The sequence below is a fragment of the Cibotium barometz genome, chromosome 7 (genome assembly GCF_041138505.1).
Source record: "Cibotium barometz isolate CiBa-2024 chromosome 7, ASM4113850v1, whole genome shotgun sequence".
Lineage (NCBI taxonomy): Eukaryota > Viridiplantae > Streptophyta > Polypodiopsida > Cyatheales > Cibotiaceae > Cibotium > Cibotium barometz.
Genome location: NC_141052.1, coordinates 39227786 through 39299874, shown reverse-complemented (window position 1 = coordinate 39299874; position 72089 = coordinate 39227786). Strand labels below are relative to the sequence as shown.

Genomic DNA, 72089 nt, shown 5'->3' with positions numbered 1-72089 from the left:
AAAGGTCCTAGCACCATCCAATGGGAGTTATAGTGTTATTTAATACACTCTATTCACATGTACTATACTTGAAGAGAAAATGAGTCACTCTACTATCAAGGACAAGCATGTGGCCTATCCCATTGAGCTCAGTTAAGAAGAAATTCTCATAGCTCAACATCATTATAAGCGTGATTATTTAGTTTAAACATACTCAAATTTTAATGAAGATCAAAAAATTTAAACATACTCAAATTTTCATGAAGATTTAAAAAAAATTTAATGAAGATAAAAAAATCTCCCACCTAATTTGGCACTTGGAAAACTCATAATTGTTTATCCATTTAAAATCTAGATTCATGAATGAAAGAAATCTTAATAATAAAGCTATCAAGCTAAACTAACACCATATCATTGCAAAATAAAAAATATTTACAATAATGAGGTAAACTACCATAGCTTTTTAATTTTTTAAAATTAGTGTGCTTTTCCAACATAGAAAAACAAACACACTTCAAACCTTGAAGATGTGAAATTTATTCACCAAAAATATCATTAATTAAGTTATAGATAGCATGCAAATGAAATTCCAAACATTATTTACAAATACAAGTTAAGTTCGACAAATGAGATGAATCAACTTTTTAAAAAAAACTGTTCTCAAACTTATGTTTAAAAAATCAACAATATCTTTATTTAATGATATTCATAATGAATAGATTCCACATGTGGAATCTATTTATAATAAATGTATGAGGAGAATGGTGCAATGAAGCCAAGATTGCTATACTAAGATAGTCATGTATACCAAGGTGGGTTTCATCATCTATGCCAAGCTTTCACATGTATGAGTAGAATGGTGCAATGAAGCCAAGATTGCCAAACCAAGATAGTCATGTATACCAAGGTGGGTTTCATCATCTATGCGAAGATGATAATAAATACATAAATAATAATAGAAACAAAATAAGCATGCAAACCTGTAGCTGAGAATGATGTCCTTAAAAAAATAGAAGTAAACATACAGTTGAGAATAAGCAAAAATTAAAGGATAAATACTAAGATAAAGAAAAAATTAAAAAAACATACTGTAATATATAATAGAAGAAATTAAAAATGAAGAAGATACCCCTAATATAAAATGCAAGTAATAATAATAAAGGGCCATGAATTAGAACAAAGGTACCTTAAGCACTGGTCAATAAAAAATGAATCATAAAAACTAAGCCTGATACATATAAAAATAATAGCAAATAACAAAGATAATGTGCAATAAAGGGAAGCATTACACATATGGCTAGTACTCTAGAGAAGCATTACACATATGGCTACACAATAATAGAGATAGAGAAGAATATTATATTATCAAAGTGATATCAAAGTCCCTCACTCATGTGTGCTCATGTGATATCAAAGTCCCTCACTCATGTGTGCTCCTATAAGGGAGCTTTGATGGGGCTGATCTAGAACTATAGATATCAAAGTCCTACACCCATGTGTGCTCGTCATCGCTGATCTAGAACTACTAAGATAGAGGCTATATGATGCTAGTAAAAGCTAGGGAATAAATTCACAATGATAATTGATGAATTATGTAGAGAAGGGGTTTGCCATGTATTTATATAGATGTGTACACATGGGGCTGCCATGTATTTATATAGGTGTGTACACACCTATATAAATACATGGGGCTGCCATGTATTTATATAGGTGTGTACACATGGGGCGACGGGATAAGAATTCCAAGAGACATTTACTCCCACATCATCTAGATTGACCACAATTCACACAATCTTGGCCTTAGAATCACGGAGGGTGTCGCCATGTAAATGAGTGAGAAATCTGATTTTACATATCGAGGAGGAGGTGTATATGGTGTGGCCACTAGGATTTGTCATCCTCCTTGATTTAGAAGATAAAGTTTGTAAACCTTCAAAGGAAATTTTATATCAAGCATCCCTCTCAAGTGTGGTACTAGTAGATTGGCAGCTACTTTATAAGTATCGAGGCCATATGTAGTTGGATGACTAAGAGGCGCCTTAGGTAGGCTTAATATTAGAGTTAGTCTTGTAAAGTATTGTAGAGCCTGGTCTCATAAAGTATTGCAGAGTTGGTCTCGTAAAGTACTGCAAAGCTCGATCTCGTAAAGTATTACAAAGAACACTAGGGTGAGGCCAACAGATATGGTTGGATGGCTAAGAGATGACTTAGGTAGGCTTGACAACAGAGCCTAGTCTCTTAAAGTAATACTGAGCCTGGTCTCGTAAATTAGTGTAGAGCTTGGTCTCATAAAGTACTTCGGAGCGTGATTTGAACACTAGGGTGAGGCCATATGTGGTCAGATGGCTAAGAGACGGCTTAGGTAGGCTTGACATCATATAAAGTAGGCTACATGTAAGTGTGGAGAAACATATCAGATCGCACTAAGGGCTGATGACACCTTGTTCTCGGGCTATAGAGCCCAAATGACCTTAGATGGGTCTAGAACCTATGCTTAAACTTTGTAGATCTTTTGTTAGTAGGTCTAGTGAGTTGTAAACACTATCCACTTAAATGCCTTTTTGTGCCTTTATCAAATGGCTTCTTGTTATGTGGTTTCTCTGTCCTGGGCACCTCTCTGTGCAGTTTGTCTTTGTTTTGGGGCAGTATAATTGCTTTGTTCAACTAGTAAACCTTAACAATTTTTATATTTTCACTTTGTTTCTATGCAATTTTTTTGAGTTTGTTTACCTATGGACAATCAACATCTTAGCATGCTCTACATATAAAAATTACATTCTTTGTTTTGTGTGTGCAAATAAGGCAAACCTATGAGCCTTCTTTCATGAACTTACGTTTAATTTTGAGTACCTTCAAAATTTTATAAAGGCTAGGTTGAGCATTAATGTTTGAATAATATATTTTTGAAATTACAACTAGTGTCGTGACCCATCTTCAACGGGCAAGAAGCATTTTGCATTTAGGTACATGCAAAAGATATATGTTGTATACATCACCCTCAACTTGCCAAACTAATATATAAAAACATCATGATTGCCATATATATCCATATAAAAGCTTCTAGCATTACAAACCCATAAAATGATGAGTATCTTAACACACATGAACATAACCTCAAAACAATCTTCGGACAATAGGATTCTCTCTCCTTGGTAGCCTATATCCCGCGCCTCCATCTGGCAAAATGTATGCCATAAAAAATTAGCATTGAAAATATAACTCTCGTAGAAAAAAGTTGGATAAAGATAAAAGCTTACAAAACTCATTTGGTGGATCAATGTTTGAGGCAAACAGCGTTTAAACAGGCTTGTAAACAGCAAATCGAAAAATTCTGTATTGTCCGGTGCCTATGCACCAAAAATTCTGTATTGTCCGGTGCCTATGCATAAAAAATCTAACTTATCAGGCTTTTCATAATCCACAAACATTACACGTACATGAAGCTGATCTGCAACCTTCCACAATCGTAGATTGTAAATTCCTAGGAGCCCAAAGCTCTCGTTTCGTAACTATCTCGACCATACGAACCCAACAATAATCTAGGTTCTAAAAAGTGAAGATATTCCCTATTGCAAATGAATGTTTCAATAAAAATATAAATTAATCAAACAAAACACAAAAGCTACATAAAAAGAAAGTTTGTATATATACCATAAAACACCAGTGCTCTCTATTAACAGTTCGATAATTAGAGAAGCTATTGCTTGGCCTTCCCAAAATGGAGGGTCTACAATTCAGCCATAAATATTAAATAAATATTGGAAAACAATAATACTTGAATTATAGCCAACGTCTAAAACATTTACCTTCAATATCTTGTCCATCACCATAAATGAACAAAAATGATCTCCTTGCCACATCCATCCTAAGCAATATATCCATGATATCAAATACATAACACACACACACTCTCTCTCTCTCTATATACACACACACACACACACACACACAATATAAGGGCACTGTATATATATATATATACACACACACACACACACACACACACACATACAGTATATATATAAAAGCAATCCAAAAGCAAACAAAGACTGCACTTGCACATCTTCAGAAACATTCTCCAATCAAATGCTTCCTTCATTACACAAAGATAGGTATAAATGTAGTCTCTTACATTTGCAAACTACCATTTACATTTAAATTCTTCGACATGCCATTTGCAAAACCTCCTTGTAGACAACATTGGTTGTGAAGAGTTCATTTAAACCTGTTGTGCCACTTTCATATTCCTCCACAATATGCTTTACACACACTTTCACTGCATTGGATGATCTCACACGTGACATAGCGACGTACAATTGTCCATGTGTGAATACTTGTGTGGTCAGATAAAGTCCCAATACACTCAATGTTTGTCCTTGGGACTTATTTATTGACATACCAAAAGCTAACCTGACAGGAAATTGCCTCCTTGTCAAACGGCAATTGAAGCATAGTAGACACAAATGTTATCCTAGGAATAAAAACTATGTCTCCAATGTTTGTACCTGTTATGATTTCTACTTCTATCACCTTTGAGTTAAATTGCTTGCATATCAATCTGGTCCCATTACAAAGTCCCCGTCGAGGATCCAAATTACGGAGCAAAATGATGGGCACATTAATCTTTAGAAGTAAGCGGTGAGGAGGTAACCACCACCTAAGTTCAAACTGTTCAAGTACTCAATTGGATACAGTATTGCATCATTCTCACAAGAAACAGTAGAATCTGCACTAAGGTATTCTCTTTCAAGACCAGGCAACGAACTCAAGGCTAGTTCATTGATCTCATCAACCTCTAAATTTCGTGGTGCAAGAATAGCACGGTCTTTGAAGAAGTATGCATAATCCTCAACTCTATGAAGATCTTTGTATACCCATTCTACCAAACTCAAAACAGAGTTGCCATGGATCAACATTTGCGATGGAATTACTACTCTGCCTTCATTGTTTGGCTGACCTATGGTGCCATCCCCAATTTGTAATGTCCATTTGACAAATTCATGTTCTATAGCACAGTAAGCACTCTGTCTAACCTGCATATTTTGGGTGAGCTTTAAAACACTCACATATCTCCAAATATGTGACCGGCATAACGTTGCATCAACAATGTCTTCGCGCAATCCCTTTGGCACAACTGGTAAGATTTGCCTAAAGTCACCCACCAAAAAGCATAACTTTTCCACCAAACACTATATCACTTTGCATAATGTCCCTCAATGTCCTCTCCAGTGCTTCATATGCATACCTATGCATCATTGGAGCCTTGTCCCAAATGATTAACCTTGCAAGCTTCAACACCTCGGCCAATGGGCTATTAGCTTTGATTCCACATGTGCTAGAAGCATTAAGTACCAATGGAATTTTAAAACGTGAGTGAGCTGTACGACCATTCGCGAGAGTAATAATGTGGCTATTCTAGACGATGCACATGCCAAGGTAACATGTTTCTCTCCAGGCAATCGAGATAGCAAGGTATTATAAAGATAAGTTTTGCCTGATCCACCTGGTCCATCAAGAAAAAAAACACCACCCTGGTTCAAAGTCAAACATCATCTCTTCCATCAGCAAACCATTGTTGACAGTGGCAAAACTTGATCTATCTGGAGTAGGCAACCCTTCAAAATCAGTTAACCGCTTTCCATACTGGTGTAAGAGATCTTGCATGTGCAACAAAGCCTGATTCTTTGCTATAGAATGACAAACACCAACATCGACACACCCTCTTTGTAGCAATGAATGCAAAAAATCTTTCAAAAGTTCACCGAAGAATTTGTCCCAAAGCTGCCCAGGGTATATAGGCTCACAAAAAACCATTATAATGAAAAACAATTGACGCAACTGAAATCCTGTATTCTGAATTGCAGCTTCATAGAGACACATGCACCACTCCTCATCACTCTCTAGCATCCCTCTAGGTTCACATGCAGCTTTAAAACATGGATACAAATGTCCATTCACTATTCGCAAATCCTCAAAAGATTTGCACCCTTTGCACACTGTGAATAGCATCCGTATAATAGTAATATTTCTCACCTACACGGACTAACATTATACATACATCTAATGATATTTTCCCTTTTTCTTTTAGTCCATGAGCGAAGAGGCAAATTCCACACCCACTTGCAAGGGAAATCAACATATAGTATGCTATTTGCATCTACATCTCACAACTAATCACATCACGTAAGTCATCCGGATCATTGAAAAGCACATTATTGTCCATTGGCAGATGAGCATGTAATCTTTATTTATCGGGCTTTTCATCGTGCAAATCATATTGATATATGCGCCAACATGCCTCTAAAGCAAAAAACATCATGTCCTTTGTATACATACTTATACAAATATTTTACAGCTGTAATGGTAGAGCATACTTCTATGTTAATATGGGCTTTGTACCTCAAAGAGAGAAAAGGGTTATATGGAACAACCCATCGACTATCCACCCTATAATCCTTTACCTGGATGAAACTACCATCATCTCGTCACATGTAAGTTGGATACCCATTGTCATCAATGCTAGTACTGTCGCAAAAATTTCGTGGATACCGATGTTTGCAACTCCCATTAACCATGCAAGGAGAGCGCATATTCAGTTCACCACATGGTCCATATGGACATTGCAATGACTAATTATGCTGTGCAACTCTAGAAACATCACCTTGTTAGGAAGTTCAGCACACACCAACATATCATAGTGAGGGATCTCGATCGGTTTACATCCACTTTCCAAAATCAATAATATATGTGCATGTGGCAGGCCTCTTTTTTGAAATTCAATAACAGAAACAAATCCCAATACCGTTCCAAATATTGATTTTTTCACCAATAAGTGCATCATGTCCTTATGCTTCTCACATAAAAGACCCTTGCAGTCAAGTCGGGTCGATCAACCTGACCCGACAATAAAGCATTGGTTATTTCATCCCACTTAGGATTGCAAGTAAAGGTGATAAATAGGTTAGGTTTACCCATCTTTCTAACAATAGCCATTGAATCTTGGTACAATTGATGCATATATCTAGGCCCCCTAGTATATGTAGATGGCAGTACCACCCTGTGTCTAGCAATGCCTGCAGAGACTCTATTAACTCCATCACTTAAATTAACCATATCTGCAAGACCCTGGTATACTTCTGCACGCAATGCTTTTTGGTTATTGCGTATCCATACTAATCTAGATTCTTCCATACTAATCTAGATTCTTCCATGCTACTAAATGCATCAACAATGTACTGTTGCAAAAGACGACCACCACGTAGAAGGCATGCATTTGTACCTTCCCTAATTTGTAGTCTATAAGCATAATATTGTCATTGAGTTACGGTCTTTGTATCCTCATTTGAGCCTTCTCTATTGAGTGGAATTCCAACATGCCAACCATCCTCTCCTTGAGGAAATAGAAGAACATATAATAGAGGCATATATGAGCGATGCAAGTTAGATATTATTTTTATAGCACATGTGCACATTATTTGAATGTCCATATGTCCCACATGAAAATCATCTCCTTGACCCGGCATGATAGCTGCAACCTCACTTCCTGTAGGAACCAAGTATTGCCGTGAGGTTGATCGAGCTTCAGTGAGATGACCATTCTCAAATCTGCATGTGGACTTGACAGCAACATTTCTCTCATTGAACGAAGTGCACAGGCGTATGGATTATGTACATACATCATTGTTTGCAACCTTTCAACAATGTTGTGATTTAAAGAGGGCATCCCATGAAGTCTATTCTCTAATTCATGCTTTGTATCATACGCATAAAGCTGAGCAAATCGAGGAGCCGCATCTCGGGCTCCATCAGGTAGTATGACAGAACCAACACGATGATAGGTGTGGTACCATGGATTCGAAAATTGAATACTCCTCCTCCCCTTGTGAACTAACTATCCAAGTGAGCACCCAGTGAAACAAATGCCAAGGCATTATTATAAGAGCGTATATTCTTTGTGTATTCCTTACTTGCATTATCATTACCAAGCAACAACTCAACCAATGCAGGAGGTGGATTTTCCAATGGTAATAAAGAGACCTTCCCACTTCCAAATAAGCACCCAGTGAAACAAATGCCAATGCATTATTATAAGAGCGTATATTCTTTGTGTATTCCTTACTTGCATTATCATTACCAAGCAACAACTCGACCAATGCAGGAGGTGGATTTTCCAATGGCAATAAAGAGACCTTCCCACTTCCACAACAGTGTTTACCCACATATTCTCCAAGCTTTCTTGTTGCCTCACACTTCCAAATCATTGCACCACAAAAATGACACTTGCAAGAAAGGGCTCTTAAAAATGAGTGAAGAGTACAATCTCTAGAATATACCACCATAGTTGCTGGGTGCTTGACATTCCGAGGCAAAGAAAACACCCGCCTTATAGAGTGACATTCAGATTTAATATCTTTCACATCACCAACATCAAATCCCCATCAAATGTTATAGAATGTAAATTATCATCCATAGGTAGTGCATTTAAATCAAATGAGAAAGGGCCCCGTGCCAAATCTCTATGTGTCTGAGCATTGTGAGGTTCACTGATAGGTTCCTCAAGAACCGTAGCATTGAGAATAGTTATGTTTCTTGAATCCAAGTGGATTCCGCCATGGGGTTCACTATGCTTCTGATTTTTAACCCTGGATTCTTCCATGGGGTTCACTATGCTTCTCATTTTCAACCCTTCTAAATGTTTCAATTCCAGCTATGGCAAAGTAATCTGTAAAATTAACACCATTTTGTTTTCGAATGCAAGTCCTTGTCTGTGACCATTTAGGGCGAGTCATGCGTGTTGCATCCAAAATTCGAAGCTGACGAACTTGGTTCGAGCTCAAGTATGTACAGCTCCTAGCCATCTTTAATCTCCTTCGAAACACAAAATTACGAATATTATTTTTCTTAACTTCAAACAACATAATACTTGAGATAGAAAAAGAGAGAGACAATGACATAGATATACATACATACATACATACATACATACATACATACATATATATATATATATATATATATATATATATATATAGAGAGAGAGAGAGAGGCAGAGTTGAAACATGTTGAGAGATAGAAGAGAGAAGTATTAAATTTGAAAAATAGAAATTTCATATATATTGCCAAAATGAAGAGCCAAAATTTCTAAAAGTTGGAAGACAGTTTGACCCTTGATAAAAAAACATCATCCCTCTCACAAAATCCCTAAGCAACTACCCTGGCTTCTAAAACACGGCACATATTTTCATAATTGCATTGAGTCGATTAACAGATATCTTTAGACTCAATACCTCCATGCCTAATGCACGCACTTGATCTTTTAGAGAGTTTACGTGTTCTTTACATTGCCCATTACATCCACGTATTCCCCAATTTCAGATTGCATGTTCTCCATGAAAGAAATCATGCCTAGTTGGTTTGCCTCCATGCGACCACTACTGTCATGGATGCGATGGAGATGATGAGTCAACTCATCTCTCAACGTTATCTCCCCTTTGGCTGCCACTTCCACGAATCTCATCCCAAAGGGCATCTAAGTACTCCTTGCAAGAAACCGAAGTTTTCTCGGTGCGGTCGCATGTATCCGCAATAGTTTGAAGATGTTTAGAGCTTGTTTGTCTAAATGGAGACCTTGACCGAGCAAGGTGCATATATATGCATCTCTTTTCAACACAAAGATTGAGAGAGATAGTGATAGCATCAAAATAAATTACCTCGAGTTGAAGACAGAATTATACTCGAAAGCACCAACTTTGATTCAATCGCCCTTGTGCTTGCTTCTACACATAGACATACAAAGATACATAAAATAACAAATTTATAATCTCTCTATTTTTTTCACCCTTTCCTAACTATATTTCACACCAAATAAAAGTAAAGCAAATAATAAGCATTGGTTTAGAGAGAGACAGAGATAGACAAACAATTAAACATACAGAAGAGAAGAGAGAGAGAGAGAGAGAGAGAGAGAGAGAGAGAGAGAGAGAGAGAGAGAGAAGACTCATCCATCAATAATCTTAAATCTTATTACATTATCTTTACCAACTTTTTCAATGGAATGCATTTCAATATTTCCCTAAAAATGATGCACTTTTCCTCGGAGCTCCTACATCTACTACCCTTAATGTAAAAGCCATCTAATAATCCCAATGCCTGTTTGATTAAAAGAAGCTTAAGATTGTCATCTAGCCTATGAGGATCTAAGACTATATAAATGTATCGAGGATTAATATCATCCCACCCATCAAAGCCAAGAATTTTCCATTTTAGACTACAATGATATCCAAAAAAGCCCAATTGTGGCATCTCCTCAAAGAAGATCGTATCCAACAATTTGTTATTGTCATAGGTCAACTTCAAGATATTTAATGACATTTCTCTGCATGAAACATAATCAAGCTATATATTAATAACAATCATAGAGATAATAAGAAACAATAAAAAATACTTATACAATCTACCACCAATGGTTACTAAATAATAACACAACCATGTTTATTTTTGAAGAAGCTTATGCTTTGGGATACATTTGATGACCTCATCAAATACTTGTTTTGCTTGATCTTTATAACCATGGACATTATAGTCTATTTCATAGCGATCAATCAAGCCCAGGTTTTCTTAAATAATCAAGAGCGCAATATTTTTATTTAATTTATCTGAATCTAATCGTATAGTAATTTGGAAAACATTGTTCCAATTAACAGCATAAACCAGCCATGGCCTATACCAACTTGGAACATGGAAATAACGACTCTCAAACTTGGCAACCAAATTCACCCTTTCCTCAAAGCAAAGAGTGCTTCTCATGTGCTCAAAAACAATGCTAATCTTCCATCTGTCAATCATACATACAATTATATAAGTAGGTAGATGTAAGATTCCTCCCCAGCCTCTCAAGACGACCAGCATCTTCCCGTGTAATTAAATTCCTCTTTAGAAATATAAAAGACCTTGTTTCTAACTGTTTTAACCTAGAGAGAGAAAATATTCTAGAGAGAGAATATTCAGATTTTGAATATTTTTGGATAGAAAAATATCTCACCTTATTAAAATGAATTCCCCTAAAACAGAAATTCAGAAAGAATTTTCCAATGTGCAATTGGAATTAATTGAAAATGGATATAAAGGACCTTAACCTAAGGGTCTAGATTTTCAGAAATTTTTGGATTATGGTCCAATTAAGGTTCCTATGGGCCAATAGCATCAATCCATGTGTAGGGAGGAGATAAATCCTATTTGTAAAAGAAGATACCCAAAAATGAGTAAATGCTCACATAAGATGAAGAGTTGAATATGTACAAGGTTTATTAGTAAAAAACTATGAGTAATATCAAAAAAATGAGATAAATTGAGTATCCAAAAATGAGTAAATGCTCACATAAGATGAAGAGGGTAATATGTACAAGGTTTATTAGTAAAAAACTATGAGTAATATCAAAAAAATGAGATAAATTGAGTATCCAAAAATGAGTAAATGCTCACATAAGATGAAGAGTTGAAAATGTACAAGGTTTATTAGTAAAAAACTATGAGCAATATTAAAAATATGAGATATTTTGGGTATAATCATTCCATTTTGACACATATGTAAGGAAGGGGAGTCCATTAAAGGAGGTGCATATTTCACATGCTTGAATGAGTTTTAAACTCAAAAATAATGTGATATTTTTATCTCTCCTCTCTCTTGAACCAAACCAAATCAAAAGGGAACCAAACCGAATCAAAAAGAAACCAAACTAAGTCCAAATCTAGTCCAAATTCAACCAAACTGAACTTGGAAAATTCTAGAAATTAGTTAGCTTTGGTTAGAGCCTCCCTCTCCTATAAATAGAACATGAATCCTTTGAAAAAAAAGGAGGAGAATTTTACTATTCTAGAACTATGCTGAAATAATGCTAATAATTACTATTCTCTAAAATTCTCTCCAATTTGTAAGAAATTGGAGCTTCCCTCTTTCTTCAATCTCCGTTGGTGGCTCCTTCAACATGCTAAACCAATTGATTGGTTGGGGGCCTCTACCGTGAACAAAGAATCAAGCAATTTGTAAGGTAAGTGGTGAATTTTGATCTTTTCTATAATTTCTCAATGTTTCTCTCTTCTCAACCCCTCTCAAGCTTGAGAAGCTTAATTGGAATGGTTTTTGAATGCTATTGAAGTTAATTGATGAATGGTAGTGAAGAGTTACATAATTTGATGAATGTTATTGAAGTTAATTGATTAATGATAGTTAAGAGTTACATAAATTTCCATTTATGTTTAATTCAAATGGTTTTTATGTAATTTCTCTCTCTCACTCAAGAAATGGTCATACTCATGACCCATTCCCAATCCAAATGAAGCTTTTCATAAAGTTTTTCCTTAGTCCAAGATTAATCTATACTTGAGGTCAAATTAATGGCTTTTTTCTATGCTTTTAGTTTATGTATTTCATGAATATTGATGATTCAATCCATTATGGATTAATGATCCAATTAGGGATCATTCTAATTATTTTCTTAATGATAAGCTTTATCCCTTAGAAAAATTGAGATTTATCAGTCATAGCAGCGGCTATGGCAAAATTTTTATAAAAATAACGCATAAAATAATTTCATTCAAATCATGAAAAGAGGACTTCCTACCATATTCTAGGAATTATCATCCTAGATTAATTGAAAGATATTCATTGTAAGCCTAGAGAAATTGATTTTTATATTATGCATAATTGATTTTCATGCATAGAGGTATGCATAAAAGATTATTATTTTAACATAAAAGTGTTACTTTTATCATAATTAGATTTCATGCATAGAGGTATGCATAAAAGATTATTATTTTAATATAAAAGTATTACTTTTATCATATTTGAAATTCATGCATAGAGGTATGCATAAAAGATGATTATTTTATTATAAAAGTGTGACTTTTATCATAATTGAATTTCATGCATAGAGGTATGCATAAGAGATGAATATTTTATTATAAAAGAGTTACTTTTAGCATAATTGAATTTCATGCATAGAGGTATGCATAAGAGATGAATATTTTATTATAAAAGAGTTACTTTTAGCATAATTGAATTTCATGCAGAGGTATGCATAAGAGATGAATATTTTATTATAAAAGAGTTACTTTTAGCATATTTGAATTTCATGCATAGAGGTATGCATAAGAGATGAATATTTTATTATAAAAGTGTTACTTTTAGCATAATTGAATTTCATGCATAGAGGTATGCATAAAAGATATGGGAAGTGATAAGATGTGATAAGATGCATATGAGATGAGTTAGGATGTGATAAGATGAGTTAAGAAGTGATAGGATATGTATGGGATGAGGTAAGAAATGTATGTGATGGGATAAGATGTATATGGGTTGTGATAGGGTGAGATTATGGATGTGAATGTGGAGTGGATGTATGCATGTAGATGTGAATGTGAATGTGGATGTATGGATGTGAATGAGGATGTGGATGTAGATGCATGGATGTAGATGTGGATGTATGCATGTAGATGTAGATGTATGAATGTGAATGTGAATGTGGATGTGGATGTATGCATGGAGATGTGGATGTATGCATGTAGATGTAGATGTATAGATGTAGATGTGAATGTGGAGGTGGATGTATGCATGTAGATGTAGATATATAGATGTGGATGTGAATGTGGAGGTGGATGTATGCATGTAGATGTAGATGTATGGATGTGAATGTGAATGTGGATGTGGATGTATACATGGAGATGTGGATGTATGCATGTAGATGTAGATGTATGAATGTGGATGTGGATGTATGCATGTAGATGTGAATGTACGCATATAGAAGTGGATGTATGGATGTGAATGTGCATGTAGATATGGATGTGAAAATAGATGTATGGATGTAGATATGGATGTATGGATGTGAATGTGGATGTGGATGTGGATATATGTATGGATGTGAATATATGATATGTGATGTGAAGGAATCTGAAGTGATGAGATGGAAAATAATGTGATGGGATGAGTACACATATAAATGGAATGTGGAATAAGTAATGTGGATTGATGAGGGATAATGTGGAAAAATGAGAGTTTATATAGAAACTGTATTTGTAAACTATTTGTAAATACTGTTTGTAAATGGCTGATCTTCAACGAGAGTCCATCTTGATAAGTGATTATATTGCCGAGTATTATGGGCTAGGAACTATTGAAACGGCCCCTGAGTGGACAGGTGGTGAGTGTTCTAGTTGCCAATGATGCCATAGATACTCTGATGAAGGAATGATGGGAAATTGAATCAACCGGATAATTTGGAAGATGGTGATCAGTGATACTATGGTTTTATTAAAGGATTGTTTTAAAACTGGTTGAATCTGTGAAAAGGCAATTTCATATTGGGTGTGTAAGTGGTGTGACTAGTTTTATTTTTGCATGAACATCCGGCTAGGGGGCCTTGGAACTCTTTTCCTTGGTACCCGGGGCAAAACCTAACCAAATTCTTAATTGGATCCCATCACTACAGTTGTTGAGTGGTTGGCTAACCCATGGGATCGGATGGGCTGGACTGATGGATCCGTAAATCGAGACTCAATTTTTGTTATTACGATAGATAAAGTAAATCCTGGACAGTAATTGTTCTATGGATAGGAATCAGGCTATGCCTCTTGAATGGGAAAAAAAGCGTTGATCCCAATGATCCAAATGCAAGTTTATCCCTTGATCTGACCGAGTATCTTTATAGATACAGTCAGATCAGCTTGATCAGTAATGGTCTTGACTACGTTAGAGTAAAAAGTTATCCTGGTGGAATCACCCGTGCTTTCCGGGTAAAGGAAGTTTTTCTGGGTTCGGTTTTGGAACAACCATCGGATTAGTCTCTTGTCCGGATATCCGTGGGTGAGGCCCCGAATGTGGGACCCCTGTCCCGCGCGAGAAGTGCTATTTCCGCTGCTAGTACCACGAATCTGTTGCTCGGTGGGACATGGATCTCACAGTTGGTATCAGAGCAAATTGGCTAATAAAGATTAACTGAGAAGCCAAATATGTCAAAAATTTATCAAGAAGCACAAAAAGATTGTAATTGTGTGATATAATTCATAAAATTTGATATTCAAACTCAAATTCGTAATTTGGTAATTGGGTCTTCAGATGGAAGTACCGCAATTATATAGAATCCCTGACTTGCTTGAGGCCTAATAGTATTTACCTTATAGTTCGAAGTACCATGACTACCCGTATATACCGAGGGTATAACTGCAGCTCTTTACCGGCAGTATATACGAGTAAATCTAAGACTTGAAATTATAAGCGTTAATGCTATCCAGATGATGATTTCGAATGTGGTTGATATGATTTTTAATTCTGTTTGAGAATTGATGAATTGATTTGGATGCTGATTGAAAAATGATGATTTCTGAAATTTAGTTGAAATATAATAACCTGAACGAAACCACAATGAGGGTGAATGGGACGAGTCCCTGTGATGATATTCATAACTGGAATGATGATAATGAATTCAGCAAATCACTATGAGATTAGTGGATTGTGCTGTCAGATTGCTATTGTTAACACTTAACCGGTAGACCAAGTTAAGGGATGACAACTTGAGAACTTACTTGACAGAAATTTTCGTGGAGAAATGTTCACAAAGAAAGTTGCGGTCTAATGGACCATTATCGCGTTAAAAATATGAATGTTATGATCCGAATGAATTATATTTAATGATGAGTTCTATATAAGGGATAATTATCCCCATATTCTGTTGAGTTGACCAGAATATAAGGAACCCCAGAATAAATTAGATCTTAAGAAAAAGAGTTGTCCTCTACTTGACGAGATGAGGACATCTCGCACTTTTCAAGTGGGGTAGAATGTAAGATTCTCCTCCAGCCTTCGAGGTATACAGGAGTAAGAATATCCCTTTTTGATCTTATAATTATTCCCTCTCTAAAATAAAAGAAAGATTCTGTTTAAAAAAGGAAGACCCTTTCCCTAGAATACTTCTCAGGAGAGTCACGCCTATTTTAAGGATTCAGAACAATGAGTTCAGAAGTGAAAATCGGTGTTTTGGATACCAAGGTTTTGGTTTTCATTTGAGTACGGCCCAAAAGAAGTTCTTTATCTCTTGGGGAGTATAAGAAGTTATCCCCCAGATATTGTGAGCCTTATATCTGAATTCAATGAAAGTAGGTGACTTAGTCTACAAGCTTCTTTTACCTTCTCATCTCAAAGTTCTTAATGTATTTCATAGAAATATGTGCCAAACCCAAATCATGGAAAGACGGTAAAACTTCAGTGACAAGATACCATTGGCTTCTAAGTTACGCTAGCTCCTTCCTTTATATAAGTCGTAACTTTTACCTGTCGCTCACAGTAATCTTACTTCCACCGATCTCCCTTCTTCTTAATCTCCTTCATGGCTTGGCAAAACAGGAATTAGTTTTATCCATGATGATTTCTCACCTTCAAGATGCAAGCGAGTCTGTGAAGAAAGATTTTATAGAACAGTATGAACGCTCACTTTTTCCTCACTTGGGAACTTCTGTAGCTCAGACCAAATGGCGGACCTATCAAGACATAACTAGGGTAACACCCTGGGGTCAGCAGCACTTTCGTAACAATGTCCACTTGGCCATGGGGTTATTGAAGCTTTGAGTTTGGGTCCCCGATACTACTGCGTCATAAGATCAAGGCATCTTGGGTTTTCTGAGCGGGTCTTCTTACTTGCGTGTTTTCTTCCTCATCAGAAGATATGCCTTTACCCCGTTTTTGGCTTACCTCTCAGAGGTCCTTTTGTTAGATCGCCTCATACCACTGAGATAGGTGCAGCAATAACCAACAGAATTATTCCCATAGATGAGTTACCTTATACGTGCGCAGCTTGTGAGTGCTGCTTTTGTGACCATATGATGGACGGGCTTATGGAAGTGTAAAGAGTTCTTCTATCTTTACTGTATAAGTTCCAAGAATGAATAAAGTTTAAATCTTATTCTTATCTTGAATCTTGCTCTCTTTGAGACTTTTCTTGGTGGTTAATCTTGATTTAAATTTTTCTCTAAGTCTCATATTCGTGCATCTTGCGAAATTACCCCAGTTTGCGAGATGAGGACATCTCGCGTTTTTTAAGTGGGTTAGAATGTAAGATTCCTCCCCAGCATCTCAAGACGACCAGCATCTTCCCGTGTAATTAAATTCCTCTTCAGAAATATAAAAGACCTTGTTTCTAACTGTATTAACCTAGAGAGAGAAAATATTTTAGAGAGAGAATATTCAGATTTTGAATATTTTTGGATAGAAAAATATCTCACCTTATTAAAATGAATTCCCCTGAAACTGAAATTCAGAAAGAATTTTCCAATGTGCAATTGGAATTAATTAAAAATGGATATGAAGGATCTTAGCCTAAGGGTCTAGATTTTCATAAATTTTTGGATTATGGTCCAATTAAGGTTCCTATGGGCCAATAGCATCAATCCATGTGTAGGGAGGAGATAAATCCTATTTGTAAAAGAAGATACCCAGAAATAAGTAAATGCTCACATAAGATGAAGAGTTGAATATGTACAAGGTTTATTAATAAAAAACTATGAGTAATATCAAAAAAATGAGATAAATTAAGTATCCAAAAATGAGTAAATGCTCACATAAGATGAAGAGTTGAATATGTACAAGGTTTATTAGTAAAAAACTATGAGTAATATCAAAAAAATGAGATAAATTGAGTATCCAAAAATGAGTAAATGCTCACATAAGATGAAGAGTTGAAAATGTACAAGGTTTATTAGTAAAAAACTATGACCAATATTAAAAATATGAGATATTTTGGGTATAATCATTCCATTTTGACACATATGTAAGGAAGGGGAGTCCATTAAAGGAGGTGCATATTTCACATGCTTGAATGAGTTTTAAACTTAAAAATAATGTGATATTTTTATCTCTCCTCTCTCTTGAACCAAACCAAATCAAAAGGGAACCAAACCGAATAAAAAAGAAACCAAACTAGGTCCAAATCTAGTCTAAATTCAACCAAACTGAAATTGAAAAATTCTAGAAATTAGTTAACTTTGGTTAGAGCCTCCCTCTCCTATAAATAGAACATGAATCCTTTGAAAAAAAAGGAGGAGAATTTTACTATTCTAGAACTATGCTGAAATAATGCTAATAATTACTATTCTCTAAAATTCTCTCCAATTTGTAAGAAATTGGAGCTTCCCTCTTTCTTCAATCTCCATTGGTGGCTCCTTCAACATACTAAACCAATTGATTGGTTGGGGGCCTCTACCGTGAACAAAGAATCAAGCAATTTGTAAGGTAAGTGGTGAATTTTGATCTTTTCTATAATTTCTCAATGTTTCTCTCTTCTCAACCCCTCTCAAGCTTGAGAAGCTTAATTGGAATGGTTTTTGAATGCTATTGAAGTTAATTGATGAATGGTAGTGAAGAGTTACATAATTTGATGAATGTTATTGAAGTTAATTGATTAATGATAGTTAAGAGTTACATAAATTTCCATTTATGTTTAATTCAAATGGTTTTTATGTAATTTCTCTCTCTCACTCAAGAAATGGTCATACTCATGACCCATTCCCAATCCAAATGAAGCTTTTCATAAAGTTTTTCCTTAGTCCAAGATTAATCTATACTTGAGGTCAAATTAATGGCTTTTTTCTATGCTTTTAGTTTATGTATTTCATGAATATTGATGATTCAATTCATTATGGATTAATGATCCAATTAGGGATCATTCTAATTATTTTCTTAATGATAAGCTTTATCCCTTAGAAAAATTGAGATTTATCAGTCATAGCAGTGGAGCTATGGTAAAATTTTTATAAAAATTACGCATAAAATAATTTCATTCAAATCATGAAAAGAGGACTTCCTACCATATTCTAGGAATTATTATCCTAGATTAATTGAAAGATATTCATTGTAAGCCTAGAGAAATTGATTTTTATATTATGCATAATTGATTTTCATGCATAGAGGTATGCATAAAAGATTATTATTTTAACATAAAAGTGTTACTTTTATCATAATTAGATTTCATGCATAGAGGTATGCATAAAAGATTATTATTTTCATATAAAAGTATTACTTTTATCATATTTGAAATTCATGCATAGAGGTATGCATAAAAGATGATTATTTTATTATAAAAGTGTGACTTTTATCATAATTGAATTTCATGCATAGAGGTATGCATAAGAGATGAATATTTTATTATAAAAGAGTTACTTTTAGCATATTTGAATTTCATGCATAGAGGTATGCATAAGAGATGAATATTTTATTATAAAAGAGTTACTTTTAGCATAATTGAATTTCATGCATAGAGGTATGCATAAGAGATGAATATTTTATTATAAAAGAGTTACTTTTAGCATATTTGAATTTCATGCATAGAGGTATGCATAAGAGATGAATATTTTATTATAAAAGTGTTACTTTTAGCATAATTGAATTTCATGCATAGAGGTATGCATAAAAGATATGGGAAGTGATAAGATGTGATAAGATCCATATGAGATGAGTTAGGATGTGATAAGATGAGTTAAGAAGTGATAGGATGTGTATGGGATGAGGTAAGAAATGTATGTGATGGGATAAGATGTATATGGGTTGTGATAGGGTGAGATTATGGATGTGAATGTGGAGTGGATGTATGCATGTAGATGTGAATGTGAATGTGGATGTATGGATGTGAATGAGGATGTGGATGTAGATGTGGATGTATGCATGTAGATATAGATGTATGAATGTGAATGTGAATGTGAATGTGGATGTGGATGTATGCATGGAGATGTGGATGTATGCATGGAGATGTGGATGTATGCATGTAGATGTAGATGTATAGATGTGGATGTGAATGTGGAGGTGGATGTATGCATGTAGATGTAGATATATAGATGTGGATGTGAATGTGGAGGTGGATGTATGCATGTAGATGTAGATGTATGGATGTGAATGTGAATGTGGATGTGGATGTGTACATGGAGATGTGGATGTATGCATGTAGATGTAGATGTATGAATGTGGATGTGGATGTATGCATGTAGATGTGAATGTACGCATATAGATGTGGATGTATGGATGTGAATGTGCATGTAGATGTGGATGTGAAAATAGATGTATGGATGTAGATGTGGATGTATGGATGTGAATGTGGATGTGGATGTGGATATATGTATGGATGTGAATATATGATATGTGATGTGAAGGAATCTGAAGTGATGAGATGGAAAATGATGTGATGGGATGAGTACACATATAAATGGAATGTGGAATAAGTAATGTGGATTGATGAGGGATAATGTGAAAAAATGAGAGTTTATATAGAAACTGTATTTGTAAACTGTTTGTAAATGGCTGTTTTATGTCAAGAATGCTGAGGAAGAAACACAGGCTGGTTGCATGCAACCAATCTCTCTCTCTCTCTCTCTCTCTCTCTCTCACACACACACACACACACACACACACACACACAGAGAGAGAAACACGGGCTGGTTGCATGTAACCAATCTCTCTCTCTCTCTCTCTCTCTCTCTCACACACACACACACACACACACACACACACACATACACACACACCCACACACACACGACGCAAGGTTCTAGAACACCATCGAAGAAAGACTTGGGTGCAGACACTGAGGAGGGGAGGTGCACTACAGTAGACCGAGGAGGGGAGGCGCGCTACCGCCGCAGACCGAGGAGGGCAGGGGAGGAACACCTGCATCATAACCAGCAAGAATAGTAGGTGAGAGAGAGAAAATAAAAGGAGAGAGAGAGAGAGAGAGGGAGAGAGGGGAGAGAGGCATGGCTCACCAGCCACACACAGCAAAGAACAGTCGCAGACTCGCATAGAAACTCTCTTGCATAGATTTTTGAAACTCTCTCCCCGTCACATTGAAGGTATGGCGGCTGCATGCACTGCCCGCCTTGCAACCTGTGGGTCAGAGAGGTGGAGGGGTGGAGTCTGGACCTGCAGGCTTGAAGAAGGAGGCGACCCTGCAACCTGCGGGTGACAGAGACGTGCAACGTGTGGAAGAGGCGGCTGCATGAAAGAAGGCGGTGCACCCCCCAAAGAGTTTGCCACGTGGAGGGGGTGCACAAGCTCCATTAAGAATAGAAAGAAGGTTAAATAATTTCATAAGGTTTTATTTGATATCGTAGCCTACTAACCTTAGCCATACATCTTTTGATGAAGATTACATCAAAACAGAGCCAAATTACTATCACAGACGATTTGAAATTGGAAAGAAAAATGCAAGAGGACTTGGAAGACTCGGAGCTTCGCCACATGCGAGCGGAGCGTCTCAAGGAGCGCCTCACCGTTTCTGTGATTCGCATCGCCGAAAGCGAAGGTAGGAAATTCTATTACAAATTAGAAAGAAAAAAACAGGAAAGCTCTGCTCTCTTTCTTTCTCTCTTCCATGTGTGCGGATGAAGGTCACAAATCCCTTGATCATGGCCCTACATACAGCTCAAAAGAGCAGCTGCGCCATTTCAACCCCGGTTATGACCGCTGTGGCCGACTTGACGTTCAAGTATGCAGGTATCATCTCTCGTCTTTCGCACTAGGTAGTTATAGTACATAATATGATAATGGTGTGTGAGAGAGAGAGATGTGATTTCAATGTATGGCCTATGCATGTAACGTTGTATACACATAAATGCATACTCATGGTATAGCTACATACTCATGGTGAGAGAGAGAGAGAGAGAGAGAGAGAGAGAAAGAGAGAGAAAACCATTTCCAGAACTTAAAGGGCATGTAGAACTTATGTAGTCAACATTTTTAAATAAACGAACGTGTGAATTGCTCTTTCTCTCTCTCTCTCTCTCTCTCTCTCTCTCCCCCCCTACCCCCTACACACACTCTCCTGTCGACGTGTACACAGACAGTTATATGTAGTCATACATTTTATGTATCTTTAAATTTATACAACATCTGCATATTAGACAAATGCATTATGCATGCAGTTTTACATATAGGTATAAATGTATGTTATGTTTTTATCCATTTTATTTATGCATACACAAGTATGGGTGTGCGAATATGTATTTGTTTATATACACATGCATGATTGTTGTAACATGCATCCATATCATGACTAACTATTCAAAGAAATTCACGTGCCATGCATATTTGCAAAGGTAGTTGACATGAATGGGGTGTTGAGGCCAATTTGAGCATATCGGAATATTGATTTTTATTTGGACAAGACTAGATTAAGTAGTAAATGTTTCATTATCTTGTTCATTTTGTGGTGCAACACATTTTCTTACATGGTCACAAAGAGCGGGTTTTTATTTTTCTTAGGGATCGCGCTCATGTGCATGGAGAACCCTTAGGTTATGAAGAGAGCTTGTTCTTGTTAGAAAAACTCCATAGTCTAGAACACCTCTAATATAAGTTATTAAATTACACTTTCAATGATGCAGAGCAACTTGGACGAGACCTTGAAATGTTTGCACAACATGCAGGCCGCAAGTCAATAAACGTAGATGATGTGGTTCTTGCTGGTTTGCGCTCTTAACTTAACAATAGAGGCTTCTTAATTGTGATATACATAGAAACCATGGCAATATATGCCTTCTTTAGATCTGTTAAAGTGTGAAGGTTGGCAAAGAAATTTAAAATCCTACTGAAGGAATTTGTGGGTCTACATGTGTTGGTGTGAGGCAAGGGTTTTCATGAGTTTGTGAGTTGAGAATTGATGTGCGTGCTCCTAGATTTATGTGTGAGGGGAGGCAAGGGTTCTCCCAAGGTGCATATATTTGATGAAATGTTTGATTTATTCTAAGGTTATTTGTTAAATATGAAACGGTGAGAGAAAGGTGTCTTCATTAGTTTTCAATCATGATTTTCATCACTTTCTTTGATTCAAGGGGAAAACATCGAAGGTTAACACGCACCTTTGCTGCTAATTAAGGGAAAAAAATGATGCGCACCTCTCAGCAAGGGAAAAACACATCAAGGGAATTTTTTTAAAAGAAAAAACTGACCAGCACATTAACTGACTTGCAAAATGAAGGGACCTCTCTCTCTGCTCCTAGTACATTAGTGTATGCATCACCTAGCGGGCAGTCTCCCTTTTCTATTTTGGATGATGACATTTGGGAGTTCTCCAGGGATGATGACATCATTCTCTTGGGGGGACTTCAATGCCAGGACCGCCCATAACCAGACAGTATTTTATGATACCTCAGAGGAGATGTTGAGGGAGCTTGATGTTAGGGATATGGGCCTATCTAGTCTCTCACAGGATGAGGAACATACAGTGCATGGGCGGCATTTGATAGACATGGGAACTGCACGTGGATTGGCCATCCCGAATGGCCTACAGAGATTCCCGACAGCGGGCAGTTTCACTAGCTTTCCACATCGGCATGGTGCTAGTACAATGGACTATGTTATGGCTCAGCCTAGTCTCATTCCCTCTTTTCAAGATTTTATGGTAGGCACTAGGCCGGTTGGGATAGCAGTGGATCATGCTATCTTGTCCTTCACTCACATTTCAGTTCAGCACCGCTCCATTGGGACAGGTCTCAACACACACTCGTTATACCTTTACGAGGGAGACTGACACCGTGTACACGGATGAGATATATAGACGCTTATGTGCTGAGGAGTCGGGACGGCCATTAGATGAGCTCACTCAGATATTGATAGAGATGCTTCATGCTGCAGCATCAGAGGCATATCCCCATAGTCAGCCTACAGTGTACACGGAGATGATCTGGGAACATGCCCCAGAACAGCTGGTATGATGAGGAGTGCAAAGAGATGAGGATCAAATTACAGAGAGAGGTGCTCATGGGTGTTACCACTCACAGACAGTCACGGATTACCTTCCGGCACCTAGTGCGACGGAAGAAGAGGGCTTATCTTGCTCAGTTAGGAGGGAATTGTATCAGTTATTTATGAGTCAGGACTCAGGCGAGGCATGGAGACTATTCCATGAGCATTCACTATCACCAGCCATTACCTCCACAAAGATTTGGGGTGAGTATGCAGCATCCCTGTACACAGCACCAGGACAGTCGTCCCTGCCAGACCCATCGGAGCCATGCCCAGAGACATGTGCTTTCTTTACTGCTGAGATGGTAAGGAAAGCTATTGACAGGATGAGGACTGGGAGAGCATATGATCATGATGGTTTGGTAGCAGAGCACTTTATTCATGCCAGAGATATGCTTGCAGAGCTTATTGCTATGATGTTTAACTGAGCCATGTGTGAGGGTTTTCCTGAGACTTGGAATATGTCCACGATTGTGCCTATCTTCAAGTCAGGAGATCCGGAATTATCGTACCATCATGATTGGTCACACATTGGCTAGATTATATGCATCTATTCTTGAGCAAGAGTTGAGTAGATGGGCAGAGAGAGAGGGCATACGTGCATCAGGGCAGGCAGGGTTCAGGAGAGGTTTCTCCACTCTTGACCATATCTTGACACTCAGAGCTATTATTAAGGAGGGCAGATGATATGGTGGCAGGAGGATTTATTGTTGCTTTGTGGATTTCCGCAAAGCTTTTGACACAGTACCGAGAGCCAGACTGATGCGCAGACTACAGGAGATGGGAGTGCCCACAGAGCTGATTTGGGGAATCATGGCTTTATACAGGACAGTTGTGGGGCAGGTACGTACTACTCAGGGTATATCTGAGATGGTTCACTCCACTATTGGGGTGAAACAGGGCTGCCCCCTTTCACCCACCTTATTTGGGATGTATGTGGATGAGGTTTCGGACTATGTAGAGCGGGAGGGTGACAGAGGAGCACAGGTAGCAGGGACATGGATTCCGCTATTATTGTATGCTGATGATATTGTGCTGATCTCAGATTCTCCAGAGGGGATGTAGCGTCATTTGGATGCATTGCACACGTTTGCACAGGACAGTGGATTGTCTGTTGACCTTGGTAAAACCAAGGTGATGGTGTTTAACACCACAGCACAGTGGGTTAGGAGGTCAGTACCCACCTTTACATATGGTCAGGAGACAGTGGAGTATACAGATGCATATACTTACCTTGGTTTTGTTTTTAGTGGCCCACTATTTTCTTTGAGGAGAGTAGCGGAGACCACATTGACCAGAGCTTATGTAGCATTGGGGAGACTAGAGAGGATGTGTTCGCAGGTTCAGTTTCAGGAACCTCGAACAAAGCTCTGGCTCTTTGACACTTTGGTCACTTCAGCCATGCTGTATGGAGTGGAGATATGGGGACCCTCAGTGGATCACCACAGCCGAGTTGGTAGCACTGATGGATGGAGATGTATGGAGAGGCCCTTGGTTTCTATGATTTTCGGGATGATTAGGGCCAAGGCCTCCGTACCACATGATATTATCCGTGCAGAGATGGCTGCCCTCCCATTGGTAGTAGAGGCACTCACTCGATCAGTCTCCTTTATACATAGCACTTGGGCTCTCCCTAGAGACAAATATGCTTGCTTAGCCCTGGAGTCTTCACAACAGTTGGCATCACAGGGAGACGGATCATGTTGGTATGCACAGATGAAACCGTTTATGCCCGTTGTTGTAGCCGTTTTGTAGCCGTTTGCTGGCCGTTTTGGGCATGCTTTGTGGCCCATGTGTTTGCTTGGCCCATTGGACATGCTACATGCCCTTATAAAATGCCCACCCCCTAAGCTTCTCTCAAAGCTCTAGCCTCTCAATACTCAAGTGAGTCGTGACCATCAAGCCCCCCCCTCTCTTGAGTCTTGCTCAAGTGACCATCAAGCCCCCCCCCCTCTCTCTCTCTCTCTCTCTCTCTCAACTCTCAACTTTCAAGCCACTCTCTCCCCCATAGGCCCTCTCTCAAGCCTCTCTCTCTCTCAAGCCTTTAGGCTCTCTCTCTCTCAAGAGTCAAGACTCAAGCCTCACTCTCTCATTTTCTCAAGCGTCTCTCTCTCTCTCTCTCTCTCAAGCCTATCCATCTCTTGAATCTTCTAACTTCTCTCTCTCTATTACAATGACAAGGGAGAAGAATGAAGCCTTCAATGTGCATGCTATCCATGTAGAGAAAGCCGATGGAAAGTCCAAGTCATATAGGTGGACTTGTAAGTATTGTGGCAAACAATACACAAGTGGAGTTACTAGGCTTCTCCAACATGTTGGAAAGGTGGGGGGGCAAGTTGCGCCATGCAAGGAAGTCCCCCTTGCTATATCCGATGAGATCTTCAACAAGATCAAGGGTGGATTGGGTGCTCACTATGATAGTGGTAGAAGCTCAAGGGCGGATGATGAGGTCATTTCCTCGCCTTGTGATACATCCTCCCCCGCTGCCTCCATCGGTGCCACCTCCATCGGTGCCGCCTCCGCCTCCTCAAAGAGACAAAGGCCTGAGTCTCCCATGAGGCAAGCCACTCTAGCCCAAGCCACCGGGGGGTTCTCTTCTTCTCTATCACATCTCCGAGAACGGCAACGGCTAGCGGATACAGAGATTGCACGCACCATTATTGAGTGCAATCTCTCATTCCATGTGCTCAAGGTAGATCAATGGAAGTCAATGGTGAAAGCCATTGCAAATGTGGGCCCATGTGAAGGATGGACCGGCGTCTCCTATCATGACATGCGCACGAAGAGGCTTGTGGACGAGAGGGAAAGAATCGATAGATCTCTCAATCCGGTGCGGGCGGCATGGTCCAAGTATGGGTGTAGCATCCTCTCCCATTGCATTGACTTGCTCATGGAGGATATGGGCAAGTTAGTGTGGATGAAGGAAGTAATGACCGAAGCTATCTCTATTGTTACCTTCTTCACCACAAAGGTGAAGGTGCTTGCCATGTTCCGCGAACATAGCAAGTTGGAATTGAAGAAGCCTTCATCTACACGCTTCGCCTACATGTGGCTCCTCTTGGAGCGCCTCCACGATGTGAAATCCTCCCTTCGCCAAACAGTGGTCTCCACAATGTGGAATGAGTGGGATGAGCGAGAATCGGCGGAGGCCAAAGCCATGCAACGGCTTTGCCTAAAGGAGGAGTTTTGGTAGTCGGTCCGCACTATTGTCATTGCGGTCACGCCCTTCTATAGGGTATTGCGGATGACCGACATGGAGGGAGCCACCATGGGCCTTCTTGTTCACTTCATGACAGAGGCCATAGCAGAGTTACGCGTTTCTCCTTCCATCGACGAGGAGAAGCGCGATGGTATGTTGGCCATTGTGGAGAAGAGATGGAAGTGGATGCGAAGACCTATCCATGGTCTTGGCGCTTTATTGCATCCGGCTTACAAATCACCCGCCCTCTTCACCAACGTGGAGCTACTTGAAGCCCGAGATGCTTACTTGCCCAAAGCATTGCCGGAGGATCGCCATGGGAAGTTCCTTGAGGAGCTCATAAGCTACAATGACCAAAGGGGAGGAGCCGCGTTTGCATCTACTACTTGTTGGAAGAGGGAATCCCTTGTGAAGCCCCTCTTTTGGTGGGAGACATTTGGGTATGCGCTCTCAAGCCTCCAAAAGGTGGCTTTGAGAATCCTAGCTCAGGATTGCTCTTCAGGTGCATGTGAGAGGAACTGGAGTTCCTACTCACTTGTACACACGAAGTTACGTAATCGCTTGAGTACACAACAGTTAGAGCGGCTAGTGTATTGCCGCGCTAACTTGCGCATGCTGCGCGCAATGCAAAAGATGGAATCGGCGAGACAGGTATAAGTTACAACTTATAAGTTATAAGTTATAAGCATTCAAATTTCAAACTTCAATGTTTATTGAAATTTGGAACCAAATTCTAATACATGGCTTGTCACTTGATCATTGTACAATGTAGGTGAATGTGGATGCATTCAAGCTCACAGGGGGCACTCTTCAGAGTGTAAACAAAGTGCAGGATGAGGAGGAGGAGAGGATCTATGCAGAGATCTATCGAGAGCTCGAGTCGTTTGATTGACGACCTACACGCACTCGTCGTGGGCGTGGAGGTAGTGGCAGAGGAGTGCAAGTAGGAAGCCGTGGATGCACGGTTCGTGGTGCTCCCAGGGACATAGTGCATACCTATGTGCGGCGTGGTAGCTCCACACTCGCTCTTGCAGATGAGGATGCTCCCTTTGGCTTCTCACATGAGCTTAGAGAGCCCGAGTTCGATGATGAGGGCAACCTTCTTAGCGATAGCGACTTCGGCGAGGCCACTGATGTGTCCTCTTCTCATGAGGATGATTTCAGCGAGAGCTCTGATAGTGATGCCTTTGTCTAGTCTCTCCTTGGGCCTTGGCTCTAGCCTCTCTTTTTGTACTCGCGCCTAGCGCGCATGATCGCATCGCACCTCTATACTTTATGTACTTTTGTTTGTCACTTCAAACTTGTTTAGTTGTTTTTAATGATATTTTGGTTTGAAACAACTTCTCTAGACTCTACCCTTCCAAATTGAAAATGTCTATGTTTGTAGGTGTTCTTTAATTTAAAAAACCGTATTTTATCGTACCGTATCTCAAAATTTCATATCGTATCGAATATTCCCGTACGGTATCGTACCGTACGGTATCGTATTTTCGTACCGTGACAACCATGCTTGAGAGGGAGGGGATTAGAGAGGGAGAGACACCTACAGAGGCAGATTACAGACTTCTTTCGACCAGAGATTGAGCAGTCAGGCCAGCAGGCGCCCCAGAGTATAGCCGCACCAGAGGTACACTGATTGATCGGGCTATAGAGCTGGGGCGGTCCAGGCGCCCCAAGATGAGAGGCCCATCCCAACACCGACCGAGACTACAAGAGAGGATTAGGACCATACTAGCACGGCATGGGAGACGTCCAGTAAGAGTACTCACCATGGAGGACATTGAGGATATCCGCCATCGACCGATGAGAGACATCTTTGGATAGTGATGTATATGATGCTTACCTTTGTTGCTGGAGTTTTCCTTCCCAGATGTTATCCATTAGGATTAGATGCATTGCATAACAACTAACTTCAAAGCTCAAGCCTTTTGAGATTTCATTTGAGCACTTAGTTTTAACCTCTGTCTTTTCAATTGCTAGGAAGCTACAGACTCTCTCTCTCTCTCTCTCTCTCTCTCAACATTCTACATTGTAATCTCCCTCCCCCCCTTTCTCTCTCTCAACTATCTACACTATAATCCCTCTCTCTCTCTCTCTCTCTCTCTCTCTCTCTCTCTCTCAAATTTCCATTCTCTCTCATAATGTCTCCCAAGCTAAGAGGGCCAACTCTTGGTCATGGTGGCATGAGGTGGATGTCCTTGAAGAACGTAGTGGAGGGGGAGCGAGGAAATGGAAATGTCACTTGCAACATTAGCAAATTCGCGGGAGCTAACCGGGTTCGAGGACATCTTATCCATGAAGCTGGTTGTAATTCCACCGGTCGGTGTGGAATGCTTGGAGGAACACAATGCTAATTAGTACACTTAAATACACCAAGATTTACTAGACAACATGCTCAATACAAGATGTAATTTACTGAATTGACAAGAGACACACAATGAGCCGGAACGGCCGGCCCCTCCCTCAAATAGAGTATATTAATCTTGGGAGAATCAAGTACATAGTGTCTGTGAGGGCAAAAGGACGAAAGGACCAGATGTACGAGAGATTAGAGCAAATCAACACAACATGAAATGGATGAATGAGTGTATGTATAATGGTGAATGAAATGAGGCCCTTTGATGTGAGGTGACTCTGAGTAGTAGGTCGGCGCAAAAGCACAGACAAGGTCGGAGTTGAAGCACGGTCGGTGACGAAGGCTCGTGACGATGTGAGGCAAAGGCTCTCTGAAGGTGAGGTGATGCAAACAAATGCAAATTTGTAGATGAGGATGGACTGCAGATAAACGCAGATCTGAAGAGCAGAGAGGGATGCTGTCTTGGGTAGACGGTGTGCTGCCGTCATGAGATTAGGTACTTGTCAGATGAGCAGAGAGTGGGCTGCTGTCCGGATGTTGTGTGAGCAGAGAGGGCTGCTGTCCCAAATCTATAGGTCTGAAGGTCAGACTACTGTAGGTACAGATGTAGGTATAGAAACGCTACAGGTAGGTAGATGTGTAGCACTGCTCCTGAGAAGAAGCAGCACGGGTGCTGCTGATCCAGAGGAGGAGGCCATTGGCTGCTGCAGATACAGGGTGTTGCGCTGCAGATTTAGAGGCGGCAGCCGACGGCAGCTGTGTACAGAAAGTGATGGTGATAATCAGCCTGATGATGATGATGGAGTGCCGGCAGCAGCAGCAGATTTATGATGATTATGTTGTTGTCTGTTGGCTGAATTATGAAGCTTTTGTATATATATGGTGTTGGGCTGCTGGTCGTTCCAGGGAGGACTGTCGGCCAGTAGCAAGACAAAGAAAAACATAATAAATCCCTTTCTGGGCTGGATAAAATACGGATTTGGGTGTATTTTCACACCCCCTCTTAGGGCAAAAAGGGGACCATGAGAGAAGATGAGAAGGATGGTAAGTGGGTGAAGAGGAACATGAAGTATTTGGCATTGGGTAAGGTTGGTTGTCGCGGGTGTAGATCACTGTTGAATGCTGCAGATAGGGGAGAAGCTCGAAAAACAGTGAAGGCGTGCAGGAGAGGAGAGTTCGTCTCTCTCTCTTCCCACCCGCCTTCTCTCTCTTCGCCCACTTTCTCTTCGCTTCTCTCTTCCCACCCGCCTTCTCTCTCTGCCTGCATTTCGCCTGTGCGCTTCTCTCTTCCCACCCGCCTTCTCTCTCTTCGCCCCCTTTCTCTTCGCTTCTCTCTGCCTGCATTTCGCCCGCCTGCACCTCTGCGCCCCCTTTCCCTTCGCTTCTCTCTTCCCACCCGCCTTCTCTCTCTTCGCCCCCTTTCTCTTCACTTCTCTCTCTCTGCCTGCATTTCACCCGCCTGCACCTCTGCGTCCCCTTTCCCTTTGCTTCTCTCTTCCCACCCGCCTTCTCTCTCTTCGCCCACTTTCTCTTCGCTTCTCTCTCTCTCTGCCTGCATTTCGCCTGTGCGGCCCCTTTCCCCACCCACCCTTGCTCAGGCCCCCAAGGCAGCAACATAACTCTCCCTTGCACCTGTAGCTGAGCATCTTGTAGGTCGCTTTTTGTGAGTCTCCCCCAAAGGGGAGAGGGTACCCTTGAGGGGGGACTCGTTCCACCAACAGCCCTCTCCTTTATCAACAGCAACACATGGAAAGTAAGAAGTCTTTTGCCTCAGTCACCGCTTCACGATTACCGCCCATTCCTCCACCCGTGAGCAAGCCGACACCATGGGAAGCCTACCTCATGCAAGAACTGAAGAAACTCCAGGGAGAATTAGCAGCACTGAAACACGAGACTATCAAGAAAGATGAACAAATCAACGAAATGAAAGTGCAAGTGCAAGCCATGAAGACGAAGCAAGAGGAAGCACGAGAAGGACCCATACCTACAACACTACAAACAGAAACGACAAACCATGTTTCAAAGGTAAATTCAGTTAACTCACAAGATTTTGTTAAAGAAGTCATATCAGCGGTCAAAGAAAAGGAACGAATGGAAAGTAACAAAAAGGTAATCAGAGTCAGTGGTCTTCCTCAAGGCTGGGATAGGGCAGACATAGCTCAAGAGCTTCGAGAAGACTACATATTAGGTACAGATGTACTTACAGCACAACTGAGCAAAGTAGTTCCCTTCGTGGACTTAGGAGACCCTATCTCTATTATAGTAAAGGATACACAGGCAAAAGTCTCCTATATGGACAACAATGAGAAAATAGCAGTGATGAAGCAAACAAGGTCTCTCCAAGGGACAAAGGTATGGATAGCTGATGAACTCACCCCGCTACAACTCAAGAACAGATCGGCAGAGCTGAATAAAGTTAAAGAAGCAAGAAAGAATGGCAAATGGGCAATATACAGAGGAGGACAAGCAATCATTAAAGAATTCCGTACCCCACCCCCCTCAAGAGCAAATCCATCCATGGATGAAATATAGCTATTTTTATTTTGAACCTCAATTTCGAACTAGATGCAATAGAACCCATTGTAATTTAAACTCTTAAGAGTCTTAAGAGTTCATTTTGAGTTATTTTTTTTCAGTTTTATGCCTCTTTGGCATCGATACCCAGAGTGGAATGTAAATGGATGTACCTGATCTGTCCCATAGGTCGGATTCGGCCTCCCGTGGACGTTAATATAACTTTCTTTCTTCTTTCTTTGTCTTTTGTAGAGTCTTTTGAGTTTGGGCTGCACTTGATCAATGCCACAATGCAAGAGGTTTTCACATGCATGAATGCCCATTTTGGGGTTTTCATTCATACATGCGCTGCGAACACAAAAAACAGAATGCTATGCAAAGGGTATGCAAGATGGTAAATGCTATGTAGTGGGTTTTCACATGAGTAGTGCCCTCATGGGGTTTTCATTGACTCATGCGCCTGTCGCAACAATGATAAATAATTTGAATGGAGAGGATGGTCCCCCTCTCAAGATGCTGAGGGTGATGGTGCAAGATCGATGCCGATCCACTCGTGAAGACGCTTGTGGATGGGCCGGTTGACGGACTTTGTAAGGACGTCGGCATGGTTGTCTGTCGTAGGAATGTATTGGAGCCTTATGGTACTAAGCTCAACCTGTGCCCTGGTAAAATGAAAATGGACACCAACATGCTTGGTGTGGTTAGAAAAAATGGGATTGTTGGCGAGGGAAATCGCACTTTTATTGTCGACGAAAATGGTAGAAGCGGTGTCAATGGGAATGCGCATCTCCTCAAGAAGCTGACGGAGATACATAGCCTTAGTGGCGGCATCATAGAGGGCCCGGTACTCGATAGAACCTCCAACGGTATCCTTTCTCTTGCTAGACTAACAGAAAGGGCCAGATCCAAGTGAGTACAAATAACCACCATGGGAACACCGAGAATCGATATCACCGGCCCAGTCGGAGTCCGTGTAACCACACAGGGTGATCCCACGACTGTAGTGAAGTCCAAACATATAGGTACCCGCTAGATAGCGAACAACCCTCATCGCTAAACTCCAATGTGGCTCCTTCTGAGCATTGAAATATTGACTTAAATGGATGTGCAATAGGAAATGTCAGGTCTAGAGTTTGTGAGTTATATGAGTTTCCCAATCACTTGGCGGTAGGCTCGCTCTTCATGTGGCGGTGAGTCCTCTTCCTTTGATAGTTTGATGGTTGGATCCAATGGGGTAGCCACAGGGAAGTAAGGAGTTGAAGACTTTACTTTTGTCGTGACACAAAAATACCATCAAGATGTTGGACCACCGCCATGCCAAGGGAGTACGAGAGACGACCGAGATTAGTCATCTCAAATGTTCGTCTCAACTGTCAACCACTTTGGCTTGATGTGATCCAGAGATGATGAGATCATCGACATACAGCACTAGGTAGCAAACCATTCCCTAATCTGTGTGGATATAGATATTGGGATCACAGTGAGATGGTTGAAAACCTTTGCTGCGTAAAAATTTATCGATGTGATGATACACGCTCGGAGGGACTTGCTTAACGAGAATTTTCCACAGAAGAAAGTTGGAATATTTGTTGGCAAAGTTTGGCCTGAAAGATGGCTATGCAGTATGAGCACCATGAGATTTTTATCATTAAAGAGACTTATAATGTTTATAAGTTGGTGTTTTCACACATCATTAATGAAGGCCTGGACATATTATTATTTTGGGGTGGATAGAAGGAGGCGCCTAGGGAAAACTTGGGCTACAAGCTGGGAAAAGCACAAAAGTTGATTTTTTGGGTTGAAAACTTGGGCATCAAACCGAGAGAAGCGTAAAGTTGATATTTTGGGCAAAAAGGGAAAAGAGTTACAAATATAGCTAGTCGACTCTATTAAAGCAAGGTAGGAGGGTTGTGGCCGACTTGCTTCAAAGCTTCTACAAGGCCGGTCGACTTCTTCCATAGCTTCTACAGGGCTGATTGACTTCTTTCAGAAATGCCACATGGCTGGTTGGTTTCTCCTAGAGCCTGACAGGGCTGGTGGACTCTTTTCTGGGCTGATACAAAGCTGGCCGGTTTGCTCTGATCATCTACAGGCTAGCCGATTTGTCTTTATCAGGCTTTTTGTCTTTCTCTTCTGGCCTTGTCATCGGCAGTTTTGGAGCTATTTCTGGGACTGTTTTGGAGGAATCTGGGATTGTTTTGTGAGGTCTTCTGGGGTTGATTTGAGGCTCTGTTTCTGGCTCTGTACCGGGCTGTTTTATGGACTGTTTATGAGTTGAATTCATGGGACTGTTTTGAGACAGTTTTCGGATGGCTTTTAGTGTTGTGTTTTTATCTTGGCACTGGATGGATATCTGGGCAAGAGATTTGATGATGCTTTGTGGAAAATCCGGTGCTGTATGCACCCGCACCTTGGTTTATTGTAAAAGCTTCTCTCTAAATAAAGAAGTTCCTAGGGGGGGCCGGCCGTTCTGGTTTAGTGCGGTGTTTTTATATTGTTTATAGTTCTTCCGCTGTGTTTTCATGCTATGTCTAGTATTTGAAGTGTTGGTCTATTGCTCCGGGTCCCCGATTAGTTACAGTGGTATTAGAGCAAAGGCTTTCTCGGAAGCAAGAGGCTTTCTTTCAACAATGAGAGAGAAAAGATCAAAAGTGGGGACTACATTGACCAACAGTTTTGCTATTGAGCTTGTGGAAGTAGTCATGAGCGTGAGCAGTAGACAGCTTAGACTAAGGCTTTATGGATTCACATAATTTATCCTCGAAGTATGGAGTTGGTTTTATGTGCCTGTGTTCAGTACTTCTTCCATATGGATTATTGTGGATTATAAATTAAGCTTATAGACAAGCAATATGAAGCTATATCTTAAGATATCTTATGTGTATACTAAGGAGGTATTTCTTTTGGCTTCATGACGAACTTGGCAAAGATAAAAGCTAAGTATACTTTGAGTTTTGCAAAGTTGGTGCTTTCTGTAAATTTTTGTAAGTGTTTTTGGACACATAACTCTTCTATGCCTGTACAAAGAGAATTGTGTGTTGTTTGTTTGTCTTGAATTATTTCAGGTAAACATTATGCTTGAAAAGCTTGGTTTTCATGGTTTTTCATACGGACATGACCAATGTCACGTGCATCCCACACTTGGATGCCACGTAGACATATTTGTACAAGAGGTGCAGGACCTGGGATGGTAAACTGGTCCCATGTGAGCCCAGTCCGGGACGAGTCAGCCAGGGATCCATCCCAGTCATCCGAGGTTAGGTGTGCATTGTCCTGCACAGGAGTCCAAGGTTAGGTGTGCATTGTCCTGCACATGAAACAATGCCAGTCCGTGCTGTGAGTCTCCCTCTGGAATGATGTCAGTGATTCTGTGTATATGGTATGGTACCGAATGCCAGATCATTGTGTAGATAGTTAGGGTTTGCTTTTAGGAATAGGGGCCAGCCCATAGGGCTACCCCAAGTCTTAGTGTGGGCATGGGGATAGTGTGAAACCACCCCCATGAGGGCCAGGAAGGCCCTGGCTGAACCCAATAGCCATGGAGAGGCTGTAGGACAGCCCTAGGGGCATGCTAGGGGCAGCCGACAGTACATGAAGCATTTATAGGGCTGTAGGGCAAGTTTGGGGCAGCCCAGACAGGCTGCCCAGTCCCCCAAAACAGCATAGATTCAGTGTCCAGCCCCTTGGATTTCAGGTGCATGTTGCCGAGCCAACAGGGGAAAGAAGCGCAGCCTTTTATGTGAATTTTCTAGCATTAAATGCTGATTTACAGTTGTGGGCAGAAAATAGAACTGGCCGCTTGGATAAGAGCTGGCGGACTGCTATTTATTGGGAGTATAAATAGGTGAGCCCACAAGTCATTGTGTTATCTCATATTTCACCAAGAGCCAAGGCAAACAAGGGCCAGAAAAGCCAAGGAGTTGCTAACGCAAAGGGGTGAAGGACTGCAGGTCAAGGGCATAGATTTCTCAGCCAAGAAAGGTCAAGATTTCTGTATTTTCTTTTCAGATTTACATCATTCTAATAAAGTAAATACACCATTCATGGTGGGGGCCCTACAGAGGGTATTTGGGACCCAATACTGTGTCCTCTCCTCTCTCCCTCTCTCTCTCTCTCTCTCTCTCTCTCTCTATTTTCTGCACATCTTCATTCAGTTTTGTGCATTAATTCCGTTGTGAAAAGTGTGGTGATTTCTAAGCATTGAAGTTATCGATTTCCCCCGAAGCTTCCGCATGTTACAGTGGTATCAGAGCCTACTTCAAGTGCAAAGATTCAGCAAAGAAACCAGAATTTTTTTTCACTCGTGTGGTTACCAGTATGTCGTCCAAAAATATGAACACACACTTTCCAATCAAATTCCGGAAAACACGCAAAACACGCATCATCATGTGGTTAAATGTAGCTGGGGCATTCGTCAAGCCAAATGGCATGACCACAAATTCATAGTGGGCCCGTTCCGTATACGGAAGGCTGTCTTGGGGATGTCCCTCTCCACAATCCTCACCTGGTGGTACCCACTCTTTAAATCAAGTTTCAAGAACACCTTTGCTCCATTCAGCCTCTCAAGAATACGATCTATTCAAGGCATCGGGAATCTACTCTTGACAGTCAGCTTGTTGAGTGCACGATAATCGACACATAAACAGGAAGACCCATCTTTCTTCTTGACGAATAAGATCGGGGCTGCAAATGGCGACACGCTGGGGCGGATGAAGCCAGATTGCAACAATTCTTGGAGTTGGCGGTCCAACTCCGATTCCATTGCCTTGGAAAGGCAATACGGAAACTTGCTTGGGGGTTCCGAGCCTGGGAGGAGGTCAATCTTGTGGTCCTCCGATCTGGACGGGGGGAGCTGGGAAGCGAGATTGTCCCAAAGAAAAATCTTCTGGAACTTTTCATGGAGAGCCCAGTACTTCTCGGAAGCACAGGCCACCGTCTGGGCTGTCTGGATGTATACATCACACAATGTGCGCCTTGCCTGACTCCTCGTTTAGCCTGCAAGTGGCTTATGAGCCGAAAGTTCGGAATTCCTTGCTCACACTTAATGGTCACTGGGGCGTTTGACACATTCCGATTGATCTGGAACATGTGCTTGTCCCACTTGACATCACGAAGAAACTTGTGAAACCACTGAATGCCTAAAAAATTGTCTGCTCCTACAAGAGGGGCAACCATAAAATCACGCACAAACTCTATGTCCTCAATAACCAACTTAGCACCTAGAGCTTCATACTTGACGCTCGTCGTCATGCCTGTGCTAAAACCCTCAACTTGTTTGTCCACCGAAGTCAGGTCGATACAGACACGCCTAGCGGCTTGTTCCGTGACCACATCCTCCATGTTGCCGCTGTCAAACAAGACGATGACTCTCTGGCCACCTACGTAGCCAAAGGACTTGAGCAATTTGTTGCACTCATACTCCTGGTCATGGGCGTCCTTCTGCTTATCTTCGAGCTCCCGGCTAATAATTGCTCCAACTGAAGCACCGAGATTTGAAGAACTAGGGGCAGCCACTAGGGTCTGTGTGGGAGCTGTGCTCACCACAGAAGCTGTGGAGGCAGCGGCGGCGGGCTTTGGAGGCTTCTTAGGACACTCCCAAGAAGTATGTCCTTTTGTATAACAAAAGAAACATCTACCCTCCTTCTTGTACTGAGAAAGCTCCTCAGTACTCAATTTGCCACCTGTCTTGCCTGCCTTCACTTTCTGGTCTAGAGTCAGCTTAGACGCATTATTCGAGTTCTTGGAGCCAAGAGGCTCCCGGGCTCTGTCCTAGGAAAGACCCCGTCTGGTTCTGGCCTTTCCTCCCCGAGGCGGTAGCCGTCTGGGAAGTCTTGGGCTTGCCACCATTGTGCTTCATTTCTGCACTCTGCGCAAGCGAGAGTGCGTCTTCGAAGGTGGCTAGCCTAAACATACGCACCTCCCATTGGATTTGCGTATCAAGGCCATACGAAAACTGTCCTTTCTTATCCGAATCAGATATGCCTAATTGCAAACATTAAGTCAAAATTCTATTGGCAAACTGAAGGACTAGTTGCGCGTTCTAACACGCTCCCCTGAACTCGTCTTCGAGTCACTGAAGGTGGTGGGGCGGTAGAAACCGCTGCTTAAGGTCGCGGACAAACTCGTCCCACACATAAGCTGCCATACCTAATCTGGTGTGGGCATGAGCCCACCGAGTCCACCAAGGAATAGCCTAACCTTCCAAGTACCAACTGGCTAAGATCACTCTGTCAGTATCTGTCTTTCTAACTGCGACAAAGTAAGCTTCAAACTGATGCAACCATGAATAGAGAGTTGTGGGGTCGAGTTTACCATTATACTTACTGAAGTTCATTTTCTCAGGAAAATGATTCGAGGGTGCCAGCGGTGTCGATCTGGCGTCCAACACTGCTAGGTAACGCTCGTGTAAGATCCCTGTTCCCACCGAGCAACGGATTCGGGGTACTGGCAGCGGAAGTAGCGCTTCTCGCGCGGGACAGGGGTCCCACACTCAGGGCCTCGCCCACGGATATCCGGATAAGAGACTAATCCGTCGGTTGTTCCAAAACCGAACCCGGAAAAACTTCCTTTACCGGAAAGCACGGGCGATTCCACCAGGATAACTTTTTACTCTAACGTAGTCAAGATCATTTCTGATCGAGATGATCCGATTACATCTATAAGATACTTAGTCAGTTCAAGGAAGAAACTTGCACTTGGATCATTGGGATCAACGCTTTTTTCCCCATTCAAGAGGCACAGCCGTTGATTCCTATCCATAGAACAGTTTCTGTCCGGGATTTATTATTATTTTTTTCTATCGTAAAAACAAAAGTTTGAGTCTCGATTTACGGATCCATCAGTCCAGCCTAACCCCATCCAATCCCATGGGTTAGCCAACCGCCCAACCACTGTAGTGATGGGATCCAATTAAAAATTTGGTTAGGTTTTGTCCCGGGTACCAAGGAAAAGAGTTCCAAGGCCCCCTAGCCGGATGTTCATGCAAAATAAAACTAGTCACACCACTCACACACCCAATATGAAATTGCCTTTTTCAACCAGATTCAACCAGTTTAAAACAATCCTTTAATAAAACCATAGTATCATTGATCACCATCTTCCAATTTATCCAATTGATTCTTAATTCCCATCATTCCTTCATCAGAGTATCTATGGCATCATTGGCAACTAGAACGCTCAGGAGCCGTTTCGATAGTTCCTAGCCCATAATACTTGGCAATATAATCACTTAACAAGATGGACTCTCATTGAAGATCAGCAAGATCAACCAACAGATCCATATAAGGAGCCATGGACTCATCCATTGAAGACCAGCAAGGTCAATCAACCAGATCCATGCTCGATTTCAGAAAACAACTCCAACTCTGTTCCAATATCTTCCTCGACGCACGCGTGGGTATCCTAGGCAACCCAGAGCCCGAGCACCGTATGGTCAGCACCCTCTAGGATCCTTCGCAGGTAACCTAGCGCTTCACGCATAGGCCGCTTCCTTGGCCCCTCATCCACCGTACCGGAAGCTCACCATTTTAATCGCACCGAGGCTGGTCAAGACCTCGGCCGACCTTGCTACGCGAGACGTCCTTCATTGACTCCCCGTCAGCAGTTGCAACTTTACCATCACGACTTTAATCACAAGACGGTCAAAATGCTCCCCCCAGCATTCTTGACATAAAACAATCATTTACAAACAGCATTTACAAACAGTATTTACAAACAGTTTACAACACAATTTCTATTTTAACTTTCATTTTTCCACATTATCCTTCATCAATCTACATTACTTATTCCATATTCCATTTATATGTATACTCATCCCATCACATCATTTCTATCTCATCACTTCAGATTCCCTCACATCGCATATCGTATATTCACATCCATACATCCACATCTATATGCATACATTCACATCTACATGCATACATCTACATCTCTATGCATACATCCACATCCACATTCACATTCACCTCCATACATCTACATCTACATGCATACATCCACATCTCCATTCACATCTACATCTATACATCTACATCTACATGCATCCATCCACCTCCACATCCACATCTACATCTATACATCTACATCTACATGCATACATCCATATCTCCATTCCCATCTACATCTATACATCTACATCTACATGCATCCATCTACCTCCACATCCACATCTACATCTATACATCTACATCTACATGTATACATCCACATCCACAGCTATACATCTACATCTACATGCATACATCCACATCTCCATTCACACCTACATCTATACATCTACATCTACATGCATCCATCCACCTCCACATCCACATCTACATCTATACATCTACATCTACATGCATACATCCATATCTCCATTCCCATCTACATCTATACATCTACATCTACATGCATCCATCTACCTCCACATCCACATCTACATCTATACATCTACATCTACATGTATACATCCACATCCACAGCTATACATCTACATCTACATGCATACATCCACATCTCCATTCACATCTACATCTATACATCTACATCTACATGCATCCATCCACCTCCACATCCACATCTACATCTATACATCTACATCTACATGCAAACATCCACATCTCCATGCATAATAAAATTCTTTTAATTAATCTAGGATGATAGTTCCTAGAATATGGTAGGAAGTCCTCTTTTTATGCTTTGAATGAATTTATTTTATGCGTGATTTCTATAAAAATTTTGCCATAGCTCCGCTACTATGACTGATAAATCTCAATTTTTTTTCTAAGGGATAAAGCTCATTATTAAAGAAATAATTAGAATGGTCTCTAATTGGATCATCAATCCATAATGGTCTCTAATTGGATCATTAAGAAAACAATTAGAATGGTCTCTAATTGGGTCATCAATCCATAATGGATTGAATCATCAATGGGCATAAACTAAAAGCATAGCAAAAAGCCATTAATTTGGCCTCAAGCATAGCTTAATCTTGGATTAAGGAAAAGCTTTATGAAAAGCTTCATTTGGATTGAGAATGGGTCATGAGTATGACCATTTCTTGAGTGAGAGAGAGTAATTACATAAAAACCATTAGAATTTAAACATAAATGGAAATTAACTTCAATAGCATTTATTAAATTATGTAACTCTTCACTACTTTTCACCAATTAACTTCAATAGCATTTAAAAAAAACCATACCAATTAAACTTCTCAAGCTTGAGAGGGGTTGAGAAGAGAGAATCATTGAGAAATTATAGAAAAGATCAAAATTCAATATACTTACCTTATGATTTGCTTGATTCTTTATTCACGGTAGAGGCCCCCAACCAATCAATTGGTTTAGTATGTTGATGGAGCCACCAATGGAGATTGAAGGAAGAGAGAGGTATCAAAAACTAGTGAATTATTAAAGAATTCACAGTTCTTGGCTTAGGTAGAGTAGAGTAACAAGGCATAAGACACTATATATTTTAGCTTAGGTGGAGTAGAGTAACAAAGCATAAGACACTATCTAATTTGGCTTAGGTGGAGTAGAGTAACAAAGCATAAGACTCTATCTAATTTGGCTTAGGTGGAGTAGAGTAACAAGCATAAGAGACTATATATTTTGGCTTAGGTGGAGTAGAGTAACAAAGCATAAGAGACTATATATTTTGGCTTAGGTGGAGTAGAGTAACAAAGCATAAGAGACTATATATTTTGGCTTAGGTGGAGTAGAGTAACAAAGCATAAGAGACTATATATTTTGGCTTAGGTGGAGTAGAGTAACAAAGCATAAGAGACTATATTTTTTTCAACAAGGGGAGGCTTCTATTTATAGGAAAATTTGAGCTCCTAACCAAACAAACTGATTCTAGAATTTTCCAAGTCAGTTTGGTCACTTTTTGACCATTTTTAGGTCAATTAAGCTAACTTTTTGGAACTAGACTTGAATGAGGAGAGAGGAGAGATGAAATATCTCAATTTTTATGAGTTTAAAACTCATTCAAGCATGTGAAATATGCACCTCCTTTAAAGAATTCCCCTTCCTTACATATGTGTCAAAATTGTATTGCTCATAGTTTTTTACTAATAAACCTTGTACATTTTCAACTCTTCATCTTATGTGAAATATGCACCTCCTTTAAAGAACTCCTCTTCCTTACATATGTGTCATAGTTTTTTTTACTAATAAGCCTTGTACATTTTCAACTCTTCATCTTATGTGAAATATGCACCTCCTTTAAAGAACTCCCCTTCCTTACATATGTGTTTATTTACTAATAAACCTTGTACATTTTCAACTCTTCATCTTATGTGAAATATGCACCTCCTTTAAAGAACTCCTCTTCCTTACATATGAGTTTATTTACTAATAAACCTTGTACATTTTCAACTCTTCATCTTATGTGAGCATTTACTCATTTTTGGGTATCTTCTTTTACAATTTGGATTTATCTCCTCCCTACACATGGATTGATGCTATTGGCCCATAGGAACCTTAATTGGACCATAGTCTAAAGATTTCTGAAAATCTAGACCCTTAGGCTAAGGTTCTTTATACCTATTTCCAATTAATTCCAATTGCACATTGGAAAATTCTTTTTTTAAATTTCTGTTTCAGGGGAACTCATCTGAATTATAAGAGATATTTTTCTATCCAAAAATATTCAAAATCTGAATATTCTCTCTCTAGAATATTTTCTCTCTCTAGGTTAAAACAGCCACAAACAAGATCTCTTATATTTTAGAAAAGGAATTGATTACAGGGAAATATACTAAGGGGGTTGGGGGAGGAATCTTACATTCTACCCCACTTAAAAAACGCGAGATGTCCTCATCTCGCAACTTGGAATAATTTCGCAAGATGCACGAATATGAGACTTAGAGAAAAATTTTAATCACGATTAACCACCAAGAAAAGTCTTAAAGAGAGCAAGATTCAAAATAAGAACAAGATTTAAACTTTATTCATTCACGGGACTTATACAGTAAAGATAGAAGAACTCTTTACACTTCCATAAGTCCGTCCATCATATGGTCACAAAAGCAGTCCTCACAAGCTGCACAAGTATAGGGTAACTCATCTATGGGAATGATTCTGCTGGTTATTGCCGCACCTATCTCAGTGGTATGAGGTGATCTAACAAAAGGACCTCTGAGAGGCAAGCCAAAAACGGGATAAAGGCATATCTTCTCATGAGGAAGAAAACACGCCAGTAAGAAGACCCGCTCAGAAAACCCAAGATGCCTTGATCTCATGACGCAGTAGTATCGGGGACCCAAACCCAAAGCTTCAATAACCATGGCCAAGCGGACATTGTTACGAAAGTGCTGCTGACCCCAGGGTGTCACCCTAGTTATGTTTTGATAGGTCCGCCATTTGGTCTGCGCTACAGAAGTTCCTAGGTGAGGAAAAAGTGAGCGCTCATATTGTTCTATAAAGTCTTTCTTCACAGACTCTCTTGCGTCTTGAAGGTGAGAAATCATCATGGATAAAACTAGTTCTTGTTGCCAAGCCATGAAGGAGATTAAGAAAGAAAGGAGATTGATGGGAGTAAGATTACTGTGAGCGACAAGTAAAAGTTACGACTTATATAAAGGAAGGAGCTAGCGTAACCTAGAAGCCAACGGTAACTTGCCACTGAAGTTTTACCGTCTTTCCATGATTTGGGTTTGGCACATTTTTCTATAGAAGGCATTAAGAATTTTGAGATGAGGAGATAAAAGAAACTTGTAGGCTAAGTCACCTACTTTCATTGAATTCAGATATAAGGATCACAATATCTGGGGGATAACTTCTTATACTCCCAAGAGATAAAGAACTTCTTTTGGGCCGTACTCGAATGAAAACCAAAACCTTGGTATCCAAAACACCGATTCTCACTTCTAAACTCATTGTTCTAAATCCTTAAAATAGGCGTGACTCCTGAGAAGTATTTTAGGAAAAGGGTATTCCTTTTTTAAACAGAAACTTTCTTTTATTTTAGAGAGGGAATAATTATAAGATCAGAAAGGGAGATTCTTACTCTTGTATACCTCGAAGGCTGGGGAAGAATCTTACATTCTACCCCACTTAAAAAGTGCGAGATGTCCTCATCTCGCAAGGTAGAGGACAGCTCTTTTTCTTAAGATCCAAATTTTATTCTGGGGTTCCTTATATTCTGGTCAACCCAACAGAACACTGGGATAATTATCCCTTATATAGAACTCATCATTAAATAACAATTCATTTAACATGATAATGGTCCATTAGACCGAAAAATTTCCTTCGGAACATTCCTCCACGGAAACTTCAGTCAAGCAAGTTCTCAATTTGACATCCCTTAACTTGATCTACCGGTCAAGTATTAATAGCAGCAATCTGACAGCACAACCCACTAATCTCATAGTGATTTGCTGAATTCATTATCATCATTCTAGTTATGAATATCATCACAGGGATTCGTCCCATTCCCCCTCATTGTGGTTTCATTATATTTCAACTAATTTTTAAAAATCAACATTTTTCAATCAGCATTTTCAATCAGCATTTTCAATCAGCATTTTCAATCAGAATCCAAATCAATTCATCAATTCTCAAACAGAATTAAAAATCATATCAATCACATTCGAAATCATCATCTAGATAGCATTAACGCTTATAATTTCAAGTCTTAGATTTACTCGTATATACTGTCAGTAAAGAGCTGCAGTATACTCTCGGTATATACGGGTAGTCACGGCCCTTGGAATTATAAGGTAAATACTATCATGGCCTCAACCAAGTCAGGGATTCTATATAATTGCGGTACTTCCATCTGAAGACCCAATTACCAAATTACGAGTTTCAGTTTGAATATCAAATTGTATGAGTTATATCACACAATTATAACCTTTTTGTGTTTCTTGATAAATTTTTGACATATTTATCTTCTCAGTTGATCTTTATTAACCAAATGCTCTGATACCAACTGTAAGATCCCTGTTCCCACCGAGCAACGGATTCGGGGTACTGGCAGCGGAAGTAGCGCTTCTCGCGCGGGACAGGGGTCCCACACTCAGGGCCTCGCCCACGGATATCCGGATAAGAGACTAATCCGTCGGTTGTTCCAAAACCGAACCCGGAAAAACTTCCTTTACCGGAAAGCACGGGCGATTCCACCAGGATAACTTTTTACTCTAACGTAGTCAAGATCATTTCTGATCGAGATGATCCGATTACATCTATAAGATACTTAGTCAGTTCAAGGAAGAAACTTGCACTTGGATCATTGGGATCAACGCTTTTTTCCCCATTCAAGAGGCACAGCCGTTGATTCCTATCCATAGAACAGTTTCTGTCCGGGATTTATTATTATTTTTTTCTATCGTAAAAACAAAAGTTTGAGTCTCGATTTACGGATCCATCAGTCCAGCCTAACCCCATCCAATCCCATGGGTTAGCCAACCGCCCAACCACTGTAGTGATGGGATCCAATTAAAAATTTGGTTAGGTTTTGTCCCGGGTACCAAGGAAAAGAGTTCCAAGGCCCCCTAGCCGGATGTTCATGCAAAATAAAACTAGTCACACCACTCACACACCCAATATGAAATTGCCTTTTTCAACCAGATTCAACCAGTTTAAAACAATCCTTTAATAAAACCATAGTATCATTGATCACCATCTTCCAATTTATCCAATTGATTCTTAATTCCCATCATTCCTTCATCAGAGTATCTATGGCATCATTGGCAACTAGAACGCTCAGGAGCCGTTTCGATAGTTCCTAGCCCATAATACTTGGCAATATAATCACTTAACAAGATGGACTCTCATTGAAGATCAGCAAGATCAACCAACAGATCCATATAAGGAGCCATGGACTCATCCATTGAAGACCAGCAAGGTCAATCAACCAGATCCATGCTCGATTTCAGAAAACAACTCCAACTCTGTTCCAATATCTTCCTCGACGCACGCGTGGGTATCCTAGGCAACCCAGAGCCCGAGCACCGTATGGTCAGCACCCTCTAGGATCCTTCGCAGGTAACCTAGCGCTTCACGCATAGGCCGCTTCCTTGGCCCCTCATCCACCGTACCGGAAGCTCACCATTTTAATCGCACCGAGGCTGGTCAAGACCTCGGCCGACCTTGCTACGCGAGACGTCCTTCATTGACTCCCCGTCAGCAGTTGCAACTTTACCATCACGACTTTAATCACAAGACGGTCAAAATGCTCCCCCCAGCATTCTTGACATAAAACAATCATTTACAAACAGCATTTACAAACAGTATTTACAAACAGTTTACAACACAATTTCTATTTTAACTTTCATTTTTCCACATTATCCTTCATCAATCTACATTACTTATTCCATATTCCATTTATATGTATACTCATCCCATCACATCATTTCTATCTCATCACTTCAGATTCCCTCACATCGCATATCGTATATTCACATCCATACATCCACATCTATATGCATACATTCACATCTACATGCATACATCTACATCTCTATGCATACATCCACATCCACATTCACATTCACCCCCATACATCTACATCTACATGCATACATCCACATCTCCATTCACATCTACATCTATACATCTACATCTACATGCATCCATCCACCTCCACATCCACATCTACATCTATACATCTACATCTACATGCATACATCCATATCTCCATTCCCATCTACATCTATACATCTACATCTACATGCATCCATCTACCTCCACATCCACATCTACATCTATACATCTACATCTACATGTATACATCCACATCCACAGCTATACATCTACATCTACATGCATACATCCACATCTCCATTCACACCTACATCTATACATCTACATCTACATGCATCCATCCACCTCCACATCCACATCTACATCTATACATCTACATCTACATGCATACATCCATATCTCCATTCCCATCTACATCTATACATCTACATCTACATGCATCCATCTACCTCCACATCCACATCTACATCTATACATCTACATCTACATGTATACATCCACATCCACAGCTATACATCTACATCTACATGCATACATCCACATCTCCATTCACATCTACATCTATACATCTACATCTACATGCATCCATCCACCTCCACATCCACATCTACATCTATACATCTACATCTACATGCAAACATCCACATCTCCATGCATAATAAAATTCTTTTAATTAATCTAGGATGATAGTTCCTAGAATATGGTAGGAAGTCCTCTTTTTATGCTTTGAATGAATTTATTTTATGCGTGATTTCTATAAAAATTTTGCCATAGCTCCGCTACTATGACTGATAAATCTCAATTTTTTTTCTAAGGGATAAAGCTCATTATTAAAGAAATAATTAGAATGGTCTCTAATTGGATCATCAATCCATAATGGTCTCTAATTGGATCATTAAGAAAACAATTAGAATGGTCTCTAATTGGGTCATCAATCCATAATGGATTGAATCATCAATGGGCATAAACTAAAAGCATAGCAAAAAGCCATTAATTTGGCCTCAAGCATAGCTTAATCTTGGATTAAGGAAAAGCTTTATGAAAAGCTTCATTTGGATTGAGAATGGGTCATGAGTATGACCATTTCTTGAGTGAGAGAGAGTAATTACATAAAAACCATTAGAATTTAAACATAAATGGAAATTAACTTCAATAGCATTTATTAAATTATGTAACTCTTCACTACTTTTCACCAATTAACTTCAATAGCATTTAAAAAAAACCATACCAATTAAACTTCTCAAGCTTGAGAGGGGTTGAGAAGAGAGAATCATTGAGAAATTATAGAAAAGATCAAAATTCAATATACTTACCTTATGATTTGCTTGATTCTTTATTCACGGTAGAGGCCCCCAACCAATCAATTGGTTTAGTATGTTGATGGAGCCACCAATGGAGATTGAAGGAAGAGAGAGGTATCAAAAACTAGTGAATTATTAAAGAATTCACAGTTCTTGGCTTAGGTAGAGTAGAGTAACAAGGCATAAGACACTATATATTTTAGCTTAGGTGGAGTAGAGTAACAAAGCATAAGACACTATCTAATTTGGCTTAGGTGGAGTAGAGTAACAAAGCATAAGACTCTATCTAATTTGGCTTAGGTGGAGTAGAGTAACAAGCATAAGAGACTATATATTTTGGCTTAGGTGGAGTAGAGTAACAAAGCATAAGAGACTATATATTTTGGCTTAGGTGGAGTAGAGTAACAAAGCATAAGAGACTATATATTTTGGCTTAGGTGGAGTAGAGTAACAAAGCATAAGAGACTATATATTTTGGCTTAGGTGGAGTAGAGTAACAAAGCATAAGAGACTATATTTTTTTCAACAAGGGGAGGCTTCTATTTATAGGAAAATTTGAGCTCCTAACCAAACAAACTGATTCTAGAATTTTCCAAGTCAGTTTGGTCACTTTTTGACCATTTTTAGGTCAATTAAGCTAACTTTTTGGAACTAGACTTGAATGAGGAGAGAGGAGAGATGAAATATCTCAATTTTTATGAGTTTAAAACTCATTCAAGCATGTGAAATATGCACCTCCTTTAAAGAATTCCCCTTCCTTACATATGTGTCAAAATTGTATTGCTCATAGTTTTTTACTAATAAACCTTGTACATTTTCAACTCTTCATCTTATGTGAAATATGCACCTCCTTTAAAGAACTCCTCTTCCTTACATATGTGTCATAGTTTTTTTTACTAATAAGCCTTGTACATTTTCAACTCTTCATCTTATGTGAAATATGCACCTCCTTTAAAGAACTCCCCTTCCTTACATATGTGTTTATTTACTAATAAACCTTGTACATTTTCAACTCTTCATCTTATGTGAAATATGCACCTCCTTTAAAGAACTCCTCTTCCTTACATATGAGTTTATTTACTAATAAACCTTGTACATTTTCAACTCTTCATCTTATGTGAGCATTTACTCATTTTTAGGTATCTTCTTTTACAATTTGGATTTATCTCCTCCCTACACATGGATTGATGCTATTGGCCCATAGGAACCTTAATTGGACCATAGTCTAAAGATTTCTGAAAATCTAGACCCTTAGGCTAAGGTTCTTTATACCTATTTCCAATTAATTCCAATTGCACATTGGAAAATTCTTTTTTTAAATTTCTGTTTCAGGGGAACTCATCTGAATTATAAGAGATATTTTTCTATCCAAAAATATTCAAAATCTGAATATTCTCTCTCTAGAATATTTTCTCTCTCTAGGTTAAAACAGCCACAAACAAGATCTCTTATATTTTAGAAAAGGAATTGATTACAGGGAAATATACTAAGGGGGTTGGGGGAGGAATCTTACAGCTCGTGTTCCACGCGTCGCATGGCTTCGTCTTCATGTTGTCGGATCTCCAATGCACGCATCTGCAACTCAAGAAAAGAGCTCGGCTACGGTCGTTACCCCGCGAGTGAGTCCCTGTGTCGAGGATCTGGAATTTGGGATATGGAAGGAGAGGGAGGAGGAGATGGAAAACGCGACGCTGGAGAACGGGTACGTTCTTCCAAAGCCAAAATCTGCCAACTTGGTCGTCTGGTCTGCGATTGCTTACATCATCTGCTAGAACATCTCTGCGACACTCAAGCCCGGTGCCCTAGCTGGGCAGCCTGGTGCACTTTGGTCCCAAGGTTCTTGGTCTCTCTCGTCGTCGAAGCTCGCCATAGCAAGAAAACACACTTCCTTTCCAGAGCGCAATCTGACCATCCACTATGTGTGTGGACGATGTCCGGAGGCTTCCATAGGCTGAAAACCAACCGTCCTTCGACTGCAGGAGTCACTCCAAAAGGGGTAGTCCACCGGCGTTTGAAAACCATTTTCAGCTATGGTTGAGCAGCATGACATTGATGTGGAGAAAGTCCTTAGGTTGTTGGAAAGCAACGAGTTGTACGTCAATGAAAAGAAGTCGGAATTTTATTTGTTCCAGGTGCATTACTTGGGATACATAATTAGTGCAGAAGGCATTCGACTTGATCTGGCTAAAGTGGCCGAGATTGTTAATTGGGAAATACCTCAGAAGCCTATGACATCAGATCCTTTGTGGGTATATGCCAGGCATACTCCACCCACATAGACAAGTTTTCTGATCTCTCGGTAGATCTCACCGATCTGCTAAAGGGTGTGAAGACAAGAAGGCAACGGATTCGAATGACTCCACGAGCGTTGGAGGCATTCAAGAACCTCAAGGTGGCTTTATCAGAAGCGCCTTGTTTAGCACTTGCCTCGTGGGACGAGCCATTTCAAGTGATCACCCATGCGAGTAATATTGCAATTGGCGGTGTGTTACAACAGAATGGTCATCCAGTAGCTTACATGTCTTGTAAGTTACTGCCCGCAGAGAAAAATTACTCAATCTATGATCGTGAACTCCTAGTAGTTATATAGGCCTTGAAACATTGGAAACATTTTTTGTATGGCCATGACTTTGAGGTTCGCCTTGACCATCAGGCATTACGTTGAATTCAGACAATGCCAAGTGCACAGTGGAGTGGTCGACAACACCGCTGGAGCCAGATATTCCAGCAATTCAGTGGTATGATTGAGTGTCTTCCAGGAAAGGCCAATCCAGTGGCCGATGCTTTGAGCAGGAAGGGACAAGTGACCTCGATTCAGACCACTAGACTCGATCTTGTTGGTACAGGAGTAGATGACATGAAGCACACGTACGCGGATTCCGAGGAATTCGGTACACAGTGGGAACATGCATTGGATGCCACAGGACCATGTCACTTTCTGATACGTGATGGTTGGCTTTTCTACAAAGGCCGATTGTGTGTCATGAAGACGTTCAGGGCAGCTCTTCTCCATGATGTCCATGACGCCATTACTGGTGGTCATAGGGGCATGAATTCGACTCTGGAGAAATTGGAACGGCAATATTATTGGCCAAAGATGAGGCGAGATGTGTTTACATATGTACAACGCTGTGATATTTGTCAAAACGTGAAAGCTCCTCGTGGAAAGAAAATAGGGTTGTTACAGCCCTTGCCAATTCCTGAGGGTCCTTTCCAAGATATTTCAATGGACTTTGTCACGAATTTGCCTCCCCAGTCCGAGTAAGCGTAATACGCAGTGCTTAACTATTGTTGATAGATTTAGCAAATTTGTTATGCTTATTTCTTGCTCGGCCAATGTGACCGCTGAGGATGTTGTCCAATTGTTCATTCGGCATTGGTACTTCGGCGGGATTCCTAGGACCATAGTGTCAGACCGAGATGCCAAGTTTACCAGTCATTTTTGGAGGGCATTGTTTGATAACTTTGGTACTAAATTGAATTTTTCCAGTGCATTCCACCCACAGACGGATGGCCAGACAGAGATATACAACCAATTGGCCTTTGATGTGCTGAAGTGTTATGTCCACGATCAGCAGTGGGAATCTTATTTGCCTTTAGTTCAAGCTCTTTTGAACGATTCTTTTTCTTCAGCTATTGGCAGGACTCCATATGAGGTAGCATTTGGAAGACCTTTCCAATCATTGTTGACTAGGACCTCGTCTTCAGTACCTGAAGTGAACAGAGTGACAGAGTCTTACCAGGAGATTTTAGAGTCCGTTAAAGACAGGTTGGCTAAAGCGCAAGAGGCCTACACTTGACAGGCCAACAAAGACCGAAGGGATATGAAGTTTTTGGAAGGGGATTGGGGTTATCTTCGGATTATGACGCAAAGGTTGAAACAAGTGGGCAAGCGATGCCCAAAGTTGTCTTTTAGGAGCTTCGGACCTTTTCCCATCAGGAAGAAGATTAATGAGGTGTCTATGCAGTTAAAGTTACCTCCGAGTTGGACTATGCACGATGTGTTTCATGTCAGTTGGTTAAAGCCATATGCAGGTCCAATCCCTTCAGAAGTCAAAGACGAGGCGGAACTAGATATTATTGATGAAGCAGAAGTTATGGTTCCAGAACAGATCCTTTTGCACCGTTTCAAGCATGGCTCAGGCCGAAGACAAAGACAGTTCCTCACGAAGTTTCAAGACCAAGGGACCCACGAAGCGGTATGGCTTGACGAAGACTTTTTGGAAGACTATCCGACGTTATTGACGGATTATTTGGAGGCTATGCAGCTTCCGTCAAGCAGAAGGGGATGTCACGTGCATCCCGCACTTGGATGCCATGTAGACATATCTGTACAGAAGGTGTAGGACCTGGGATGGTAAACTGGTCCCATGTGAGCCCAGTCCGGGACGAGTCAGCTAGGGATCCATCCCAATCGTCCGAGGTTAGGTGTGCATTGTCCTGCACAGGAGTCCAAGGTCAGGTGTGCATTGTCCTGCACATGAAACAGTGCTAGTCCGCGTTGTGAGTCTCCCTCTGGAATGATGTCAGTGATTCTGTGTATCTGGTATGGTACCGGATGCCAGATCATTGTGTAGATAGTTAGGGTTTGCTTTTAGAAATAGGGGCCAGCCCATAGGGCTACCCCAAGTCTTAGTGTGGGCATGGGGATAGTGTGAAACCACTCCCATGAGGGCCAGGAAGGCCTTGGCTGAACCCACCAACCATGGAGAGGCTGTAGGACAGCCCTAGGGGCATGCCAGGGGCAGCCGACAGGACATGAAGCATTTATAGGGTTGTAGGGCAAGTTTGAGGCAGCCCATACAGGCTGCCCAGACCCCAAAACAGCATAGATTCAGTGTCCAGCCCCTTGGATTTCAGGTGCATGTTGCCGAGCCAACAAGGGAAAGAAGCGCAGCCTTTTATGTGAATTTTCCAGCATTAAATGCTGATTTACAGTTGTGGGTAGAAAATAGGACTGGCCGCCTGGATAAGAGATGGCCGACTGCTATTTATTGGGAGTATAAATAGGTGAGCCCACAAGTCATTGTGTTATCTCATATTTCACCAAGAGCCAAGGCAAACAAGGGCCAGAAAAGCCTATTTTCCCTGGCTTTAATGCCACACTTATCATCAACATGTCCAGGCATTTGGCAGTGAGTGTAGAATCTATTCTTTTTGGGAATATTCTGCCAGTAGGAGGTGGGTGTCGAGGCAAGGTTTTTGGGATCAGTGGTGTTGCCTTGATTACCTAGGTTGCTATTCACCTTCCCTTGCTGCCCTTTTTGAGTAGAGGTGGTATTGGACATAAGGGTCTCCTCTTGAGTAGAGGAGGAAGAAGATTTCTTGGGGTGAAACTGGTCATGCAGTCGAACGAAGCACAGGAGTTGGCACTCACACTCATATAGGTTAGGCATAGGTTCTAAACTAATGGTGTGTGTGACAAAAGTAAAGAAACTAGGTGGCAACTTGTTCAGTAATGTAATGACCTGGTCTTCTTGAGACTTGGGGGAGCCAGTGGTGGCGTACTCTGCATTAAGGCGTAGGTACTCAGCAACCTTGACGGTCAGGTCATCCCCCTCTTTGATAGAGAAAATTTGGATTTGATGCTCGAGATCACTGCGACGCATGTGATCACGTGTTGCATCTCTCTCTGCAAGGTGTGCCCATCTGTTAGAGACATAGGGGAACTACTGGAGTTGTGAATGAAACTCCTGCAGAAGACCTTGCACGAGCTCCACTATGGCAGTGGCATTCCTAGCTTCTCAATAACGGATGACTTTAGGAGGTGCTAGTGAGGGGTGGGGTTTTGGTTCAAATCCCTTCACCAAGTTCCAAGAACCTTGGGAAGTGAAAACCTTTTCCATAAGGTTAGCCCAGGTGGTGTAATTAGACCCATTGAAACAAGTCTTATCTGTGAAAGCATTTATGGACATAGAGATCTTGTGGTTGTGCAGTATTCCAAAACACATTACGAACAAGAATAGAAGGTGAACTAGAAGAGAAAACAGTGTTGCCTCCTTGAACATCAATAATCTGGGAGCGTACTCTGCTCCTAGACCCTCCTCTATTCGGGTTCACATTACTCCAGTGATTGAGGGTAGTTGATGGCACCATATGTTGAATTTGTGCTGCAGAAGAAGACACCTAGGAAGTGTTAGGCACATAAGCACTCAAAGGTACATACAGACCCGACGTGGTTTCCGGCTGAGTTGATGATAGTGGGTCTTCCGACGACCATGGTGATACCTGTCCTCCCTGAGAGAGAGAACCATACCGAAGTCCAGGTTGTCGGCTAGACTGCGCAGTAGGGCTCGCCAGATGAGGCTGGATACTGGGGTCCAGTACTGGCACACTAGCTCTAGGCATGTATCCCGCTCTAGAAGCTAAGTCTGATAAGCTCGGAGAGGAAGGTCGAGATGCCAGAGGTGTAGAGGGTCAGTAGGTGTAGATAGGTTGGTCGTCCCCCAATGAAAGTCCTCGAATAGGGCTCTCCAATGAGAAATAAATCTTGTCCTTCGTGTGGTCTAGATCTGAGTAAGGAGAATCAATATCTGGAGACAAAGGCTGGTCCTCTTGAATCATGGGTAGACGATCCATGTTGTGTGCTCTCGAGGTCTTCAATCCCTTTGCTCATGATAGCTCTGATACCATGTGAGGGCAAAAGGATGAAAGGACCAGATGTACGAGAGATCAGAGCAAATCAACACAAACACAGCATGAAATGGATGAATGAGTGTAGTATAATGGTGAATGAAATCCAATAAAAGAGGCCCTCTGATGTGAGGTGACTTTGAGTAGTAGATTGGCGCAAAAGCACAGACAAGGTCGGAGTTGAAGCACGGTCGGTGACAAAGGCTCGCGTTGATGTGAGGCAAAGGCTCTCCGAAGGTGAGGTGATGCAAACAAATGCAAATCTGTAGATGAGGATGGACTGCAGATAAACGCAGATCTGAAGAGCAGAGAGGGCTGCTGTCTTGGGTAGACGGTGTGCTGCCGTCATGAGATAAGGTACTTGTCAGATGAGCAGAGAGTGGGCTGCTGTCCGGATGTCGTGTGAGTAGAGAGGGCTGCTGTCCCAAATCTATAGGTCTGAAGGTCAGACTACTGTAGGTACAGATGTAGGTATAGAAACGCTGCAGGTAGGTAGATGTGTAGCACTGCTCCCGAGAAGAAGCACGGGTGCTGCTGATCCAGAGGAGGAGGCCGTCGGCTGCTGCAGGTACAGGGTGTTGTGCTGCTGCAGATTTAGAGGAGGAGGCCGACGGCACCTGTGTACAGAAAGTGATGGTGATAATCAGCCTGATGATGATGGAGCGCCGGCAGCAGCAGCAGATTTATGACGATTATGTTGTTGTCTGTTGGCTGAATTATGAAGCTTTTGTATATATATGGTGTTGGGCTGCTGGTCGGTCCAGGGAGGACTGTTGGCCAGTCGCAAGACAAAGAAAAACATAATAAATCCCTTTTTGGGCTGGATAAAATACCAGATTTGGGTATATTTTCACACAGTGTCATGGTCATTTCTGACCAGATTTGCATACCAATGCATACGAATACAATATTGCAAACAATATGGTTGTCGGTGTAGATCAACAACTCACACTACCCTCTCAAGTGCCCATGTTTCCTACCATCTGTGCTCTATTGTTCCACTAGCACATGGTAGCAACAATATGCAACAGAGCACATAGGACAAGAGAACACTACACAGGGTATGTGAACATGGAGTCGTCCTCCTCCCTCCTGTTGCTTGCTTTCATAATTAAGCATTAAACCTTACCAATCGCAAATAGAGTCTATGACAGCGGAAGTCTTTGCAATATGGAAGAGTTTGGAGCATTGAAATCTTCGATCTGTCACTCACGACAAAAGTCTTCAAGAGGATGAAGGGAACCTTGGGAAAGCTTCCCCTATGATTCAACTTGAGAAAGGAATGTTGAAATTAGGGTTTTCAACCAAAAGACCAAAAATTACGGTAAAAGAAAGGACTATTTTGCTGAATTTCAGTCATTGGGAGTGTGAAGGAGAGTGAATACCACCTAGAAACACTCTTGGAAGCTTGGAAAACACACTAGCAAGCTTGTAGATGGAGTTGGGAAGGAGAAAGTGCAGAAAATACAGCCAAAAGGCCTCATGAAGGGAGGCGAGAGAGATGGAAGAGTGTTAGCAGTCATCTCCTGTGTGTATATTTACACACCAGGGCCGCTGTTGTGGGTGTGTCCGCCCGGATTAGGTGTTTTCTCATTTTTTCCCACTCTCCATATTTTTTCCTATTTTTTCTGCTGTGGGCTATCCTGTGCATGTCGGCTACCTTTGTATGTTGGCCGACTGCAAGACTGTGTGCTCTGACATTGGCCGACTGCTCCTGTTGCTCCACAACTCTCCCTGAGTGCTGGCCGACTGGAGATGTAGCAAGTCGGGTGTCTTTATGGCTGTTGTCGGCTGCCTTTTGTGCTAGCCGACTGGTTGATGGGGCCATATAAAATGGCCCCATGGCCCCCCACTCATTGTATTCAGATTTCAAGATTTTTCTTGTGTATATATAGCAGAGTTACACGCCTCTCTCTCTCTCCTTCTCTATTGCTGTATTTTTCTGCAGTGCACTTGCTCGTGTTCTCAAATTTTGTCTTCATCTCTGCTGCATATTCTGACATGGTATCAGAGCTCTAGGCTCTTGATAGATCTTGGGAACTGTGTGAGCAAGAGGGGGGCTGTTTTGTTGCTGATTGGTGGACTGGGCATATTGAAGGTAATGATGGAATCTGTTTTGGAGTCTTATGACCTTACTGATTTCATTGTTGTTGGGGTTTCACGGCCGGAGTTAGAGGAAGGGGAGTTACTCTCAATTCGGAAGGAACGCGAGGCACATGCACAGTTGTAGGATCGTGTCAATGCCAGGGTCCGCACACCGCAGGTAATCAATCATATCAAGCATATGACGTTGGTCAGAGGTATATGGCAGCATTTGGCTTCTCTCTATAACAGGGTATCGTCCATGAAGAGGATCTCCTTGGAAGTATAGATGCGAGTGATGAATCCTGCAAAGTCGTCGGTGATGCGGGAGCACATCAACAAGTTGCAGCTCTTCAGCAGGAAGTTCTCCATGTTGGGAAAGAGATATCATCGGAGGATATGACCATCACGTTGCTGTCGCATTTGCCCTCTCAGTACTCAGCATTCTACTCTTCTTTGATTACCAGTGGCAGACTCAGCACCATCACATGGGAGGAGCTTGTGCCCATGGTCTTGGACCAGGAGAAAAGATTCTCGAACCCTCCATAGGACGGAGGTTCGGATGCATTAACTGGTGCCAACGGTCGAAAGGCGGTAACAACAAGGGCAAAGGGAAGGCTTCATCGGAGAAGTCTAATTGCCTGCAAATAGTGCTAATTTCTACAAAATCGAGTCAATTTCTGCAAAATCTCCAAATTTCTAGTGCAATTATGCACCAAATCTGTTGAAATCAATGCCAATGTGTGCCAGTTTTTCAAGTGCAAGCTCAATTGTAAAAAGCCCCAAATTTGAACAGGCAATGTGTGCAGTTTCAGGTCAAACCTTGTTGATCTGGAATTTGAAGTTGATTTGGGTAGTGTAGAGTAGGCACAGTTGTAGGTACAACCATCCGGTACAAGCGTAGGTACGGTCGTACGGCGGTGGGCGACGGCACAGGCGTCGGAGGGCGGCGATGGCGTCGAGGCAGGTACGGGCGTAGACGGTTACTGTCACAGCTGGCACTGGGCGCCCAGATCTGAGACGCAGTAGACGGGCGGCGCCAGATTTGGAGTAGCGCAGGCGGCGCGAAGCAAATCTAAGGCGGCCGGGTGCGACGGTGCACAGGGGCGCCCCCTCCCCCCCCTTCCAAATGCTCAAAAAAATAGAAATCTGGCTCAATGAAGATCCCAAATGCCCACAATACTTCGCAACTTTCGCGTCCACTCGATATTCCATATGGAGTTGCTGAGAGACCTAAAAAATCTGGCAAGCTAGACTGGTAGTGTACACTTGATTGGTAGGATGAGAGGATCTTGCTACATCGCTTGGAGATCCCTGGTATAGGTAGGCTAGACAGTCAGATCCTCAAGTTATGTACGAGGGAGAAGATTTGGACAGGGTCATTTTGATCTAGAGATTAGTCCCTAAACCTATCACCCTAGATGCACTGCTCGTATTTGTGCAAGGATGGTCCCTTAGTCATAAACGCTACACTGGGAGACCTTTTACCCATGGAGGCTCTTTTTTGGAGACAATTGGGAGATCCAATTGGGAGAGACACATCTCTGTGTTCTGGTTCCTCAAGCACTGTAGACTCCTCCCCCCCCCAACCTTCCCTCACATTCAAGCTTGAAGCTCCATAGTTTGTGAGTGTTAAAAAAAAACCGTATTTTATTGTACGGTATCCGAAAATTTCATATCGTACCAAAAATTCCTGTACAGTATCGTATTTTCGTACCGTGACAACTATGGCTGCCTGGTGACTCTGGAGGGAGAGCCCCCACCGAAGAGGTAGCGTGGTCATCTCTAACGGCTCTGTGTAACGATGGATCAACCTCCACTTTGGGTTTGTTTGGCGTGGCGAGGGAGGCAGTGGTGGGGGCTGAGGCGGATAAAGTGGAGCAATTTGGGGGGGGGGGGGGGGGCACAGGGGCAGCAGCACGAAGGAGGGAGAAAGCAGGAGGGGCAGGCCGAAGAGAAAGGCGAAGAGGGAGGTGGAGGTGGAGGAGAGGCGAAGGCAAGGGGCCACAGGGGCAGCAGTACGATGGGGGGGTGGGGTGGGCGCAGGCAGCAGGTGTGCAACGGGGGTAAGCTCCAGCCTGAGCTCAATTGATTGATGAGACTGTCTTGATATTCGCATATTTTACCACACTAAGGGTTGAGGGAGATCTTCCCAAGCCTGTCTGTTCTCGGGTTGCAGGGCTTGAACAAGAGCCGAGAGATGAGCTCGGATGGACTTGAAAGCCGCACCAAGACCCTTGGCCTCGTGTATAGTCTAATATTACTCCCATTTAGGTGGTATGGTTGGTTGGGTCTATTTGGACACGAACAAAGCTGGCTAAAATCGATCAACCTGAGCTACGACGCCCACTCCAGGCTATTTATAGACAGATAGCACAGCTTCTCAATCGTCTTGTGGGTTCTCGAGTGTTCAGGAGGAGCAAGTAGATGGCTACCTTGCTCATCTTAGATTGTTCTTGCTCATGCTTCACAAAGACTGTCAGGAGCAAGCTAGCAGGTTCTTGGATTGTGTTTTTTGCCCATCTTCTTGTGGGGAGGCCCAATTGGTTGCTTTCCACAAAACAAGAGCTTGGCACAAAAGACTGCATGAGCTATACCTTATTTCCAGACTTTTTGGAAGTTTAGAATGAAAAATCTCAAATTTTTTTATTTTGTAAGAACATTAGAAGGCAAGGGCAGAGTCTAGGGGAATGCTTTTTTTAATGTCTCAGATTGTGAAGGCTCTGTCATTCAGGCCAGGGCGTGATGCTTTGTACATGATATTAACCCTTGATAACACTTGTCTACAATATATACATATGGTCCTTGAAGTTCTGATGCTTTGAACGAATGGTGCAGCTCACAGGAATGAAGATGTGGCATCCACTTTAAGAACACTCGCTAAAGAGCTGTTGAAGTCAAAAGACCAACAACAGGACCGGAAGCGGAAGAAGGCTGTTGCAAAAACAGAGTAACGTTGTGTACTGCTCACACCTCAATTGGAAGTAAGTTGTTTACTAACATTCTTTCAGTCTTGCACTAGTAGCGTTGAATGGAGGATGAGGCCAGTCTTGCAAGTGCTTTTCTTCGAGGAACTTGCATTGTATGATGACCTGCACCCAAGCAATTCGATGGTTTGTAATTTTTTTTTCTAGCTATACTGGCACACTCAGTGCAAATTTTGGATCAGGTGACATTCTCTTGTTGGTTTCTTTTGTTCGAGTTTGAGTCCTCCATGCATTTCATTACAAAGATGTACCAAGTTCGAAGGACATTCTATCACCAAAGTTTTAAGGCTGCTCAAAACTTTGGTGTGTTTTGGAAAAAATCGGGAAGGAGGCAGGGGTGGGTGCGGGAGAGGGAGCCCAACTGCTGAGAATTTCACATGTGACCAAATGTAGTTGGTTCAAGTCTTGCAGTTGGAGATGCCACATCCTCTTCAAATATTTAATCGGATCTGGATGGATATCCCTCTTCTATAGCTGCACACTTACTTCGGATGCTAGATGGTGGGTGGATTGAACCCAACGCTTTTGAATATAGAACATGCTAAAGCTCCTCTTCGATCACTCTCTGTTTTGTTCCTTCCTAGTCACAGTAGTAGTCTGCACCAGAAAGGTGGCAGCATGGCAAAGGAGAGCCCATGGAATGTCATTTATCATGTAACACGTGCATCTCCACTTCTATCCGCCACATGTATAGATTAGCTTCATCCACTTCACCTTATCTCCCGTGTATGCATAGGATGCCATGGCCATATATCCATGGGCTCATGATGCCACCATTTGCTATATAAGGAGGTTCATTTCTTTGTATTGATCACTAAATCCTTCCTTAGTGAAGCTCCTATGCTAGTATTTCTCATCTCTAGCCATGTTTTTAGTTCTCTTCTCTAGATGTGAGAGTGGAGGCGATCCCTTGTATAGTTCTTTTTACCCTAATAATCAAGTTTATTGGTGTGCAATACTCTTTTGAAAGTTGATCCTTAGCTTGTACCTACTTTAGCTTGATATTATCGTAGGTGTGATAGTTATCATTGGGTTTGTGTATGGGTTGAAAGAGCATTACTTGCAAGATAAGGCTATTGGGAGGTGTTGAGAAATTAAGAATGAATCCTTTGTCCACCCCTAGAGGGATCTTGGATCTGGGCAAAATGGATCGTCAGGATCGTCAAGTTAATCTGACAAGATCTCAAGGCCTCTCTTACGATCGACATAAGAGTTATGTGGACCAAAAGAGATCCAAGACTCACCTATTCAAAGAAGGAGACATGGTGTTTCTCTGGAGTTAAACCAAAGAAGAGCTCCCTATCCTTGGGAATATTCTGGAAGCTCTCTCCTAGGTGTTGTGGTCCATATGTGATCACGAGGCAGATCAATGATCAAGCCTCTGAGGTGCTTCCACTTCCTTAACTTTAAATTCACGTCGTCTTTCATGTAAGTCTCCTTCAGCGGTATGTGGTTGACTATATTAGATGATGCTCAGGTGGATATCCCTAAACAAGGAGAGTTTGAAAGTTAGATTTCCAAGAGAGGCCTCTTTGGAATAGACTACTCTAAGAAATTTTGGTAAAGTGGAAACACTTACCACTAGAAAATGCAATGTGGGGAAAAAAGCCAATGAAAATCAGCACACTTATCTCTATTTCTTGAGGGGGAAGGATGTAAGGTCACTCTTTCTCCAAAACTGATGATACCAATCATTTTTCTTTTTACAGGACACATGCTGTAAAAATTAAACTTGTGAATGTTGCTTGGATAGCAGGTAAAAAAAATTCTTAAGCTGGGCCTTATATGGAGAAATATTAATACTTATTGATTCTGAGACTCAGAGATGCACAATAATAGATATTTTCTAAAATTTACAGGGCAATGATGGTGTAGTAAATATTAGACAAGAAGATTTTTATTGGGTAAAAATTTCTTGATTATCAAGAGTTATGTTGGTAAATCTTGATTTCAACCTGGGCAGGATACATTAGCGAGAGACCTTGTTTTTAAAAATTAGGAAAATTTACTCTTGGTGATTTTGTGAAGGGTAAAATTTTGGGCGAGTGAGTGACCATATGTGCGTGCACCCATATGTGCTTGTAACAATAGTCAATTAGACCTTATTAATAAGGGGCTTACTTAAGGGACTTGCTTACCCATTCTCAGCCATGTCTCCCCCATACCTCATTCTCGAATGGGCAGGTTACTTCTCACCTCACCTCTTGCCATCCCTTTCTATGGGAGGCCACCACCATCATTCTCTTCCGAATTTGACCTATCTAGATGCTTCTCATTCTATCCTCATGGCTGAAAGATGTTGTTACTTCCTTGTTCCCTAGTAGTTGCTCTTTGTTATACTTTGCCGAAGTGAAGCTGTGTGCGCTATAAGTAAAAGTTATTGTTTTTAGTTAATTTTTAGCAATTAAATATTAATTAATAATTTTCTAGGGTTTAATTATGTTATTAATGTGCTATGGAGTGTTGTAAAGTGCTTTGGGAAGCTATTTCTTAGAGCTTTCTATTCCTCTCTCTCTCTCTCTCTCTCTCTCTCTCTCTCTCTCGGTCTCAATCTTAAAATTAGAGAGCTCTTTCGCGTAAATTAAGTCAGTCAGGGAAAATGAGTTGATTAAGATTAGTAATTATACGTAATGATTAGGTCTAATCAATTTCTTACTAAAGCTTAACTGTAAGTTAGATTGCTTGTGAGAATTTCTCTTAAGAGGTTCTCTTCTTTCCTTATATAGTGATTTGTGTTTGTTATACTAATAAATTAAATTTTTTACTTAAGTAATTGAAAGAATTCATATCTAAACATTTAAATTTAGTTAGAAAATAATGTGATGGTCTCAACTTTCAAAATTGCATAACAACGTATATGAATCCTTGCTTATATTTGGATCTAGTGAGAAACTTATAAAAATAGTTTTTGTAATTATATGAAATGATTAGATATTTCACTTAAAGTTGTATGAGATGTTCAAAAATGCATTAAGTAGTCTCTTGTTCTATAGTAATGTATATAGTTCAAAATTTGTAAGCTTTTGTCTAAAATAAAGTGCTTAAAAGTAAATGTGTATATATGATTAGCTCTCATGAAATGTACCAGCAATCATAATATTATACAGAACATGTGTGTAAGATTTGGTCTTAGTAGATAATTGTTTGATTAGCTATGAAAAATTTCAAAGTTAACCTCTTTTAGATAGCTAAATACTTTAGAATTTTTATTAAGATCTAAATTTTAGAGTTCTAAATAATTTTAGAGTGTGATATTGATTGTATTATACCATAGATATATTTGTAAAGTAATGCATATCAAAAACTTTGAAAAGCAATGAGAAATTGGCTAATTAAAGTCTTTGATCTAAATATAGTCGCATTGGGATTGTAATTTGGTTTGTGAATTTTTATAAAATTGAAAAGCTTAGAGGTAATCAACGTGATTATAATTTTCTTTAACTATGTATCTAATGATATGTAAAAAGGAAATCTTTCATTTTGACTATCCATGTGTTTTAAATAATTTTATGAGATTGGTCAATAATGAGGGCACAAATATGTCCATGGATTATTATCAAACTAGTATTAATTAAAGAGGAATGAAAATAAGTACATTCCATGGGATATTTTTTTTGAAAGAATGATTAAAAGGTTAAGATGGTTTTAAAATATTTTATTATGACACTTTCATACAATTGTTATATCAAAGAATATGAATTAAGATTAATAATGATTAGAATCAAAGTTGCTTATTGTGGAAAGTGGACCAATCTTGATTGGGGTGAGGTTGGGATTAACGGCTTGGGGATAAATGTGCACGGACAATTTTTTTTTTTTGTGTTGGTGAGTGGTTCTCAAGTATAGCGACCTCTTGTTGTTGCAGCATGAAGATGCTCGTTGGTTGGTCAACCCCGTAGTCCAAGTATCGTGGGAGTAAAACAAGATTCTAACTTTCTCTTCTTTGTAGAGGAAAATTTAGATCTCTGTGTAGCCTTCAACCTCATCAACCATCATGATCTCATTTCTTTGCTCAAAAATTTTATATCCATTACCACATAATGGCATCGGATCTTCTCAAGTCCGACATCACCTAATATATGGGTTCCATTAGGTTTTCACCTAATATATGAGATGCTTACCTCTTTATCTATGGTAGTGTAATCACCCTAAGGATATAGTGACTCACTCGTGGTCTTATATCAAAATATCTTAACTTGGCTATTCGCCCAACTTCTCTCAATCTGACAAATAATTCTTACGTAGGAAAGGTGAACGATTCTCCTAGGTACATTTCCTTCATAATTCTCACAAACAGGTCACATCGAGTGGCTCCTCTTAGCTCAACAAGATATCTTAACTCTTCGATTATGAAGGTAATGCTTCTATTCTTATTCATGATTTACCAACTAAGCTGTTCGTCCCATCTTTTTCTCATTCTAATAACACAATTTTGTTTCATTTGAATTTACTCGCTTCTTGGGTCCATCCGATCGTCCACTTTTTAGAGTTTAATTCTTATTGTATTTTGACCAGATCCATAGGCTTAGCCTAACCTTGTCCCAACTCTATGGGTCTAGCTAGCCTTTTGCCCTAATGGAGATGGTGTAAACTCACGCACCCATAATTGAAAATTGTCACTTTACTCGCACATAATATTTAAAAACGAGAGTTTACACACACACGTCTTTATAAATATAGTCATTTCAAAAGAAAACAAGAGTTTACACACTCCTTTATAAAAATAGTCCTTTAAAAGAAAACATATATCACACTGCTCTTTCCAAATCTTGCATGTATAAGCTGTCCATGTCGTCACATGTCATATAACAAATATCCAAGTTACACATTTGTGCCACATCATCATCACAAATCTCCTCGCACCATAACCATGATCCTTAGACTAGTTGGTACTCCTAGACCGCCATGATGACTAGAGGAGTCCTACTAAGTTTCACATCCATCTCACACAAGTGTCAATACCTATCCTAGAAGCACAAACACTTAAGGTACTAGCATTAAAAGCCACGCATGTCTAGTATTAGCACATATATATTACTTAGACACCAAGCACTACCCGTCCCATTTCGCTTTGAAGTCAATTTCTATCTGCATACCAACTGTGCGGTCAGGAGCACATCAACGTTTGGTCAAGGTCTTGGACACAACCACCTTCATGTGATGCACCCTGCGGATGACACCCATAATATACATAGCAATTCATAAACTTGTGTGGTACCTTCACACATGTTTTCACAAACAAACATATACAATATTTCAAACAAATAAGCCATCTTTTAATTAAAATATACCATATTTATATTCGAAACAGTGTAAACCATCGCAAGCTTGACACGACATCATAGCTCGAACAAGTCGAATTTCTCCATCCACAACATATCTTTGTGAGATCTAAAAATTCTTCTCTTCTTTGGATTATTTTTAAGTGTTGACTCCATAAGTTACTTTGATTAACTTTAACGTACGAAGAGGGTCATTCTAAAGTCATTGGTCTAGTTCTCTTATTTGGGCCTTATTCCATATCGAGAATCTTTCTAAGGAACTTGGTCATTCTCAAGATCTCTTTCCTTAGGTTCTTTACTTATTTCAATCTTGACTTCTTAATTCCAACCATTATTACATTTCTCTTTTGATTTAAGCACATCAATTTCATGTTCTTCATTTTAATCCTTGTCCTTATTTTTCATCAATTTATAATTTTGATGTTCATTTTAATCCTTGTCTTTATTGTTGTTAACCTATGACGGACATTGAGACGTACTAGGTTTTACATCATTAATTTAAATATTCTGAGTCATGGGCCGGGCTTGTCGGCACCATATGTTAAGGATAAAGGGATTGGGTGATCGCCGATGAGAGGCGCACCTTGAATATCAGCAGGGTAAGGGTTAGGATCGGCCGGCCATGTATGGGCACCCATGTGTGAACGGCCAAGTCACCTATAAGAGTCAAATGTAACCCTAAAATCCTCATTCTCATGTGTTGTGAATACAAGAGTGCTCTTGCCTTATCTCCTGGGTTTCCTTCTCCTGCGTGTGTGTGAGAGAGAGAGTGAGAGAGCGATCGAGCACTCTGTAGCGGCACGGTGGCGGAGAGGCGGTAGAGCGGTGACGACGGCTCCTTCTTCACTACGACGCGGGAATCCTTCACGGCGGCGGTTAGAGCGGTGAGTGACACACCCTTGCATTCTGTTTGAGCTTGCTTTCCTGGTTGTATGCTTGTAGCCATTCATGGCTCGCATACGGTGTTCGGCAAGTCCCCAGCTTCTATGACCTATGCGACAAAAGCGCACATTTTTGGCGTCGCTGCGCCCGGGGAGTTGCCCTGCACCAAGCTCCAGTTTGCAGCTCGGGCTGCTGCGTGAAGTTTAATTTACACTGCAGGAAAGCGACTGTGTGTTTGTTGTTGAGGTGTTTTCGTGTTTTGCAATCTGTTTCTGCAATTTGTCTTCTGCATTTCTGTTTCTTTTGTTATTTTTCCGCTCCGCGCGCGTAGGCGTGCGTTCTGTTATCTGGTTTTCTGCGTGTGATGGGGATTTTTGAATTCCCAAACCTGTGCTGTGTGCGAACTGCGCCGCGGCTAAGGCTGAACCCTAGAAAGAAACCCTAGACAACTTATCTAAAAAAAAATCAAAAAAAGAAAAAAATAATTTCGAGAAAAAAATAAATGAATTTTATTTTTAAAGAAAAAACCAAACGTGTGGAGAGGAAAGATTGTTTATTTGGAGAAAAATATTTTGAAAAGAAAAACCCCCAATTGACCCCGATCCCGACCTCGGCCTCGGCCTCGGTCTTTTGATATATATATATATATATAGGAGAGTGAGCCTCCATAGCTTTCTTTCAAGTGAGAACTTATGGGAAGTTGAGCCCTATATGTAGCCCACTCCGCAAGGAGTAAAGTGAGCATGTGGGATAAAGCCCTCACCCTTTCCTCCACAAGCAAATAGGCTTTCGCCCCTTCCCCCATAGGGAAACAGACTATTTTGAGGACCACGAGAGCTCCGGATAGGCAAACACGGTGCTGTAAAGCACGTTAGGATCCTTTGAACGATACGCTCGTTTTGAGCTATCACACGTCCTAGTCCAAGTTTGGCCGTAAGTAAGGGGGTCAAAAACGAGTTAAAAACAATCTAAAAACAAGTAAAAACGGGATGCGAAATACCCAAGAAACCACTTGTGTGGGCTTCAAGGGTAGTTACCAACGCACATGGGGTAACCACGTCACATGCATCTATGCTCTGGTCGGGTGCTAGAGTCTGAGCCACTAGAAAGCGTTTCAGTCTACGCAGGCTCACACCATCCCTCCATGTTAGCATCTTGGCCTTCGGCTGGAACCCAAGGGAGTGCAACCCAAGATCCACGAATAGTGGATAGTGACTCGTCCTCTGACTCAGAAGCCATGGAAGGGCACCCTACCAAGAACCCTGAGGAGACAAGCCAAAACATGCCAGTTTGGGCCCCACAACCCGGATCTAGCATGTTTAGTCGTCTAATAGAGACCTTTAGTAGAGCTACACGCTCGGAACATGCGACAAGCGAAGTAAATGAAGAAGGAGGGGTAGTGGATTCGCCATTCACATCTCATGTGGACCCTACCCTCCCAAAGAGTGTCCATGTGGATATTCTACCCACTTCGTTTAATGAGGGCCCTACTGAGCTACCACATTCCGATGCTCTTCCTAAAGTAGAGGTCCCTAGAAGCCAATCCATAAGAAGTGACATTGCGTCCACTTCAAGAGAACCGTTTGGCATACCAAGTCTGGATGGGATATTTCTCAATGAAAATTGGGAATATGATCTACACACAGAGACTCTAACTGACCTATACACGGGTTACACATACCATGTAGGTTGGTTAGAAGTCCTATGATCTACATCTAGCGCCACTAATCTAGAGGAGCAACAACAAATGATATGTGAGGTTATTCATAGAATTATCCAATTTGAGAGGCAAAATAGGGGAGTGAACTTAGTTTCCACTGGCCCTATGAGATTTTTGGATACGGGCAAGGCTAAACAACCAACCCTATCACAATTGGAGACTCCCTCGGTGAGTCCCATAGACCCTTCGTATGTTGTTTCGCCTGGAGTCTCAATGTAGGTTGAGCCCACGAGCAGTAACTCTAGCTTTCCAACCTTGGCTAAACTTTCCATTAAGGAATCCACAATGCCTACCCCAATGATGAGCATGATAGAAAGCGCACCTGTTACCACTGTAGTTAGTACAACACCGCTACCTCTAGTGGAACAGTACCTACAATAGTGCGTGCCAGTGCCTATCGACCCTATCTATCGCTACTCATGCTCATGTAGCTCCTATGCCTCTTAGTATGCCAATGGCGTATGCTCCACGACCGCCTTATCACAACCCTTATCCAAGAGGAGCTAGGCCTAGCCACATATCATATCCTACGTCATTTGCCAACATACCCAGACCAACGCCAACTCTTATCAGCCAAGCTATCCCAGAAGTGCCTCCACCAGCTATGCCTGCTCACCTAGGTGATCTCGCAGCGTTTGCTCAGATGATCGGACGATCTATTGCGAAAAACATGCGGGGTATGCCTGAGAGAGAACCTAGAAGCAAGGCAGTACAAGTGGCTAAGCTCACTCAAAACTTCAGTGTGGTAATGAGGATGTTAGGAAGCACATTGAAGTCTTTGAACACGTGTGTGATTCCTTGGAAGAGCACAATGAGCTGCATAAGTGTAAAGCCTTAGGCTTAACCTTGAGTGGGAAGGCCGGAGATTGGTATTGAACCTTAAGGGTTGAAGAGCGCACTCACTACCCCACTCTCAAGAGATTGTTCTTGAAAGAATACATACGTGAGGGTGTGCTTTGGGGAGTAGTATCTCAACTCCAAAAAGCGGAACGCGAGGAAGGGGAGTCAGTGAGAGACTTTATAAGTCGATTGAAGCATCTAAATTCTCACTGCACTCCTGATGAGCGCTTCAATAATAACCAATTGCTCGATAGATTCATCCGAGGATTGCGCCACGAGGACATATACAATGGCCTAGTCATTAGAGGTCTTACAACGTGGAAAGCAGTCACTGCCAATGCAATCCAGTTAGAAGACAACTTGATGATTGCAGGTAAAAGGTGTCTTCGGAGACAAAATCCGTTAGTTCGCAAGTATCTGGGCACGAGCCAATGACAGTAAAACCTATTGCCAAGGAGCCCAAGATATCCGAAATGTCTGTGATGACCGACCTTACTAAGGCTCTCCAAGAATACTTTAGGGGTAATCGAGCTTCTCAAAATAGCCATATGTACCCAAGAAGAGAGCAACAATGGTGTTCGGTTTGCTTAGGACCACATAGCACGAGTGAATGTCCCACATTCAGAGTCAAATTCAATGGGAATTGCAATGCATGTGGTAAGTATGGCCATCAATCTAAAGATTACCTGGTACTTAAGCGAATGTTGGCAAATCAGGCACCACTAGCCTGGTCAAACACACCTCAAGTACCCGCACTAATGCCTGCACAACCTGTCGAGCAACCGTCACAGCACATAGTTCCAAGGAACCCGAATGTAGTCCAGTCTGTGCCGCTACCACCGCCAGTGCTAGGACCACAACCTCCACATCCAAGGATTACCCTTGTAAACCAGATGGGTTGTGAGTCACATAGTGCGTGTGGAAATTATGAAGAGGAGATAGACCCCACTGCTCCATATGGGATTTCTACGTTTGAAATGACTCCCCAGTACTACATGGAGGATCATTTCGGGCAAGTCAAGCCTGTATATCAAGCAGCTGCTCTCGCCACAAGAGGGCAAAACCTTAATACCTTGGCGAGGAGACCACCTCTTCAATGCTATGAGTGTGGTGGACCGCATCGTGTAGCGGAGTGCCCTAATAGGATACAGAAGATCGCTACTCAAATGCAACCAAATCAAGGGAGCACATCGAGAATGCCGGTACTTACATGTAATCATTGTGGCATAGATCATTTGATCGCTCAATGTCCACATAATCCTAATGCACCCAAGATTACGCCATTGAATTTGGTTGAGGTCACCAACCAAGCACGAGGAACCACACCCGTTGTACCCGCGAATGTAGTTACACGGTCAATGCTTCAAAATCAAAACTACATTCTTGAAGAGAGGGATACTGCATCAATCGCTCAGGCAAAGAAAAAGAAAACACGGCGGAAGAGATCGCTTAATGCCACGAGCTCCAAGCCTAGTTCAAAGACTAACAGGGACAGGAGACGACCCCGTGTATATGAATGATCTTGAAGATAATTCCGATTCAATAGAAACCATGGGGACCAAAGCCACTACCTTAAGGGAGGAACCCACTTGGGAGCTCAATGAAGGAGAATCAAGCGAGTACATAAATAAGGAGCTCAATGAAGGAGAATCAAGCGAGTACATAAATAAGGAGAAACAGAAGGAAACTTCCTCGGCCCCACAACCAAGTCAGTTAATGCCCTCTCGACCACCCAAACTGAGAGACTCCCCAAGACAAGCCACGTTGGCCAAAAACCCTCAAGAAAAAGATTGGAACTTACCCAAACCCAGTTGAGGAGATTGAACAAGTGCAACACTTAAGGGGTTTGGTGGAAGAAACACAAAGAGAACTAGAGCCAAACCCGAGAAAAATCAAAATTCCAGACACAGTGTTTCCTACGCAAGTTCAGCCTCACAGGAACCATAAACCGTTAGCTATACCTAGTATCATTCGGGAAGGAAGTGAGGATAAGACATCAGGAAGTTGGCAAACACCCTTTTTGCTTGAAAGAATGTTTAGTGAGGGAATGCCTGACCCCATCGAAGAGGAAGTGATTCCATCTTCACCAGTCCCTAGTTAAGGGGCGATGTCTCAAAAAGTACCGTTGAATGTGTCTAAGCTAATGGATTTCATGTCCTCTGAAATCAGACCCACGATCATATCCAAATTATACAGAGATCCTGAGCTATTCTTAGCTCTTCGGGCATTTCTCAATGGAGAACTAAAGGCGGGGCTACCACAATTTGCAAATATGGATAGACCCGACACGCTTCAAGATGAAGGGGAGCATTGGGATCTACAACCCAACTTAGATGAAGATTCGGTCTTTGAAATACCTGTTAACAAGTTGGGACAGTACTTTGAAGGTGACGAATCTAATGCAACCCTCCCCATTACTACCAAGGGATTAACTCTAAAGGGAATCCTTGATGGTGGTGCTGGAGTGAGCATTGTGACTAAAAACTGTTGGGAATCTATGGGAAAACTTCACCTTGAAGTCACAAACATAGTGGTTAAGATGGCAAACGGAACCATAACTAAACCTATTGGAATGTTAAGGGACCTTAAGATCAAGATCTTGGGATACAAGGTAAAACATACCTTCATTGTAATGGATTTCTCCAAGCATCCTATGTCATATCAAATGATCTTAGGACGTCCTTTCATGAGGGAAGCACAAATGGTGCATGACTGGTCGAAAAACCATGTCTACCTACAATTCCAGGATTCTGTCATTCGAGTTGATCTCGAGAATGGTCGTGCACATCCTTTAGGAAGCAAGGTTATCATTGATAATCGATCGGATACCACTATTCACTCCGCCCCATTAAGGTATTGCTATACATGCAAAAAAGAGACTGATGATGGGAAAGATTCTCCTTATATGGATGTCCTACCGGGTATGACTGAGTTGGATAACGTGGATTGGGTACACCTAGCGGCGGCAACCATAGACACATGGGGAAATAGAGGCACAAGTTGGGTAACACCTAAGGGGCAAGATATGCCACCGTTAGTGCCAATAAACATGATAGGTGTTATGCACTTGACTCCTAATGGCGAGAAAGTGGCAAACTCCACTGACACTGAAAGTAGCGAAGACTCTGACCAATGTAACTCTGAGTCGTCTGAATCTCAAGAAGAAACTGACTCTGAGCCTGATGGGGGGGATGAATCAAATATTCACCTAAATGTGGAAGCAAGGTGTTCAAAGCCTAGGACAGTGACCTCCTGCAGTTCATCCGAAAGTGAGGGGAACACAAGTGAAGATCGACCAAGTGAGTCCAAATCTGATAGAAACAAAAATCAAAAACTTGGTAAGAAGAAAACGAGACATAAGCGCCAACGCTATCGAGCTAATGTACGCACTGCAATAAACAAGGAAAGATCCACTGCAGAATGGCTTAGTTATGTAGGAGCCATTGATGCTCATCGGAAGTTAGCGGATAATTGGGGACAATACCTCCAAAGTATCATGTGGTGTATTCCGCAACCTCATGACGTCGCCCAATTAGAAATCGAAGAGAAACCGAAACTAAGTCGTACTGCAAGAAGGCGGCAAAACCAAGAGTTGGCTCAGCAACAAAAGGAAGCGGAATTGAAAGAAAAAAGCCTGGCACAACAAGAACCGGTAGACTTACACCCCGCACCCGAGCATTTCAAATCATTTACCACAGGGGAACGTAAAGTGGTCTACACAAAAGCCCAACAAACGCCTACCAATGGGAGTAGCGGTGTCTACGATGGCCCTGCGGCGGTAGTTAAGGAGATAGACTTAGCAGATCCAGGTGAGGAGTCTAAACCAGCTTTTATTGCTCAAGACCTCACCAAGGCGGAAGAAGATGCACTTACAAAGCTTCTTAAAGAATTCAAGGACATATTTGCTTGGAAATATCATGATATGAAGGGTGTTCCATCCTCGATGGTGCAACACACGATTCCAATGATTAGCACTGCTAAACCAGTCCAGCAACGTCCCTACCCAATGAATCCTAAGTACGCAAAGATTGTACAAGAGGAAATTGAAAAGCTTGTAAAATGTGGATTCA

General features: G+C 41.2%; 1 protein-coding gene and 1 pseudogene across 5 annotated transcripts; both read left to right on the top strand.

Annotated features, from left to right (window-relative positions):
- Nucleotides 1-21116: 21116 nt before the first annotated feature.
- LOC147636985 (Histone superfamily protein) lies at nt 21117-61599 on the top strand. Of its 5 annotated transcripts, XR_015266306.1 has the most exons (6): nt 21117-21311; nt 21431-21502; nt 22393-22473; nt 59147-59292; nt 61005-61051; nt 61155-61596. XR_015266306.1 is itself a non-coding variant. In XM_086800584.1 (5 exons), exons 1-4 carry the CDS (start codon nt 21149-21151, stop codon nt 59260-59262), a joined length of 432 nt encoding a protein of 143 aa, XP_086656710.1. In that variant the 5' UTR covers nt 21117-21148; the 3' UTR covers nt 59263-59292; nt 61005-61599. The 5 variants fall into 5 exon arrangements, 4 of the variants coding, with proteins under 4 accessions (XP_086656710.1, XP_086656711.1, XP_086656709.1 ...); XM_086800584.1 differs by having other exon boundaries at nt 61005-61599; XM_086800585.1 differs by lacking the exon at nt 61005-61051 and having other exon boundaries at nt 61052-61598.
- Nucleotides 26627-28146, top strand: LOC147636986 (uncharacterized; annotated as a pseudogene).
- Nucleotides 61600-72089: the final 10490 nt, after the last annotated feature.

What these genes read in the sequence shown, in the direction of transcription:
- LOC147636985 (XM_086800584.1), top strand. Translation starts at nt 21,149, where the DNA reads ATGAAGATTACATCAAAACAGAGCCAAATTACTATCACAGACGATTTG. An exon ending in CTTGACGTTCAAGTATGCAG is followed by an intron (nt 21,503 to 22,392) that starts GTATCATCTCTC and finishes TCAATGATGCAG; the next exon opens with AGCAACTTGGACGAGACCTT. An exon ending in AGATGATGTGGTTCTTGCTG is followed by an intron (nt 22,474 to 59,146) that starts GTTTGCGCTCTT and finishes CGAATGGTGCAG; the next exon opens with CTCACAGGAATGAAGATGTG.